The sequence below is a fragment of the Megalops cyprinoides genome, chromosome 20, assembly GCF_013368585.1.
Source record: "Megalops cyprinoides isolate fMegCyp1 chromosome 20, fMegCyp1.pri, whole genome shotgun sequence".
NCBI lineage: Eukaryota > Metazoa > Chordata > Actinopteri > Elopiformes > Megalopidae > Megalops > Megalops cyprinoides.
In genome coordinates this window covers 2,954,312-3,026,400 of record NC_050602.1, presented here as the reverse complement: position 1 = coordinate 3,026,400, position 72,089 = coordinate 2,954,312, and the positions used below count along the sequence as shown (strand labels likewise).

Below are 72,089 nucleotides of genomic sequence, written 5' to 3'. Positions count from 1 at the left end.
TGCAGGCTTTTCCAGTACTATATGCCAATTGGGTGTGTGCTAGCAACAAGGCTACACTCTGTAGCTGTGGCAAAATACGGGTGTCCCACAGGCCCGAACAAAAGCAGTCTTTCACAAGCAGTTTCCTGGAGAGAATGCAGCATGGAAATCTGAAAATGCCAATGCCCCTGTGATTTCACTGCCAAGGCCCACAATTGAATTTGCAGCTATTCACCCGTTCGGCGAAACTTCCCGCAAGCAAAGCTGACAGATTTGTGCTTACAAATCAAACACGTGCTACAACCAGGCAGCGAGGAAAATGCATACAAACCAAAGCAAGCTCACCCCTATCAAAACATTGCAAAGGGGCAGCAGGTGTAGTGATGGCCACTGACCTGTAACGCTTCAGTTTGCAACACTGACTTCTTGATGGGCTGTGAGAAGGGAGAAAAAGAATATTTCAGCTCATTTCATCACACACAGGGACCACACACTGATGGCAAAATATGAGTAAGGCAGCAAGCACCGAGCCATAACCGTAGAAACCAAACTATAATCATAATACAACATGTGGGATTACAATTTAATACTATGTAATTGATTAATGAATGAATAATCAACCAAAGCAGTCGATTTGTGATCCTGTGGTCAAAGCAGGCTAAACAGACTAGACCACATGGCTGGAAGCTAAAATTGTCAGTTGTCAATATTCAATGTCATCCCTGTTGATTAGTAACCCACCTAACGCATTAATGATCACTTCTTAGAATATGCGGTTTCATCCCTACTCAATTTTGACGCAAGGGGAAGTAGTTAGCTACCCCCTCTAAAAAAAGGTTAACATATGGGCATCATACTCTGCAAATGGATCATATAAAGCACTGGAGTGATGCTGATGGAACCGGCTGACTACCGCCTGCAAAAAAGTGCGGTTACGTCTAACCACACTCCATTCACGGTAAAATAACGTCAGCATGTGTCAACTGAACATACATCATCAGTGGTGTTAGCAGTATTTACCGTTTAGCGTTTAAATACACTATTTGCAACGATCGACAACTAGTTACCTCACTAGAGTTAACCACTCCAATTAGTTACACACCTGTCTAGGTAACCTCAGATGAATAAACGCCAAAAAAAACAACTCGTTGATACACTCGTTTTTTTGCATAATTTTACATAGACAGCGATACTGGATTGAACTAAAGATAGCTGGTAAACCTAACCAATATCTGAAGTTCCACAATACTGCGATTCAACTAGATAGTTAGCAGCTAGCAGGATCCCAGGGTTGGAAATCAGATGGTTTACTCAACACACTTGCTTCGGTTAAATTATTATATACACGCTTGGTAGCCAACCTCCAACGAACAAATGGTCAAGAGAACTATGTCACAATTTCTCGAAGTAAAGTCATGTAGTTTCACTGACTCCTGTTCTGGACAAATTGGCTAACGTTAGCTAGCTACAATGTAATAATCTCACAAAGAAAAGTGCCCACCCAGCAATGAAGCTGGTTCGGCAGAAGTAGTGGCGAGTTACTTACTTTGACTCTGCTGTTTCTCGATTTAGACCGTGAATTTATCCCATTTACGTTTACTTTGCCATCTTTATCAGTTTAAACAGCAAAACTAAAAAGTTGGTTATAACGGCTACTCTATTTTCAGTTTAAAAAAAAAAAAAAACTTACACAGGCAAAGGATTACGTTGCTCTTCCAGTAGCCAATCAGATAGAAGAGTTCAAAGGGAACCACACCTCCAAATAACAAGCTTCTGACCAATCAGATTTGAATAATGTTCTGAACTTTTAAATGAGGAAGAACACTTAAGATCTACGAAGTTACCGCTGTAGATTAGGTAGCTAGCTAAACAATTAGACTTCAAAAGACGATTTATTTTGCTAGATGGTAGTACTATCCAGAAAGCGGAGTGCAGAGCTAAACTGAGGAAAAATTCAGATACGCCCAAAAGCTCGTTAGTTTCATGTTTTAAGCACACACTGTAATTAACCCAAAGATGAAAATGATGCTGAAACGGTAAGGAAGTTAGATTAAGCAAATCCAGACTAGCTAGTTGTCTCACTAAATAGCGCAACTAAAACAGATTGCTGACGTTAATGTTACAATATTTTAAGTTAGCTGACTGGATTAGTTCCTTCACCCAGCTCAAGTTCCCTTATTATGTTATATATGTTGATATATTATTAATACATTTTATTTCATCTGATGAATTAAACGTTTAAAGTTATACTTTAAAACACAGCGCTACGGTGATGCCCTTAGAAACACGAAATTGCCGTGTATTCTGTGTGGTTTGCTAGCATTAAGGCAGTTTTAGCTGTATATTGACGTTGGTGCTCTGTTGAAGCGCGTTACCTTAGCAACGAAGCTCCTCCCCAGTTTACCACATTATGTCATTCCAGACGTTCAGCGGGACGATGTGTTTTATTAATGAAGAGACAGGCATCGGCTTTTGGCGTGAAACAACACGTGACAGGGATGAATTGTTACAGAAATTGCCATTTGTCAGCAGTCGAGAAGCGTGTGAGGAAGAGGCTGTTCATTGGATTCTTGCCGGACATCAGCCAACAAGTTACTCAAGTTGGACTGCTACAGGAACAGTTTCATCACAAAGTAGGTCAGCTACACAACTCCACTTTTCACGTTATACAGTTGTGTGACCATCAATGCACAGCAGCTTTATATAGCTACCGGTGAAAGTTGTCAGGGCCAGTGGACCGAGTAAGTCTCCAAGCTTTAATTAAGAAATGGCGAATGGCCTGTTCTCGTCATAATATGTTCTTATGTTCTTATTTCATGATGGAAAACATTTGGCATTTCTGTGGAAATGAATATCCAGATCAGTGTGCTTGACTGTGGCTTTCAGATCTTTTTCAGTAACTGACTCGAGACATTTACACACTAGTTTGCTGTCTGTCACTACACCGCCGCGCAGCTGACATGCTGATGAGCAGTACCCCCCCTTTCCCAAAGAACACGATGGAATGGTGCCTGAATAATTCAGTGCATTTTTTTTTTACCTCTGCATCTACTGTTTTCCTTTCCCTTGTTGCTAAGAAATGTACCGGCCGGGGGCTTCAACTGGCCAGGGCAGTAGCGGCAGGGCTGGGGTATCGGGGGGCACAGGGAGAGGTGCCGGGACGTCGGATGAGGAGGCGGAGGAATGCAAGCCCGCAGGTGGTGACCTGGAACAGCCGTCCTCGGTGCTGTGGGAGAGGGTCATCCAGCAGAGCGTGTTTGTTGACCTCAGCGATGACGAGAGCCTCCATTTCATTGACCTGCAGGGCTCCTTCAGCATACGTCTCTCAGGGGACTCAGCCCAAGAGTCCAGTGTTCATCTGAGCGGTAAGAGTGTCACTGACACAAGGCAAGGACCGGGCACCCTGGATGGCACATATCAAATGGCATCATGGCCTGTTCCATTCTCAAGTTTTGCTCAAATCCGTTTGACTTTCCATACCTTGAAATTCTTAGGATATAGAGAATGTGTATGTATGAGTGTCATAATATGAACTTTAGTGTGACAGTCAGAAATCATGATCAGTGAAATGCAAGGAAACCAGAGAAGTGCAGAGCACTGATCCCAGAGCTGTAGTTCAGGATGGAGTCGATCAGAAATCATTTGGCATGAATTTATGTTGTAAATTTAAATCCTCTATTTTTAATTGTTCAGCAGCTGGCATTTATTGGAGCATTACTTTGCTTTTTTATTTCACTAATTATTTCACCAATTGTGGGCATATCCTCATATCATTTTCCATAAAACATCTGACAATAAGACAAACACAGCCATTGTAAAAGCACATTTTGAGAGGTTTTCTTCTGAAAAGATGTGATCATTAAACTCATCATTCTTTGTCTTATCGTTTTACTGGTGTTTCCTCTCAGTTTGATATGTTTGCATTTGTAGAAAACATAGACCAGTTGGGTTCCTCTGAAGACACCCAAGAAGATGGAACTGCTTCCCAGAGCAGCATCGTCGATGACAGCCACCATAACCGGCGAGGCATTACCAAGAGCAGCAGAACGTGGATGTCTGTGCAGAGACCAGACACGATGGAGGCACACCAGAGGTATGAGGAAGAGGCTGGGGACACCAGTGATGAAGACCAGGAGGACCTCCCATATGACGGTGACCTTGAAAGCCACTCCCTTGACTCTGTCACAGGCCAGCAGAGCTGTGATGTTATTGGACAGGGTGCAAGAGAGGCTGATTCTGAGGAGAAGCTTTTGGAGCGATCTCCAGAAATGAATTCAGGCTCGGTTAACCAGATTGTGACTGACGTGCCCCTTCTGTCAGCGGTGGGTGCTGAGGTCAGTGAAATGCAAGGAAACTCCACCAGAGAAGTCCAGACCACTGATCCCAGTAATGTGTTTCAGGATGGAGTCAAGGGTGGTATGGAGTTTGTGGACCATGGTAGGCCTGGAGAGGCCTGTGTTGGCACAAGCAGAACTAATTGTGAGGCACCTCATTCTAACATCAAAGAGCTGCTGCTTCAGCACTTTTCCCAGGACGAGTTACTCAATGCCAATCTGTACATTGAAGCAGAGACCATGCCTGAGGTCTCCTTCATTGACAGCGCGGAAGAGACGACGCTGAGCCAGGTGCCTCCCTCTCTGAAGTGTAGCAGGGAGGGCAGGGTCAGCAGGGAGAGGAGCCCGGAAGAGAGTGGGCCGAGTCAAGTGAGGAGACTGACAGCCTCTGAGAGTGCGGAAACCCAAGAATACCAGAAAAGGGAGGGTGTCCCTCCCACGGGAAGTGACACCATAGGAAGTCAAGATGAGGAATCTGCAGACTGCAGCGGAACCAGCAGCCCAAAACTGGTTGATGAGGTCGTCCAGTTCCAAAGCCCAGCCTTAGGACGGACCAGGTCATGTAATGAGCTCAAATACGGTCAGGGCCAAGTCCACTATCCCCTTCCAGACTTTTCCAAGGTAGCACCCAAAGTTCGAATCCCCAAAGGCAATGCTGTGAAACCTGTCAGTCATCCACCTAGCATCCTGAGGGTCCAGTCTTCCCCAGGCATGCTGGGTAAAACTCCAGGATCTTTTGCGGCCACTGTGGACATCATCAGCAAAGTCCTTGAGGACTCCATTCAACCAACTGAAATGCCGTATGTGTTCAGTGACCAACCGAAACAGCAAGTAAATCTATCAAAGACACCACAGCTTGTGCACCATTTACAGGTGATGATAATACAATAATAAACTTCATTTTAAATAGCTCTGTGCATGTGTAAAGGTACGTTTTAACCGAACGCGAAGCGAAATTTACGAGCATCGCGAATGCATGAAAAGTCAATGGCAGGGGGCGCATGGGCGGACTTAATCGCAGCGAGCAACGCAAAATGGGCGAAATGAGCGTTTGCAACGGTTTGCTTGAGTTAAAAAATGTTCAACTCCAGCGAAAATTTCGCCTGGCGAAAGCCAATCACCTTCCAGTAGGGCTAGAAGCCTAGCCCCCTTTCCAGAAATCTCTTCAGTCGTTTGCTAGCAACGTTGGTGTAATCACATGCGTGCTGTGACATTTTTTAGCTTGTTAATTTTTCAGGGTAAGCGATCAAACCCGTGCGAGGAAAGCTAAGCGAAATTTTGCTTCACCTTCAGTTAAAACGCAGCTTAACAATTTCAAAACCCTTATAGAAAGACAGCAAAAACAGACTACCAGAAAGAGCAGCGTTTATGGGCATGGTGACATGAAGGAGGAGGTGAACTGATATGGAATTAATGTGAATGAATTTCTATACTGCAATTTAACTGAAACATAGAGCACATTTTTGAAGATATATGTTGTTTTGGCTTGAAGATCATGTGCACTAATGTAAAATTTGAGTATGTTCTTGAACATATTGGTGTTTAAATTTTAATTCTCTTTTCTTCTCTTTCGGGCTGAATATAATAAACTATTAACTAAATATGCAGAGGCTGAAAACTTCATCGATCAGATGAGACTGGGTGCTAAAGTTTGTGGATATTTGTTTATGTTCTTTGTGTCTTTGTGCTTTGGAGTGGGAGTGGCTGAATTTTGCCCCAGTCAATGATTCTAGACCAGCATCTGATTTTTACACAATTTTTATTGCCCTTGACTAGGAGTTTCATTACTACTGAGTGACTAGTAAGTGTAAGTGAGCTGATTCGTGATCATTTGTTGAGGGGTAGAAAGTACATAGCTTTAACTTTGACTTTGTGGCAACCCTCAGCCTATGATATATCTTTAGGGGATGTTATGAAGATAAATTTTATTAAATATAAATCTGAATGTCTTCTGTAATACTTTAAAAAGAGAAGCAACTCTTTGAAACTTTTTAATGCTCATTAGTCCATTTTCTGCAGTTGGCATTTGTTCCAGTATTTGTAAGATCAGAGATATGAACAGTCTACTTGAAAAAGAAATGATCTGTTTTTCTCAGTTATTCGGTATTTACTGTATGGTAAAAGCAACTGAATTTTGGTTTGACTATCTGATAGAAATGGTGCGGGCTAATGTGTGATTATAATTTTTCATCTGACCATGCCTTTGTCTCAATGACCAGGTACAGGCGCCAGAAGACTTAGCGGCACTCGAAGGCATGGATTTGCTTGATTTCAGGGGTCCTGGAAACTCCACCGATCCAGTAGATCCATCCCCAAGACACAGTCACCCCTCCCACAGAGGCAAGATCCTGCATCCCATTTCATTTTAAAGTGTGTTTTGAGGCGAAACGTTTGAATCTGCCTCCTACCCTGGCCTGAGCCATAAGAACCGTCCAGTGAGGATGACATAATGTGCTTTGAAATGGTCTCCTAAGAGACAGGAGGGCGTTGGTTGACAAGATGGCTCAGTTACGTGAATATCTAATGCATTTGTGTGAGAAGCTAACAAAAAACAAAGGAGGGTATGGTACAGCTGCCATGCTCCAGTTAGCTGTATCATATTCCATCAAGTTCCATTTATCAATGCAAGAAAATTACAATAAAGGATATTTTTTGCCACTTACATCAGCCAGAGCCATGCACCTGTTATTGTAAGTTCTAAAAAAAGTTATCATTTCTGTCAATGGGAAATACTTGTGGTATCAGCAGAATGATATAATTTCAGTCAATGCTAAATAATGTAAACATTTCCATCTTTCCCAGAGCAGATCTTAATAAGGATATTGTTACGAAGCTCAAGGAATGTGGTAACAGTGCCAACACGCACAATAATGTGATTTGTTTTTGGGGCCATTGTTGACTGTGGGAGCATTGTTACTGTAGGCGTCGTGATTGTCACTTGTCCTGACCGTAGACTTCCCTGAGGACCTGAAAGACTCTCAACAGCCAGACCCCCACCCAGCGCGATCTGATCAGAAACAACCAAGCGAAGGGGAGAAAATGACCGCCGAGCTCATGGAAATTATCAGTCAGTTTTCGCAGAAGGTAATGTGGGTGTATGTTAAACCCCACACAGAAACTCGCTGAGGGGACCTGGGGCTTAATTACTAACTAGTGGTTTTTGTTTCTGCAGGTGGAAGACTTCAAACACTGTGTGAACTCCGTGTCCATTGGAGTTAATGAACAGCAAATGGTAACTCTTATAAATTTAATTTGATTAATCTTATTTAATCTTATAAAATAAATTTAATGTTGAATTAAATTTTGGGTACACAACCTTTTGACACATTAAGTTTTAGCACTACTAGTACTAAATTACTCATGCATTATCTGATCTATTGTATGCTTTTACCATTACCATTACCATCTCCTGTGTTGGGATATATTTCAATAGACTGAACTATGCCTTATGGTCCTCAAAGGTCTTTAAGAATTTGATGGATGCCCAGGATCAGTTAGAGAGGAGTTATATTTCCAGAAAAGAAGAGCACAGAGCTCTGGAAATGCAGAATTACATGGGATTAACGAAGAACACAGGAGAGTTTGATCCTGAGAGGTGAGACTGATCAGATTTTCATCACACTACAATAGCGATCAGAATATAGACTGACTGGGCCGTGCCATGTATTGCAACATAGAATGTTCTCTCACTGGCTTGGAATAAGGAATGAGACAGGTCTCTCCAAAGTCTGTGTGGAGCAGAACAAGACTGAGACCACATTTACAGTACCATGTCCAGTCTTGGCCACCGCATTGTCACAAAGTGTCTAGAAGCTCTTGTTCTGTCAAGGGATAGCAGTGGGTAGCTCTGCCAGCGTTTCCTCATCTGATTGCTCTGGGGCATGCTGTGATTTGAGTGCACCTGCGAGTTGCTTAGATGGTGTCAATGGAGTAGTGTTTATCCTCCAATTTCCCCACACTTCATGGTGGAGCACCGCGTGACTTGTAGTGTAACAAACAGCCGCTTTCTGCATGTGAGTACATTAGGGACATACTCCTGCATGACTACAGAGGTATTTGCAGAAAAAAAGGGTAGGGTGTTGATTTTCAATGAGAAACGGTTTCATGGAAGAGTGAAAGAATAAAAAATGGATTATAGAAGTGGATTGTATTATGGAGGTTATTTCAACCTGAGTGCCTATGGGTTTATTAGTAAAATGAAAATATACACTCCTGGGCAAAAAAATGGGCCAAGCCCAAAATCGCAAAACATTAAGCTTTTGGTCTTAATGGTCTTAATAACAAATTATTGGTCAGGAAATTAGCAAGAATTATACAAATATACTCGTGAGACTTTCTGTGCCACCATTTTCTCGTTAACTTTTGCTGCAGTGAATAGTTTGGGAGAAAGCTGGAAAGAGGGAAATTCACTTATTCTTGTACACAAGGTAAAATAATGATAATGATGAAAATGTTTGATTTAAAATTCAACCTAACACATGTCTGGATGTACAAAATTTTCTAAAAATATCTTCTGGGATGTTTTTATTCTGAAAAGATAAGTCATTATTTGGTGATCTGCTGCACCTAACACAGCCCATCAGAGGCCTGATAATGAGCTCATAAGTGGAGCCAGGAGTGATAGAGAGATCTACAATATGCAGTGTTGTGAGTCTCAAGGAAAGTCTGCTCCAAAAAAAGCAAAATATCATGCAGGGGTTGCTGTCAGAAATTGCATAGCTGGTCTTCATCAGGCCAACTATAGTTATTCTGAAATTTACAAGACCCTAAAGGCCGAGAAAACCCCTATCTCTTCATCAGCTATTAAGAGAATAGGTCAACGCTTTGAAACAACAGGTGATGTTGCCAGAAAGAAAGGATCTTGAAGGCCCAAAGCCACGTCATGCAGGGATGACCACCTGCTGAAATTTACAGTTCTCAAAGACAGGAAAAAAAACTGTCAGAAGAATTCAAGACTTCAGACAACATGAAACTTTCGAGAATAACAGTTACCAGAAGGTTGTCTATTGCAGGTCTTGTGTCTAGAAGAGGTGTTAAAAAGCCATTGCTGTCTGAGGAAAACATCAAAGACAGAATGAAGTTTTTGGCAGACTATGGAAAGTTTGATTCAGAGTGGTTCAGCAGAGTTGTGTGGAGTGATGAATCATGGTTTGAGTTGTATGGTGATGTTCCAGAGAGGTGTCTTTAAAGACCTGGTGAGAAATACAATATATGCATCTCTACCACGGTATAATGGTGTGGGGAACCTTTTCAGCTGCTGGTACTGGTGAGCTGCTTCACTGTGAAAAGTCAATGAATGCTTTGGAGTACAGGAGAAAGACTTGCTTGTTTTCTAAAGAGGAACAATCAGACATTATTTTTCAACAAGGCAATGCTCCTGCCCATACTGCAAAGACCACCAAGAAGTGGCTTGAGAACACGTCCATCAGGCTCATGTTTTGGCCTGGCCATAGTCCAGATTTGAACCCTATAGAGAATATTTGGTCTCACATTAAACACAATCTAGCTGGGAAATGTTTTTCAACTACTCATCAACTGCTTGAAGCCATCAATGCTGAGTGGAACAGTATTGACTCTTCCTTCTGTAAAAAGCTGTCTGCAAGTTTACCCTCAAGGCTTCAACATTTAAAGAAATCACAGGGGAAGGCTATCCCATACTAAGTTACTTTATCTATTTGTTTAATTCTTGCTAATTTCCTGAAAAGTTATTTGTTATTAAGACCATTAAAAGCTTAATGTTTTGCCATTTTGGGCTTGGCCCATTTTTTTTGCCCAGGAGTGTATGTACATTCCACACTTCCAAGAACTTCCAACCATTCCAAGCATTTTTTCTGACAGATTGTTATTAAAGCATAGAATTGTTTAATAGGAAGTATTAGAGGTTTTACATTAGAGTATTTGAGCTGAGACTTGGCAAGATTCAAGATTCAAGAACTTTATTGTCATTGTGCAAGCACAACGAAATTGCAAGTGTGTCAGCCTCCAACGGTGCATTTGTATTCCAGTCGTCACACATATTTACAAAAAAATAAGCAATATAAAATATCGTCAAAAAAAGGAAAAAGTACAGAATCCAAACAAGTACGAGATATAAAATATAAACAGTACAACATATAAAAATACAATTAACGATAAAATGGCACAGTGTCATGTAACTCAGGCAAGAGCAAGAAGCCCAAATGGGCTGTGTGGCTTGTTCTCATCATCTCACTCTCTGATATTCTTATGTAAGAACCAAGCAACGTATCTGAAAGGAGTTACTTTACTGAATTAAGCCCTGGGTGGCAGAGTCCGACTCAAATCAAAAAGAACACAGCTGCTGTTTACTCTAAAAGTTCTGGATGCATTTTACGGTTTGTGAAAACAGGCAAGTGGAGGGAGAGATATTCCGAATAGGGATGCGCCTCGAGGATATAAAAGAACTGATTGACAGAAACGTCTGCAAGCAGCTTTCACCCCCGGCGTCGGCCTCCACCCCAACCCCTGCAGCGCCCGTGGGGGCTGTTGTCCCCGCCTCATTGTCATCGCTGCATGAGGTATGACTCACAATACCCTTCACCTTTTAACACTGAGGTTTCTGCTTCATCCATGCAGCTGTGAGAGACTCCTGTTGCTATGGCAGCTGGCTTCAGTGGCTTTCAAGATTGCCTTAGTTTTAAAAGCAGCTAGTCAAACTTCTGTGTGTTTACCCCACCTGCTATGCTCGCACAGGTTAAATAAGTGTTGCATTTATTAGACTGAAGCTTGAAAGCCGCATGTCATTAATGCAGTGGCTACAACTAAAAGGAAAACAAGTTATCACAGATCCAGCTCTTATGTTCCTTCTGGTTTGGTTGGTAGTAGGAGGCTTGGGTGCTGTTTGCATTGCTATGGTCACTATGGTTGTACTGTTTTCAATCATGGCCTTCAAGAATGCTCATAATAACACAGTGAATCAGAGCACTTTTCACTTCAACAATTGTAGAGGCGTAAAGTTCAGTGTGAAGCACACTGAGTTGACTGGTTAGTGTATCTTTATGTGGTTAGTATATAGAACATATGTGTTAGTAACCATTGGCTGTGATGTGGCCACGGCCCTTATTTCTGAACATGTTTTTCTGAGAGACTGAACTCTAGTCGCTACTCCTGTTGTGCAGGGACACATGAGAGGCCATTATGTCTAACTCTGCGTGCGGTGTCACTTTTCAGGAGCCAGTGCCTTGTTTTTCCACAAGTCACGACAGGATGGAGGAGAGGGTGGCGGCCTCGCCACTCGGAGGCGCCCACGTCACACAGAGCCCTGATTTCACGCCAGCAGAATCTCCCCCACAGTGCACTGGGCAGACCAGTCCCAGCATTCAGTACGTCTAGTCATCTGTATTCCAATAGATCAGGGGTGTCAAACTCAGTTCCCTGGAGTCTATGTTACGATTTACTCCAACTTCTGCTGCTGATTACTCAATTAAACCCAGTTATTTGTTCAGTTTGACATTATTTGTTAAAGCAATACATTAAAATTATTCTTGCATCCTATGTGCTGATAGCTCACTGTGGTCTGTTTGGGAAGTAAATTGTACACAGCTAATTAATTAAGTGGGACCCGAATTAAGGGGATTGATTAGAGATAAAGCCAGTGTACAAATAGTACAAACTGAGTCTGACACTGCTGCAGTAGATCATCTCTCCCTCTGGCCTTTACTGTGGACCATATCACCTCACTCTTTACTCTGTCCAACCTTAATGAGAGAAAGGTAAAGCACTATTGTATTTGTTACACATGATGGAACAAAAAAGGGTCAATAGACAAACAACTGAATGGAACAATTCTTGTCAGAGCTTAAAAAAAGAAACTTTGCATGAGTTGAATGTCTTTAATAAAGGCATCATTATTGCATCATGCGGACCTGAATGGAAGGACAGGTGAAATGGAGTCAGCTTTGCTTGTAGTAGCTGCTGCCCATCATGGAGTCAGGGCTCTGGCAGGTGCTGTAAGCAGAGAGCGTGTATCCTGATGCACCCCCAGCCTCTCTGGAGGGGGTCAGATTACAGGAGATGGGGGGTGTCGGCTCGAGGCTGCAGGGGACGTCTCAGTAGCCTGTCAGGTGCTGCCTGCATTTCCAAAGGTACTCGGACGCGTGTCTGGAGGGGTTCGAGTTTACTGGCAACGAAGAGGAGGAAGAGGAAGAGGAAGGGTGCCCAAGTGTGCCCGATGGAGTACTGCCAACTTCGCCAGCTGTGATATCACCAAACTCACAAAGGAAAACAAAAAGGTCAGCATTTTACCATCAACACCAGAATTGTTATCCATTTACACTTATCATAACACAAATTGCAAATGGATTGGAAAAATGCCATCTTTTCTTTAATTTCAAAGATACATCCTACTGATGGGTTCATGCTTGCTGTTAAATATCATGTCTTAACTGTAATACTAGTTGCATGCTGACTAAGATCCCTTTCTTTCATCTCTTTGGAATGAGAGTAGGTGTAGGACAGGGTTTAGGCTGCAATCTGTAATAACTTATCAATTCAACATTATGTTTGTCCTCATCGTTCCCAGTGTGCAGATTCATCAGCTGTCAGGCGCCGCGTTTTATCAGGATTGCAGAGGTGATGTCTCCTGCCCCCCTGTCACAAAGACACAAGGCTCCTCAGCTGAAGCGCCTAGCACTTCACAAGTATGTGGGAAGAAGTTTGATGACAAGAACAGGCCATTCTGCCCAGCTAAGCTGGTCATTTTGTTAATAGTCTAGAATGTGTCTAGCAGTGTGTGAAGCATGGTACCATGATAAATCCTGATAAGCTATCCCATGCATGTATCACTCTCTGATGGAGTTCCTAATATCCACATGAAATTTACCTTTGACGAATTCTTGTCTTCTGGGGTGCAGAGAATAGTGACCCCAGAGACGGACAGCGGGTTTGTGAGCTCCAACCTGAGTCTTCCAGCCAGGGGACAGTCCTGGTCCCACCCCCAGGAAGTGAGGTATGTGAGACCGTCTCATTGGAGGCAGGGGGTCGAGCCTACTAAGAGCACAGCATTTTACATGGATTCGTACACCACAGATGTTCTATACCACAGCCAGATATTCATCTCACACATTCCTTTACCCCGACGCTCATTGCGCTGTTTGAAGTTGTTGAAGTTTGCCGTTTGAAACTGTATCGTATTAGTTGCCCTATAGGCTGTAATTGTACAAATCTAATAGTACTGTGTCCTCAAACAGACCTTGCTCTCAGCTGAGAACTGTCTCATTGTGGAACTGTCACTATACTTGCTGTATGCACTTTTGTAAGTTGCTTTGGATAAAAGCGTCTGCTAAATAAATAAATGTAAATGTAAATGTTCCTTCTGACCAGAGTGCTTCCTTGCCTCTGAGATTCTGTCACACTCCGCGTTGCTGTGCTAGTTATGGATGTTCTGTTTTAGACCACCTTTCTTCAAGACTGTTCGAAATGAGCAGGGCATTCATAGATCAATGATGGCAAACTGCTTGACCTTCTTTTCTGGAATTTCTTGTTTAAACAGCCATCAGTTTCCATTCACACATATCAGTGCCAATCTGGCTAGTGGATACTTGGATATTGCTTTTTAAGTATGCTTCCAAAGGTATATGTCATTTGCTGTTATTATTCTTGTAAAATGGCAAGCAAAGAGCAAATTTGGTCAGGTGCTGAATTTAAATTAACTTTTATTTCATTCCCATATCTGTTTTTATTTCCAAACTGAGTCAGGTATTTCACAGAATTAGCCAGACACAGGGACTTTCATGCTTCTGTTAAATGGACTAGACAGCTGCGCACAAGTAAGTGCATCATGTCTAAGAAGGTTTGTGACTGGTTCACTCAAGTGAGCATATGTCAGTATGCATACAGTATGTAATTGCTTCATGCCCACAGACATGGACCCAGTAATGTTATTAGGTCTTGAGCAGGAAGATTGCAGGAGGCAACTTCTTTCACACAGAACCGAATACTGGAAAAATACCAGAAAAAGCAGGAAGGAGTAGGTGTGGGACAGGGGACAAGGTGAAAAACTCTAAGTATCTGGGCAATATATCAAATATCTGTGCGCTTAGCATGTCATTCAGTGTGGTGTTAACACAGGCAGGTACTTAAGCTGCATTATTAATTAAGAGAACACAGGAAGCAGGAACAGGACAGACATTTGATCGTGTGGCCTGCTGCCCACTGCCTACTGTTATTCAGACATGTCTGTGTGTGTAAAATGAGTCAGGTGAGTGCAGGCATTTCTTTCTCATGTCCTCTGTGGGAAACATGTAGATTTCAGATGCAGATATGATTGCCTGTATACTGTAAATCCTACAATTGGTGTATATCCTATGGTGTGTATATTAATGCCACTGGATATTTATGTGTGAGAGTGTGTGTGTACCTACTGTCCATACATTCATGTATAACTACAAAGGAAATTAGGAAATAGTTTACTCTTAAATGCATTGCACAGAACAAAACCATTCATTAGAAGTATATGCTATATAAGTAGTGGCTGAAATAAATATCAAGGGCACTGTATGTATGTATATATACATATGCGTTTGTGTCTGTGTTCAGTATACAGACACACACATTTATTTTAGTTTATGTAAGTAGTTATATATATTTCTTTAAGCATTTAAAAGTCAGTCACATTTCCATCAGTGTGCTTTTGCTGCATGCAGGTCACAGTTACACTTGGAGCAGTACTTGTCTCCCACTAACATGAGTGGTTCAGACAGCGAGGCATCATGGTCCAACGTGCAGACTGCCACGGTCCGGTTGCCGTGGTCACAAAAACAGAGTGAAGCCCCACAGCAGGCGCACAGTGTGGAAGGGGTTAACTCCGGCCTGCCTGGTGAGCGAGCCCCTGGGGTAGGATGGTTATTGCAGAGAAAACACTGGATTAATTAATCATAGGATTATTAAATTTAAGGAATTTAGTCATTAAAGGGCCCTTGGTGCTGTTCTGTGGAAAAGTAATAGTGTCTTTCCATACATTTATCATTTGATAAGTAATGTATATGTACGATTTAAATTCATATGATCATATGAAAGTATAATTATTATATATGTATTAAATGAAAGTATTAAATAGTATGAGAGTATAGGGAAGTGAACTCCAGGGGAAGTTGTATAAGTTCCAGCAATCACCAAGTCAGTGACCTTTCCAGCTCTGATTTATACATTCTAGCTATGGCCAAGCACTTTCCCTGTGGTTTATTTTCTCACAGAACAACCCTAGGTACCTTTAAAAAACATAATCATGCTAATGTCCCTCTGTAGTGAGGTCAAAAAGCCAATTAGAGTGTGACAAGTCATCAAGTAACTTATGTGATTCTCTTAAAGTAGTGACTAGTGTTGTCTTCCAGGCCGTGACTGCCACAGTCCCAGTCAGGCCGGTCAGACAGCCAGCCTACCCCCACACTGGGTACACAGGGAAACGCCAACACCCGAAACTCATTCCCATGTCTGCTTCTGTCACAAGTGAGTCCCTGGGACCCTGAGCCTCTCTGAACACCCTCAAAGAAAATTGCATATTAAGGACTGCCAACTCTTCAGAACAGAGAATCCTTGTACAGTCCTCCAAAAAGTAGCTTTTTTACATACTCAATTACATACTCCATACTCTTCTCCCTTCAATTCAAACCCAATTTAACTCACTCCCCATGCTTTTATCTTGTAAATATTATTAATTGATTTGTTTTAAAAGTAAAGTATATTTAGTTCTTTGTGCATCTTTTAATATTTGCAATATGTACTGTGTTTTCTGAGGCAGATTTTTCGTGATATTGTATTTTAATCCTCTTTCTTTATGAGATGACTGGCATAATGGCATGTGGAAAATGACAATCATATAATGACAGATTATAAATTATATATTATTATTAATATTATTATTATGTTGTTGTTGATTTTATATCAATAACAAAATTATCACATCAACAGCAGCACTAATAGCAGCACTACTAGGACCAATACTAGTAATACTGAAATGCTAGTAGTACTATTATCGTGATACTAGTAATACTAATTGTGGCCTTGGGTCTGTGCTCCTCAGTGAGGCCATTTCTGCCCTGCAGTCTGAGGTGTCCAGGCTAAAGAAAGAACTAGAGGAGAGCTTGTTCCATCTGCCTCACCTCACCAAGAAGATTGAATACCTGGCCTCCAGGAGCAAGCAGGAGAGGAGGCAAAGATCACGGCCGAGGGCTCACACCAAACCCACCCCCACCAGGTGCCCAAAACCATACCATACCTTGGCATGGTGGCTCGCTGCTAGTTTTCCGTAACACCATTATCACCGCCATCTAGGGGTGGACGGTATAAACAGTAAAGAAAGTACACCGGTATGAATTTGCCATACAGTATGGATTTTGACTCTACTGTGCTGACCCAGTAGAGCCCTCACAGATCTAGGTGTAACTTCATCGAAAAGACACGATACTAAGCTTTATCTACATACACAAATCTTTGCTGACCTGACAGTGATTAATCTTTTCTGAAGCATTAAAATATTGTTGTCCGGGACACCGTGAGCCCGGCGGCTGTATAGCCTATGGGACACCGTGAGTTTGCGCTACTGTCAGACGCGCACCCATTCTCTCGCTCACACACACACAAAGCAGTAGCCTAACCTCACAAAATGTAGCCTACATACAACAACGTGACAGAACCCTTCAATACCCCTATATCCCACTATAATGGCCACCTGAGTCTATCTGCATGTTATTTTCTTTTAATAATAACGTGTTATTCTCTTTCCATTACTCTTGAATTATGGTATGCATTGTGTGTGCTATGAGTTGATTATATTGTATAATTAAGACGGATAGGACGTCCTCACATGCCAAGTGCTATAGGGATGAGGGGAAATTAGTGTGCGCATGCAGGTGAACACGGCGTTCGGGCTCATCTAATTGCAAACTGTCATGATTCTTAGCTGCTGGAATAAACTTTACTTGTGGATTATTCTTGGTTGGAAGATGTCGGTGGTTGCAAAAGTATTGCTTTCTTCTCGTTCGTCGGAGTGGTGAGATTGCAGCTTGCTCCTTTTTGAACCGCGACTTCTTGCTCCTTCTTCGTCACAAACTTTGACTTTGATTACAATCCTGATTAACTTTACTTGTATTTGAACTATTTCTATTGCTTGCTGGACATTAAGACTCTTGTAATTTGGGGGTTTTGGGGTATTTTGTCATGTTGATAAATGTATATTTTAGTGTTAATCTAACGTCGGTTTGTGTAGACTGAAGTTGAATGTGCGTGCGTCCGCCGAGACGATTAGCCTCCAGGATTGATTATATATACAGTACTGTGCAAAAGTTTTAGGCACTTGTGAAAAAGTGGTGTAAATTCAGAATGCTTTCAAAATAATGAAATGAATAGTTTTAATGTATGTATTAACAACATACAAAATGCATGAAACAGAAAAATCATGGCCTCTCTGGAATCCAGTTGACGAGAACTTTAATTCCTGAGTCAGTTTTTTTATTTTCACTTTGTGCAGCTTGATTTTATTATATTTCATGAAAAAGTGTTTTTCAGAGAAAAGGTTTTGTATTTTTTTTTCTGTTTATTATTGCAGTTTTTCACAGTAAATGTTCTTAAAGTACCTTTGTACTATGTGAAATATGTCCTAGTAATACAGTTAAGAGTACAGTAATAGCTGCCATGCAGTTGCCATACCGGTGCTTTATCGCTTCAGAAGCATTTATATTGAAATTTTAAGAAAAGCGAATATACCGTTACCGTCTGTGCTTCAAATTTTAGGCCATACTGCCCAGCACTACTGCCATCACAGTTTCACCACACCAACAGACTTGCTATCACTAGTCTTGAATGATCACTGACGTTCATCCATTCACTGACAGTCACAAGTGTTCTTTGCTGTATGTTTGTGAGGTGATGCATGTACTTCATGTGTTAAGTACCTTGCCCTGGGGTACAACAGCAGGGCCCCAGCAAGGAATCAACCCTGTAACCTTTGAGTTAAGTCTTGCTCCTTACCACTACATCACACTGCTGTCCATCTATGTAAACATAATATGTTTCAACTGTGCATTTTGTTTATTGCCTGTTTATTTTGATTTCATGACAGCGGCTTGAGACGTTTGGGGAGTCGGCAATGCAAACTGGCTTTGATGAATGAAGAGTCAAACATCTTCAAGGTGGAAGACTGGATTTCCTCAGATATGGAGCCAAGTAAGAGTCAAGGTGGCTGACTTTCAGAATACGAGAAAACAATCAATCCTAATCCCATGAAGCACTGCTTTTTCCATCATTGATAGTGCAAGGCTTGAGCCATTCCCTGAGACCAAGCTGGTAACTTACTGTATATGGAGAAGGAGCAAAAGGAAGTACATTGAGGTGTGCCCTCAAATACACAACAGCATGATCTTAAGGCATAAATATGTATCAGGGTTGAGAAAAGGGGAATATGTATTCTGAAATTACACCCTGGAGTCTGGATCTGGTACAGGCTCAGTATCTAACCAAAGGCTAGTTTTGGTGTGGATTTTCTCTCCCAATACAAGAAATATTCCCTGGAAGGCTTTCTGGCCCACATGACATGATGTTTTCATTTTAATTGGATAGCATAAAGAAATGACCTAGTTTTAATATATTTTAACCCCTCGCTGTCATGCTCTTTCACAGCGACAGACAGCGCTGACTCACGCCAGTCTGTGAGGTTGCAATGGTCCAATGCCCCGTCTGGCCTTGGTGACAGAGAAAACGGCGGGCCCAGCTTCAAAGGACAAGGGGAGCTGCACGTTACAAGGCGCTCATGCACAGGTTGGGTCTCACTCTGTAGCATCACAGGAAGGACAACAGGAAAAGTTGTTTCAGGGTGGCAGCGTCGGCCTCCAGACATGCCTCTGAAGATGATTGGCATCTGGAGCAGCAGGTGGCACAAGTTCCCATCCAATCAGCATCTCCTATTAAGAAATTAAAACCTGTTAATGAAGTTAAGAAACCTGATCATTTCCAGAGGTCACCACTGTTCTACAGTCTGGGGCCCATCATTGGTTCAGGAGGGCCATAAAGCCTCTGGAATTCCAGCTTGTTACCCTGGCAATGGGAACATAGTTGTTTTAGTAGAATTAAGGCACTAATTGATTTGGTTAATCACTGACTGCTTGTTCAAGCAATGTTAGTAAATTAACCTAGACCTTGGCACCCCAGAAAACTACTCCAGGTAACCCTCTTTGAGGTTTATGTTGCTGACCCTTCTAACATACATCTGACCGCATTCATTAAGTTTGTGCCTGACCCTTGACTGTCCCCTCATTTCTAACATCCCAGTCCTCTCATTCCCAGTGTCAGATGAGGACTACTTGGCCCAGCATCTCCATCGCCCCCCTTCTGGAGTGCAGAGAAGTAATGTTCCAGAATTGACCTACAATGGCATGGGCTACCCGCTACCTGGTAAGCACAGAGAGGTGACCCTCATGTCCTTCTACAGCACAGTCATAGCATGTCTAAATGACTGATTACCTGAACATAATTATGTTACATTGCCATCATTTAGCAGACACTCTTATCCAGAGCGACCTACAAGGTGCTAGTACAAAGTGCATCTTATAAAGTGATATGACGAAGTTGTACAATTGGGACACTAGTGACTATATTTGAAGATGCAAATACCTTAGCACACAAAGCTTACCCTGTAGTAAAACCACCATGTATAAAATTACACATAGGGGAACATGACAACAGTAACCTTTAACTTTATGCCTACAGCATCATGAAGGCAAGGACATGACATGTTTCCTAACCTGGGTGTGTAAACTGTTGGTCTAATTACATGCACGTTAGTTAAATTTGGGGAACAGTAATGGCTGCACTGGGAAACAGATTAGCTTGAATCTGATCAGCATCAAATGAAGATGAAGGATATGGAATGAATTTGTCTGGCATATATATTCACTGACTTAATATCCCTCCCGCCATAGCAACTGAAGATATCGAAACAACCCACCTGAAGGGGAGGCAGTTCATACATTTGATGAAACCACTGCAAAAGCCGCTGCTACAAGTCAACTTTGGCTCTTCCTATAGTTTACCTGCAGGGTCAGTACTTGTTTTATTAGTGCTGATGCACTCCAAATGCATTGGAATCTATGGGACTAAAAGGCTTGCATGTTGTTAACACCTAGCTTTAAGGCTATGGAGCAGCAGTCTACAAGCCACCACAGAGGGCGCTCTACACAGTCTGACTCTGCCCTGCTGCCTTGCAATGTCTACTTCCAGAGGTCACAGCCCCCACCCTGCACACCCTCAAGAAATGGGAGTGGCAGCAAGTACAGGGGGGAGGAGGTGAGAGTGAGGCATGCTGGAATAGTCCTCTCATGATAGTCAAAATTCAGTCACAGAGAAAGTTGTGCATGCTGTTATGGTGTGTCATGGTTCATGGTCCTCAGAACATTATTTTACCAAACATGGTAAAATTATGTATATATATATTGCAAATACACACGCATTAGGTACAGATATACACGTATTAGCTACAGTCCTATGCACACGTGTATTAGCTACAAGTACACACAAATTAGCTGCAGTCCTGTACACATATTGGTTACAGATAAATAAGCATTAGCTAGTCCTATACACATATGTATTAGCTACAGATGCACACATATTTGCTATACTTCTAGGTAAACACATATTAGCTACAGATACACATGCATGCAGTCATATACACACACATATTAGATACATATACATATGCATTAGTTACAGTCCTACACACAAATACGTACTAGCTATACAGATACACAGATATTAGCTGCATTCCCGGAAAACAAAATGATAAGTTATTAAACTTATTATTTACATAGGTAAAAGGTTATATATAGGTAGCTTATAGGTTATAGGTATAGGTTAGTCATGTTTCTCAGAAGAGCTTCTCTTGTTTTTGGTGCAGGAGGAGGACATCTGCTGGACGCTGGACAGAGCCATCGAGGTGGCGCGGAACATGAAGAGGACCACAGACCGTATGGCCCGTAGCCTGTCATCTGACTTGGCCAAAGCAGAGCTACGCAGGAAACTGCATGGACTCTACCCACGCCATCAGTGGGAAAACGCAGATTCCTAACCCAGGCTCCTAATGCCAGTTTCTAATGCCAGCTTCTAACACAGTCTCCTAACACTGGCCTCTAGCGCAGACTCCTACCACAGACTTCTAAGGCTGGCTTCTAACACAGACTACTTACACAGACTCCTAACGCCAGCCTCTAACACAGACTCCTAACGCTGGCCTCTAATGCCTCCTGAGTGCTTTACGCTTGGGGTTTACATCTTCAACAAAGAAAACATCTCATACCCAAACTGAAGGCACTTCATATGGGAAAATATCTTAAGGATAAAACAGAATTTTCCTGTTTGAGGTATGTTTCTGTTTATTTATATTTCTATCTGTCACTATTTAAATATCTGTATTTGTATTTAAGGATTTAAACCTTGTTTGATGCTAATATATTTTGAATAAATATATCTGCATAAATACATTCTTGCCTTTTTATTTCAGTGCATGTGAGTTGAGTATGTGACAGCATTGACTCAGAAGTAAGCTAATGGGAAGGCAGTGGGTGAGAGAGCTGGTGGTATGGGTAGATCTGAACTATTGCTACCCATAGCCTGCTGTAATGCACAATGAACACGGGGGGGTGAACCAGCACTATGTACTTTGCCATCAAGGTAAGTGTCAACTGTAATACAGTTAATGTAGTCAAGAAACAAGATCCTATTAACACTACTACTGTTGCTACTGCTACTTCTACTATTACAATATTTACTACTTGATACAAGCGTCTATTACCTGTATTCGCCTTCAACCTTACACAACACGCCTCAAGGATTTCATATCACATTATCCTTCAGCTGCCTAGTGTATACATTTATATACATCACAGAATGACCATGATCAAATATAAATTTATAGTAAGTAGGTCATATTTCATGTATCGTGTTGCAAAGTGTCTTATCATTTCCTCTGAGAATGGGAAGCACCCATTGTCCTTAGGAAAATCTGTTCACCCAACACCCAAGCCCCACAGTTCCGGGACACAGCTCACAAAAACCCCCCACGTTATTGAGTTTCTATTGAGGCATTTGTGTTTGGTTCCAGCACCGCCCAAGCCCCCATGGTACCCCCCCACAGAACATGTTTTGTTGTGGAATATTATGTTCCTTTGTTATCCCGCGGCCTTTGACCGGGTGCTTTCCAACAGCATTCCAAAAACTGTTTTTGATAGTCTCCCCTTCTTTCAGACATGTTATCTGCGAAAGAGACAAATCGATCCCCCATCCTCAAGGCTCAGGGGTTTTTATGCTCTTGGATTCCTGTAAAAGACTGAAAATGTGACTTTCTCAAGGTACCTGAGTTCTAAAATCATTCCAGGCAGTTGTAAAGGCTCATTGTGTCATCCTGTACCAGGAACAGATTTGTAGGATGAAGACTTTGGTTTCTTATCCAGATGCATTTTCAAAGCAACCAAGTGCTGTCAAGATACCAGTTTTATTTGATCATTTCCAGAGTCACATCAGCAAATCAGACATAATTACAAAATCACCAACATGGGAATGGTAGACTTGGAAAGTGTCACAAAAGACAATTTGAATGTCAAGCATTTTTTAATAAAACAAAACTAAATGTATGAAAACATACATGCAGGTGACATATGCATTTGTGTTTGGTCAAAAAACAGTGAATGATCATTCACAATTAGTTATTATTGGACTTTGACAAAAAAGAAAGAGTTTGGGGGAGATATATCAACCATTTACTGTAAAACTTCTAATAAATACCAAAGCATTTATTTGCTTTAATTACTTAACTTTACCAGCGTTTATTGGAGACTCAGCGATAATAGGGGACCTGCGTTTATTTCACCTAAAACCCTCAGGTTCCTGCAAGTTATTAATAGCTGAACTGACCAGGAAAATTCACCATGTTTTTTTTCCCCATTAGCCTACTTAACAAACATTATACAGAGCTCTTTGGTAGCAACTCAAACAGGAATCACTAATAAAGTACGTTAAACATTGTCATTGCATGATGATGGGAGAGCACAGTCTGTAAGAGTAGCAGTATCACTGTGAATTTAGACTACCATGATCCGAAAGACAGCTTGTTTTGTTTGTTTATGTTCATCTAATTCGTGAACAGATGAACACGCATAAGGCAAATTGAATTCACTAAAACAACCTCATTTAGCCTAATGCAAAAAATTATTTGTTTGTGTTATTTTGTTTTTTAGCTATAAAATAAATAGGACTATTGTAAGCATTTTAACCCACTGCTCTTTCATTTTATAGTCACAAAAAATAAATATAATTTTCTACGGCATTTATTTGAGGCAGGTGTTTATTTCACTGAAAGGGTCGCACATACCAGCAATTATAAGAGACCTGCGTGTATTGGAAACTCGGCTATTATTGGAAGTTTTATGGTATATATCTCGAAATCGCTTCTGGTGTTGGGGCCAATCAGGTCCTTTCCCTAGGATACACCTTCAAACACATTTTCTCCACTGAAAACAAAATTAGTTTCAAGCTCCAGTTAAATATGAGTTTTTATTTTCACAGAACAGGCCCAGCCAGAAGATGCCCCTTAAAGGCATGTTAACGGTATCGAGCCCTCCAGACCTGAGGAAAAATCTGCTAGTCTTTCAGCACCTGTTTGCCATCCTCAGCTTTTCACAGCAGAGACCAGTTTTGCTTCAAGATCGTGTGACCTGATGTAACACGCTCAGGGCCATCTGCGGGCAGTTCTCACCTGTTAACGGAACACTTCAGGAAGGAGAGCATGCCAGCCTGTCGGCATCAACACCAAGCCACGTGACTCCAGGCAAGGCAGACTGTGAGAAGTGCAGCCGTTACTCTGTCCAGCCTGTTATCTGCAGCTCCTCAAGAAACACTTGTCAATCAAAGGGAGAGGAAGCTAGCATTACAGCTGGCATTTAAGTCCCAGTTTAAGGAAGGATTGCTTGAAGAAAGACAGAAGTGGAGACTTTGCTAGAATTATTAACATGTACTGTGGCAAGCCAGGGCTTAAGCATTCTTAAACAGTGTGCAGACATCAACACTTATTTAAAAAGTGTCTTGGAGTGGCTCCACACAGCTGTGGTAAACTACAAGCCTACTTAAAGGCTTGAAACAGCAATTTACCACCTTTCCTCAACATGCACATAAGACAGGCATTACAGATGGCCAACAGCCTTGTCACTAATCATTCTTCACTATCTTATTCAGCAATATTTCTTCAAGAATCTGCTATTCAGAGAACAGAGATAACTAATACCAAAAGATAATTTGCTTCATTACTGAAGATGAAATGTCGTTGAAAGACAACTACAAATGAGAGCAGAGTAGAAATCATTTTGTGTCACTGTCGGAAATGGGCATATTCTGACAGAAGCTGTCATGTGCTGTTCCACTCACATGTAAAGATGTATCCATCTTTAGGTCAGGTGATTTTGTGCTTTGTGTCTTCGACCCCAAGTTTTTTTTTAAGAAGCTGCCCTTTGTGACTGGTCTTTTTCTAAGGTTTACACATACTTATTCCTTTGTCCTTCTTTCTTTGTGCTCAAACCAACGTGACACTTGAACCAGTTTGAAAGTGACCAGAGAACACTACAGGAGTGACCTCATCTTATACAAGGTCTGAAAAGGGGCGTCTCAGCTGAAAAGAGCTCCACAACTTTCATTGAACAGCTCAGCTAAAGTGTTAGTGTTGCTCTCACCCTACAATGGCTTATTGCCCTGCTAAGAGCTGGTGGTCCAAGAAACTGTGACAAGTTTAAATGGGTTTTCTAAAATCCGTGTTGGGTTTCCTAACCTGATAAAGGCCTATTGTGGCTGGAGCGATGTCCCTTATTTTACCAGGGAGACAGGCGAACCTCAAAACAAGCAGGACAGTGACCTAGATACTGCCCACCTTCAGAGGACATAATGGCCAAATCTGTCTCGCATGCCAGCGCACATAATGGGAGTGTGCCTGGCATTGTTCAGCTGGCACAATTCTACCACATGCTTAACGACAGGTGCTCATCCTGCGAAAAGCAGGGGATCTCGAGGATGAGGCCCATCTTGTGAAACAGGAAACAAAGCTTGGCTTGAGAAAGAGGAAAGAAATCAAATATTAGCCCCAGATAGGAGTCAAAAGGAAAGCAATATGGCCGACACTGACGATCTTAACATGTTAAACAAGGTCATTTGGGCTCCCCTCAGCTATCCCTATCGCTACAAATTCAGCAGCAGTTTAAATCCAAACATTCACTAAAACATCAGTCACATGCATTTGCACAGTATTTAGTTCATTACCAATAGCCAATTGCCAATAACTCCAAAGGTCATTCTTAAGTATCTGTCACTCTTAAGATGCATGTGTAGTTTATGAATGGCAAAGAATTAGACACCATAAGACAGTAATCTGAAGATTGTTTTACTTTTACATCTTCTTTTCTTAGGAGACTGTAAAATTAACTTCCATGATCCATGATGGAATTTTGAGTAGTGTGTTCATTTGATGCAACAACAATATGGGACATGCATTAAGGCTTGTGAAATTAACACTGTCAACTTCATTTATAGGAAATACCCACAGTAAAAATGCCATAAAGTGGTCAATGTAGAGGGACACTGGAAGGAACCTGTCATTGGTCATATGAGGCACAGGAAGAAGCAGTCTCATTGGTTCCATTACTTTCAGGCCTTCTGTATCATTCCAGGTCCTATTGAGCACAAAATATACAATTCCCAAAGCTTAATATTGTTAGTGTCCAATTACAGGTAGGTATACCAGTTACATGGTAATTGTGAGGTACTCATCATTTTTCACCAACACTTGAGGCATCTTCTTATAATATTATCATCTTTTCACTGACTCATAGTTGTGGCATCTACAAGGCCAAGGAACTCTTTGTTAACATTCCCCTAAAAATCAAACACTCCCTTTTTAAAATATATTTTTCAAACAGAGGCTATGCTGAAAATGTTGTACAATTAAATATATTTCTACTTTTACCATGATTTAACACGTGCTTTGTTTCCAATTTGGTTGATGATTATATCACATAGAAGTCAAAGATTACTGACACTGTCATTGTGTTATGTAGGAAATCAACAACCAACATTCACAAATATGATTTCACTGTTATGCACGTGTCATCCCTTTTGACAAGCAACGGAACATGTTGGACAACCTCCAACATGAGGACAGGAGCTTGGCAGAAATGTGGTTGAATATCAGCACCTGAAAAGGAAGAGTTCTTAAAAGAGCACATGAATAATGTATGAAATCAGGCGGTCCACCAACACTAACTTTCAGTAAGAATGTTCAAAAATCAAACTGAAATAGGTCAGAACAATCCTGAGGTTTTTTACAAACAACCATGAAAGCTAGACAAACCATTTGTGACTTTCACCAGTCCATGGAGATGTTGTCTTTGACTGCCTACACTTTCATACACAATGAAACAAATGTTGAATCTATTAGTTGAAATATGGGTTAGCATTCAAGCTCATGACACATAACTCTTTGGTTTATGGGTGGAGAAAGTTCAACTACTGATCTGTGGTCACACTATTGATGCTTGAATCTGAGTAATGACTGTCCCAAATTAAACCTCCCACTGTGCCCCCTCCACTACTACTCGCCAACTCACTGGCCCGTTTGATGATGTCAGAAAATGTTCATGTTGAGGGGGCCTCTGGTGAAGGGGAGAAGAGACGGTTTTGGATGTGCGCATCCGCCTCGTTATGAGGAAGCGGGGGAGTGCGGCAATGGATGTATTTGCGTAGTGTTAAAATAATGCACGGGCTGTTTTAAATTGTATCTGTTTATTTCTTGGCTAGCGGTGTTATGTGCAGTCCTGTAAAAGGAAAGAAGATTATTACAACAATTTATAGGATTGCTACAACAATGTATAGCATTGTTTGGATTGTTTGTTGTTGCGTGGGGTTCCTGAAAACTATAATGCAGCGAACACGAACGTTTTGTTTCGGGTGCACACGAAAACAAGCAATCGCGTTTGCTAATATAACAGCCAAGCAATTACAATTTTTACTTTAAGACGAAGTGTGATAATTGCAATTAAGAGTTTAAATAACTCCCCTGTGGGTTAGAGCTGCTGCCGGGAACAGGCAAAAGGAGTGCGTACCCTAGTCATTGGAATTATATAGCATTATGGGTAGCGTAGTTTACATCTGCTGAAACGCTGAATGTAAATTTTGTCCCGCAATATGTTTATTTGGAAAAAAGCATGTGGGATTAACAATGTAATGTGTATATATCATAATAGGATGGAATACTGTCATAATTCTGTGCTCTATTCTTGTAGTTGACTTTAATATTTTGACCTAGGTAATGGGTTAGTCCAGGACGGGGCATACACTATATAAGCACCCGAGTTCTGTCATTTTGAGAAGGCTGTAGGAGAGCATAGACTCCGTAAACCAATGAGAGAAGGGACACTTGGGGAACAATTGCCCAGTGTTTTTTATTCATTTTTGTAAATAGTTATTTCTTTGTTGTACAGCACTATTAAATGTCTTGTCTTCATTCACCCCAATCTCTGTTGTCACCTGTTTGCCACTCGCTATCCCGTCACACTGGGGATAACACAATAACAAACAAAATGATATCTGGAAAATGGTTTTGCATGCAGGAGACTAATGGATACCTGTAAGATGTGGTTATTGCATTTCCAGCTCTGACTTCAGGCCAGTATTGGAAGGAAAATGTTTTTTGTGTATTACAATGTCAAACTAGAGTTAGCAAAAAAGAAAAAAATGTGGGCCATAACATCCCCCAGTTACATTTACCTCCCAGCAAGTAAAAAAACAACTAAACATCTGTAAATTCTAGAATGATAGTCAGCAATGGCTTGATGATAGATTACTTTTTCAATGCTGCAAATTTAATGTTTAGGAATTATATGGAAATTGACTAATGTCCAGGTCATAGTTCTGATATTATATTAACTAAAATTCTTTCTACAGCGAATTACTATTGTATATATTTACTTGATTTAAATAAGGATCTAATGGTCATGTCTGTCAATCTAAACTGAACAATTCATACTGGTGCCTTGATGTAGAGTTTGGCTCATATTTACACATGATATTCCACAACCCCTCAGCTACTGTTGTAACAAACAGACATGCTAAATTTGGGGTTTAGATGAACTTGATACTTACCACGACTTGACTTCCAAATTTACTGCCAAAATCCATAGACCACTCAATTTTTATTAGGCATAAATAGGGGAAAACATGCATCCACTGAAGTGCATTCAGAGGCTGAAAAAAACATCACAAGCAACTGAGACCTATCATATCTCATCAGTATTTGTGTACTGAAACACGTTTCACCCTTTCTGCACACATACTTTGAGGGTCATAGAAGAGTAATGCATAACATTTCACACATAAAATCTGCAAGACATTTTATATTTCACATTTCCAATGCATTACATGAGACATTTTTAAAACATCAAGCCTCAAGCTTTTACTAAAACCTTTTACTTTTATATATGAATTTTCAGTTCAAAGTTCTGTGCACACTTGCTGAAATTATTGGCGAAGTCAATTTATATTGTATGGCACATATGACCTTCTGAACTAGTTAGCAATCAGAAGCCATGCTTTTTCTTGTGTTTACTTTTGTTGGTTTCCCTGATCTTGAACAAAACTAAAGTACCCTGTCAGATTTGTGGAGGGGTCCACATTTTGTGAACTGGCTAGATGCAACATGTCTTTCTTGGGTGGAAGTCAGTGATTTCAGTGGTGTATCAGTGAGAGGAACAGTAATGTTTTTATTATTATTCTCCCCCCCGCTTTGGAATTGCCAACTGCATATTAGGCTCACCTCACTGTGTCCTCTGTCGTCCTGCAGTGCCATGAGTTTCAACACAGCCTCAAAGGCATAGCAGATAGATTGCATTGTGTTACACAAGATAATCCAGGGTCGATTTGGCTACAGGAGTATGTTGCATATATACTGCCTCATAGTATAAGGTGGGATTTAAGATGGTACATGACAACTTTGCAATGTCTCTTCTAAAACGTATGCAAAGACAAATAGCTGTGTCCAGCCATACAGCTGTTGCTGCCTCACAAAAGTAGTAAAAAACAAGAAAAAGTATACTTTCCTGCCAGATCAACCATTGCTAAATCATGCCTGGGCCTCTGCCCTCAAGAAAGTCTCTCCATTGTCCTGCAACAGATCCAAGATCAGTTTGTCCACCACCAATGCTATCCAACCATTTAATGTAATATTTTGATTTTGATCCAGAAACAGCTGGCAAGGGCAGAAATTGCCTACACTTGAAAACAAATTCAAGGGTGGGTGAGTAGCTGGCTGCTCAGTACCATTTACAGGGATCACATCTGCTCTGTGCCAGGGGCTGCAATGGATACACAAGCCCGCTGCAGATAGATGGCACCGCCTTTTACGTGAATGAGGAGAAGATTAGATCATTACACAGTATTACTTTAGCTCCCATAATGGTTTCAGTGGCAAAGCTTACACACTAGCAAGGAAATTCTAACAAAAACATTGCATTTGTATTATTATTACTGTTAATAACATTAATTATAATTACATTATAAATTTAATAAACTCATTGTTACTGGAGTATTGTAAACGCATTGACTATTATCACTCAGTTGAAATAATTTGGCAAGCCAAGCAATGGTCTAGCAGTGGTAGCTTACCTCCTTTGGTTTAGCCCCATTAATGTTATACCGTGTGTGCAAAAAACTAACCTGTAAATGCTTATAAATAATAAATATTTTAAAACTTAGATATAGTGTGATATGTAGAACTGTAACTTTATTAAGTTTACTGTATGTAGCTTAAAAGCTGTGTTAGTGTTTAATTTATGTGTGGCAATCCAATAAAAGGTGTACATTTCAAATATCAGATTTCCAACAGTCTGTGCCTGTTTCACAGGCAGATTAACAATGGAAGCCCAGAAGACTGCTAAATGTCGTTTTAAATGCTGGGCGCCTAATTGCGATGGAGTGTCTCGTTTGAGTTATATGAGCAACCAAACCAGCTACTTCTCAAATTTATCAGACAATAAAAGACCCGCTCTGGAGGTAGGCATCTCCCCTCTCCAACAGCTGATAGGTTCATTGGTTTTCAGTCAAAGGGAGGGGTCAGGAGTAGGCATCTCAGTATCCGCCGAACATTAAAAGACCTGTAGCGTAATAATAAAAAAAGTAAAAGTGAAGCCCCAGTCATTCCCAGAACAGAGAACGGAGAACGTGCGAAACCAGACAGTGCGAAGGCAGGTGGTCGAGCGGAAAACCAAATTTGACAGGATGGGGCCGCGGGATTTTAAATCGTTAATACTTCACGTTTTATTAGGCATGACCTTCTTCGAGGTAAGAATAACTTTAAACAGAACCTTATTTCACGCGTTGAACGACTTCCAAATTTAGCCGCCAGGACGTAATTGTGTGAAAACATTTTCTACTCGTGTATGTTTATTATTATTTTCTAATAGAACACAGACTCTTTGAGGATCCCAGCTTTCATGAACTACATGCTTAGAATTGCCTCCGCAGACAACTTCATTGTAGTTTAAAAATCTACTCGGACTACTCAGAAATATCAAAATTTCTGCTCTGTGTGAAGAACATTTAATACGTTTGTGTAATATCGTGAACCGAGATGCAAGAATGCAACAATTAAGTATTTCCCTCAATTAATGTAAAGCTCTGTTAGGCACGCTGTAATGCGTTTGCGTTTTATCTTGCCATCAATATCAATTGTATTTAAGGTCGTAATACATGCATTTTTGTTTCGTTTGCAGATCTGTGCAGCCCAGAACGGTAATTACTAAGCACATCAAGTTTGTACAACAGTTTTAGAATGTTTTAGGCTATTCTTAATGTATTTGTATTTATTGTATGGATTTGTGCCATTTGCACTGTCTCCTGACATTAATGTTGAATCAGTAATCGTAACAAACTCCATCGACAAATCATCATAATATGAAATACGTACTCAACATCTCTAATAACATGTAAAATGTTTTCTTGTCTAGATATCACTTTATCCATATACTCTGCAACATCAAAAAGTATAACGGCCCGGTGGACTAGGTATCCTGGGGCCAGCTCATACAGACTCACCGCAACGCCTAAAAATTCGCCCGGATCCGTGTTTGCCCAGTTCAGTGGAAGTACAGTGATGGGATCCCTCATCTCCCTTACCCAGAATACGGTGTACACCATTAGGGTAGAAGCTATGAACAACTCTTTTACAGTCCTCAGTACCGCTGCAGTTGAAGAAACCACAGGTAAGCCGCCGCGTGCTTGAAATTAAACTGCAAGTTAAGATCTTCAAATCTGCACAACAGATGTAACAATGTATTGTATTATTTTGGCTGTTTTGCTTGTATGCAGCTCCTGAAGTGCCTACGATTACCCGTGCCTTCTCAAAGATGAGCGACCGTATCACGGTGGAGTTTCCAAGTGTGACTGGGGCCTCCGCGTACATTGTGCGGGCCGAGTCTGTGGCGGATGGATTCTTCTCTGAGACCGAAGTGCCCGCTAACTCAGCGTTCTACCAGGCTACCGTCCTCGGCCTCAGCCCTTACACCTTGTACACCCTCAGCGTCATGTCTGTCAACGGCATATCGATAAGCCAGCCATCCCTGCCCGTGGAAGCAAGGACAGGTATAATTGATTATGATGTTGCTATGATTATCATGATCACTATTAATGTGGTTATTGTTGTTATTGTAAAATTAGTTGTGAATTATGAATACATTTTCATCACACATACAGATTCATTTGTTTACTTAAGTAGAATCAAATGTATTTTGTTTATTGAAGATGGATATGAATCCACAGTGATAAAATGGCCAGACGGACTTCTTTCTCAGACAATGGGCTGCAATATAATACCCAATACCACTGTAGAGTCTTGTTTCACATGGCCAATGTGATGAGGATGCCCTGGGCACTATTTTGTATCAGAAGTAACTGTATCCACCCCTGCACCTTCAATAGCATATGATGTGCAAAGGTAAACCCTGAGAACTAGGCTGTGTCTCTCCCTGAGGATAACAGTAAGTAACCCAAGCAGGAGTACTGATTCCCTTGCACAGTAAAAAAAAAAAAAAGTCAATTTCCCCTGTTTACCGCCTGATAAGTGACGCGTTACAGTTCCTGTTTTCCTGTTGTGAAAGTGTGATTGGCATTTTTGAAATAACATTTCCAGCAATTTGCATTGTTAGGTCAGATCATAAGACCTGAAACGACAGAAGGCAAAAAGAGAGAGTCTTTATTTCTCCCACAGTCCCATTCTCTGCTTAATGGAGAGACAGTTTACCCTAAGATGACAGAGTGCAACAGTCCAGTGGAAGTTGGGGGGTGTCATGGGTGAGCTGTCGCCCATGACCAAGACAGGAAGTAAATTCTGTGATCTCCTCTGTATCTGACTTGGATTAGATCCTACTCTGCATTTGCACCCACACCAACAGTGCTTAAGTTGCCGTGCCCCCTTTGTGTCCTCAGTGGTTGCAGCGCCACAGCTCAGCTCCATGTCTCCCAGCAACGACACCATCATGGTCACCTGGCCGCCAGTGGACCACGCTGTGCTCTACTCTCTCACCATCATCATGGAGGGCTCGAGCACCCGGTTTGACATCAACACCACCAGTACCGTTGAGGAGTTCAACAACCTAGAGGCTGGAACCAACTACTTCATCAAGGCCAATGCTTGGGACCCTGAGGGCATCCCTGGTGATGTCATCACCATCTCTCAGATCACACGTAAGGGCTGTAGAGGGGAAGTTGCCCCTGGACACCTGACCATAAAACATCGAGCATAAAAACAAAATATTGATCTCCCTGTACATTCTTGTTAAGTGATTTTACTGCTCATTGATTGTCTTTGAGGCATTGAAGGCTATGTAGGTCATTCTCTAAAAAGATGACTAATCATTATACTACATTTAGCTTTTGGTAACTTTATTTTCTGTGGAAAAAGTCAGCAAGTATGTGAATATGAACCCCAGGCGACATGTTCAGTTGGACGCCCTGAGCACGGTTGGGCACAGTTGTCATGGAGGCTCATTTGTGGTGGCCAGGTCCTCCGAGCCCGGACACCGTCCAGGTGATGCTGGCCACTGGCCGGTCGATGGGGATGGCCATACACTGGGGCAATGTACGAGGAGCCGATGACTATCTTGCCCTCAGCTCCACCGGGCAGAACTGCACCTCCACGGACACTTACTGCATCATCTCCCCACTCACCTGCGGCCAGAACCACACCGTCACTGTCACTGCTGAGAACCAGGCCGGGCCCAGTGACCCCTCCCAGCCCGAAGACTTCCTGACCTGTAAGTACCGACGACTCCCCCCCCAAACGATGCAGGCATCCACACAAAAAAATTACAAAACAAAGCTCAGCAGAAGGCAGGTGTGGGTCATTAGCCAAATACTTTGCGTACCCTAATCAAAATTACACAGACAAAAGCAACCAGTCAGAAACTAAGTTTGATAGAATGAGTTTGGTTATTGAGAAAGTTGCACATGGAAACCATATTAACACAAACATAGCCTCATACATACACATGATAAAATAAACATTTTTCAACAGAGTAGTGTTTTAGGGGTAGAATATAGTGTAGCATATAGTGATATAAATATAGGCTATTCCTTCACACTGGCTACTGGCACTTTCCACGTGCCATTCCAAGACAGCACTGTTTCACACTTATCAGAACACATTTATATCAGGTCCATTGACAAGGGTATTCATTACTCCTGTCTTTGACTCTGACTATACAATATACATTTTTATATACAAATTTCTTCCTTACAAGTTACTGTAAACTCATCTTTTCAAGCTGTATCTCTAGTCTACCACCCTCTCTATCTATATCTATCTATCCTATCTATTCCTATTTTCTATTTAAAAAAGCACTCTGCACTAGTTTAGCACCTAACTCAACTGACCTCTTGTAAGACTTCTCAATAACTACTCTTAGCATACTGATGCACTTATTTGGAAGTTGCTCTGGGTGAGAGCATCTGCTATATGATGAAATGTAGTGTAATGTAAATGTAATGTAAACCAAATTGATTACATAGCTTACAGTTTTTACATGTTATCTATTTATATAGTTGGATATTTAATGAGGAGATTCAGGTTAAAAGCCTTACCCAACAGTGAAGCTTAAACTCTTAAACAGACAGAGAAAGACAACTTTTCAGAAGAGTCGAAGACAAATTTCAAAATGGGAGGGCTGTCAAAGATCCCCCAATATCACACACAGGCATATCACCCTAAGACTGTTTGTCATGTTAATGGCACTAAACCACTGTAGTGTCAGCAGAGAGTGACTGACAGAGGGCATTGATCACCCCCCCCCCCCCCCCTTTTGTCTAGTCCCCTGTCCCCCTGAGTGGCTGTCACTGGAGGAGACGGTGCCGGGCAACTGCACGCTGCACTGGGATGAGGTGGAGTGGGTGGACTACTACATCGGCTTTATGAAGAGGGATGATGGCTCTGAGCTGTACTGCAATACCACAGGTGCTAGCTGCAGCTACCACTGTGACTGTGGCTACACCTACTTCATGACCGTCTTCGCCTATAACTTCGCCGGCTCCAGCCCCCCTGGGCCCGTCATCAACTACACCACTGGTGAGAGACGCTCAGCCGGTGAACGCCACGGATGCAGTCATGGGAAACCATCCCCTGATTTTTTAAATTATCAATGTGAATTAAAATCAGGCACCATTTGCGTCAGATATGCTAGCTTTAATCATCCATACTCATTCCATTACATTACCTTTGCTTAATAGATGATCCTACTCTGTGTGGTGAACATAGTTTTATCATTTTTCCATGTTATCCCTTGATACATCTGGATATTTACCCAAGCAATAATACTTTGTCCAAGGGAACAAAAGCAGCAGCACACTGGAGAATTGAACTGGCAACCTTTTGTGCTGTTCCTTATTACTACACCACACTGCTAACTAGCATGATTACTCTCTAACTTATTATTTTAAAGGATGAAGCCTGAGCTGACCACTACTTTTGTTAATGGTCAGGAAACTGGTTTTGTGAAGATCTGACCACTTCTGCCTTCTGCGCATTCACAGTCCCCTGCTGCCCGGAGGAGGTGTCTATATCGCTGGTGTCCACAGAGACGCTGGAGATCATGTGGGCGCCTGTGCGCGGGGCGGACTTGTATGAGACCAAGGCAGCGGGTTCATCCGACCTCATCCTCTGCAATGACACAGCTCCCGTGTGCGCCCTCTCCGACCTCAGCTGTGACACGGCGTACAGCGTGGTGGTGACACCCTGCAGTGAGGCCCGTGGCTGCAACCTCACCTGCATGCCGCACACCCGGGAGACAGGTATGGGAGGCGCTTTTGGATGGGTACAGTGGCATGACGGATGACCCAGAGGTACCTCAGCTGGTCTTTTCTCTGTCTCCCGCTTCAAGCTCCCTGCTCCCCGGAGATCCTGAGCATCACCCAGAGCAATGGGACCAGTGTGCTAGTCACTTGGAGTGCCAGCAATCGTGAGGCTAACTACACTGTCAATGTGGTGGGAAAGACGGGCTCCCACTCCTGCCAGTCGACCGGGATGTCCTGCGAGGTCCCTGGTCTGCCCTGTGGATCAACATATGAGGTCACCGCCTTCGCCAGGGCCTCTGTGGGGCTCAGTTTGCCCAGCTACACCGTTCCCTTGGAGACAGGTAGCCCCAACAACCAGAGAGGGGTGTGGCTGAATCCATGCCGCTCTCTGTTGCAGTCGAATTTGATTCAGCGTGTAGGGAGTTAACATTGTCCTGCCAAGTTCTGTTCTGTGTTCTGTTAACTTTTCTCACAGTCACGTTATGTTTTGTTAACTTTTTATCCGGTCGCGTTGCATTTGGTTAAAAACGAATGCCCACATCCACAGGACCCTGCTGTCCCCAGAGCCTGTCCGTGATGCAGGTGACCCAGGCCATGTCCAATGTGACCTGGTCGGCGGCCACTGGAGCCCAGTCCTATGTCACCTCTCTGACGTCACCACGGGGCGATGCTAAATGCCACACCTTGGATACACACTGCCTGATGGGATGCATCACCTGTGGCACCAGCTACACTGTGTCCCTGGAGGCCATCAGCAGGACAGGGCACAAGTCTGAGTGCACCTACCACGGCTTCTCCTCCAGTGAGCTTAGACCCCTGGAGTGTGACAGACACTCATTTCTAAAAAACACTACCGTGTATGTTAATGTGCATATACTGTATGCGATATGTTACAGTGTAGAAAGGAACACTGTGTGAAAATGAGGAAACTCACATTGTCCCATATGCCAGAATTAGGAGAATGCACCTTACTGAAGAGGCTTTTCCCTGAAAGAACATCTGTATTTCTGAATAGAGATATATTGGAGCACAAGAGGTTATATTCTAACAATGGCAGTATGCTACACATTATTATGGACACTTATACATATATCACATATACATACTTTTCAAAGGAGATGAAAATGTGTGTGTTCTGGAATATATCTTATACTGGTATGTTATCCTATAATTCCAACATATCCTATAATCTTACAGTATTGTATGTGGACATTTGCATAAATTAAAATGACAACAGTACATTTGCTAGTTTATGGCATGTATTTTGATAATTTAATAGTGAGCTCCTTTAGAGCCAACACTACACACTTTACTCATTGACAATGCTTTGTAGGAGAGGATCAGAGCTCCCCTCTTTGTGCCTGTGCCAGGTGCTTGCTGTCCCACTAGCGTCAAGTTGTACAGACTGAGCAACAACACCATACGGGTGTACTGGCGCTCCTCCGGCAACCTCAGCAACTACACGGTCGACCTCCAGGGCGCCATCGCCAACTACACATGCGCCCCGCTCCTGGGGAGCAGCTCCTGTGACGTGTCGGAGGTCGTGTGCGGTGATGTCTATACCGTGGTGGTGGCTCCGTTGACACGTGAAGGCACCAGGATCGAATTCTGTCCCAGAAGGATATATTCTGGTAAAAAAAAAATAATAATTGAGTTAACCATGGAGTTTATCGCGCTTATGATTGCCACACTGCCAAAACCACTGGCATCATGTGCTTGCATAAGTGACGATCATTCTTCGCCAATCACGTTAGTTTGAAATTTCACGTGCAAATGTCTGCTTCGCTCCTTTCTGATGACATTCCTTGTCTTGTTTCAGTTTCCTGCGCAGGGAGCAGTGTTGGAATGGGTGAGTCTTCAGATCTGAAACAGTATAACGAAAAGCAATGCCAGTGGCTACTTCATAGTGAAACAGTAATCTGGAGCCAGATGCAAGTTCTGCTGTTTAATGTTGAAAGTGTTGTATATTTGTACAGCACGTATACGTGCATACAATTTACAATTGAGAGTTTGATCCTATTCTTCTTTTTCCAGTTATCTATCGAGGGAAAAGAAGTGTGGCCTAACAGATGGAACGTAAGTTGTTTTTTTTTGTAAAACATAAACGAAATTTGAGGTGACGTAACAATGATAACTGAAAATATACACACTTCTTCATCCAAAAAGAACACAAAACGTGCCTAGTCAATGTCACGCACCCCAATGAAATGTGTATACGATACTGTCCAACGTACAAATAAACACAGGCATCTTAATCAAAATGCCGCCCTTTGTGTCACTGAACGAATCATTTCGTATCATATCACGGTGTATCTCCTTCATCTATTGTGCACTGACTGCAATAAAAAAACAAGCTTTTTACAAAGGCACGATGAACACAGAGCCCAAACAAGTCATGGTTATATATTACAAAATCACACAGAGACAGGGATCTCCTCGAAATGTTATACCCAGAACATATAACAACATAAAAACGTGTACCTGTTATATAACATAAAACACGTGCTGTGACAAAGTTGCCATGTTCAAAGTAATTTTTTTTAGAAGCAACCACAAAGCCTGAAAAGATTTCTGGAGAGGGAAGCATCTCAGTGGTAATAATATGGCATGGTAATGATATTTAGAGAAAGGGACAGGTTACAGCGATACCTGCTTATCACACCTTTGGGCTTTTTGATGAGTCATGTGATTGTAGGACAGCCTCCATCACTAACACACAATGTGCTCAAACTATAAGACTGATACAGCGTCGGTTGGGGAGTTAAAGTTGTGTGAGAGATAGTTTGCCTCCCTTGTCTGTGGACTCATGTTGCTCATGGTCATCGTCTTTCTCTTACAGGGCATGGCACACCAGGACTAGCAGAAACAAGTGTTTCTTCCTGATTTTCAATGATCTGTGTTCAGAAGAACTTATCATGTGACAATCATCTCTTTTTTACATAACAGGAAAACATTTTGGAGCCTATAGCAGCGTTGTTTTCCTAATATATAAAAAAGAAATGATAATCATGTAATTACCTTTTCTTTTTTCACATAATAGGAAAAATGATAATAGTTTGGCAACAATGTTCCAATATTATTGCCTTTTAGTGCAACTGGCCATCTGCAGACCGAATTGGGTAACAATGCATTATTTATAAGTGAGATTAATATGACAGGTATACATCTTATATACAATATATCATTCAATCAGGGTAATGTAAAGAAATTTGATTGAAAATCATTGATGTATCAGATGAATACTTGAAGAAAATGTATGATTGATAAAAAATGTTTTGCATTAATGAATTGGAAAAGTGAAAATGTATTCATTGAATGTTTCTAAATGGCAAATTTGTACAAAGATTGTAACAAATTTATACCAAAACAGTGATGGATTGTACTGAAATATTCTCCTCCTCTGAACATTGTATTAAATAACAATTTGTTCTAAAAAATTGACAAAGTTAGAGTGTTCCCAAGTAGGAGGCCTCCAATGGATAATTGTGAGATATCTAGGTCACACCAAACACATGCTTTACACTAAAAGATGAGTAATTCAACCATTTTGTACCACTGTCCGCCTCAAGACATACGAGTGATCTCACATTTCCTTTGGGTGACACTGAAGAAGGATTGAGTATGCCTGGTACTGTGACACTGTGTTCCAACATACTCCTTGAAATAAAAGTCATTCTTTGCATCATAATATTGTATGGAGTTTATTGTTACACAAATACACGCCAAGACACTGGACCCTGTCCGACCTCATCTCCTTACTAATGGTGACAGGCAGACTGAGATTTTGTAAATATTAGAATTACAGTCATACTGTAAAAATAAAGGAACACACACACACCCAGCAATATGAAACCACCAACTATCTCTTTCCATATTTAAATATATATGCAGTGCCTTGCAAATCATTTATACCCCTGCCCAAATCTCATATTTTACTGAATTACAAATGATACATTGAATTCATTCTGTGTGATTCCAGACACAGAAACTCAGAATGAATTTAAAGTAACATTGATTTTATGTTAGAAAAATTACATACTGAAATATGCTATTTGCATATTCGCATATGTATTCAATCTCTGTGCTCTGGATGCCCCAGATTTACACAGATGAAAAAAATTGCCCTAACACAGTTGTCTCATTAGTGGCCTGTGAACCATTAAAGTAACTCACATTTTCTAGATACTTATTTAGATTCTAGATCTAAAAAACACACACTGTTTAAGGATCACTGGCCAGGGTGTGAATCTGAAAGAAAGGTGTGAATTTAAGACTGTAGAGTATTCTATGGAAGTTAGAGATAAAGTTAAAGGGTACAAAATAATAATCAAGTGCTCTGACAAAGTGTCAACAAAGAAGCCATTATGAAAAAAGAACCATCTCAAAGCACATCTGGAGTCAAAAAGCATGAGTGAACCCACTGAGATGTGAGAAAGTGTTTTATGATTGCAAGAGACACTGCTTCTGTCTGCTAAAAAACTGAAGCTTGGGGGAAAGTTCACCTTTCAGGAGGACAATGATCCCAAGAACAAGGCCAAAGCAACAATAGAGTAGCTCAAGAACAAAAAGGTGAATGTCCTACAATGGCCCAATCAAATTCCCGTCCTCACTCCCACTGAGAATCTATGAATTTGAAAATTGCAGTCCAACCAAACTGAACAACCTGGAGCAATTCTGGCAAGAAAAATGGGCAGAACATCACTCTCAAACACTCTCCAAAGCTGGTACATACCCCAAAAGACTTATAGCTGTTATTGTAGCAAAAGGGGACTCTACCAAATATTAATATGTGGGGGATATATTTATGGAAACAGCATATTTCAATTTTTAATCAGAAATTGAAAGTCCATATTTTGAAACACTATCATTACCTACAGTAAATGCACCCGACATAATTTAGTAATGACTTCCAGTAAGAATAATGACATTTGATGTTAGTTGAAATCCAAGTCAAATAAAGTGTAAGCAATTTTAGACCTTGCCTCAATTTTCCCATCAAATTTAAGGGCACAACCCATCTTGCATTTTGGGATAGAATCAGCCTCTCAACGGCTGTTGCATTATCATGAATAGTCAATATCAGCTTTGACACCCTCTGGCCATTGGGAATGATCCTCTGCAGTGGCCTGAGGCCGTTTGAAGGCAACTGCACTGAAAACAAAAAGGAGGAAGTGGTATCTGATGTGCCACAGCCCTGCTCCTACAGTGCTGGAACGTTCCGCGTAGCGTTATCCGAAACTTCCAGTCAGACAGTCACATACACATCACGAGTGTAACACAATGCAAGGGGCTCCGATGCCTCATACAGCTCTGAGACAAATACAAACAGAGCAAGGTGTGGTTTTGAAGGAGGAATTCCTTGCCATGTTGCATTGTGACAGGCTTTTCAAACTAAGCCACTTAAGACCGGGTATCAATTTTAACTTGCATAATATCAATCCTGCAATAACGTAACTGTAATATTGAAGTTCTTATATAATGAAGTTCTTGAGGCTAAATTACAAAATCATTAGGCAAAGCCATTTCCACCTGCTGAGAAAATAATACACCTGATACATAAAATAATATGATCATCTGAGAACCTGTGAGTATTTGGTGAAGACAGCACCCTGATACATCTGGGTTTCACATACGGGCTGTGTGTTTTCATGATGTCCAATACTCAGCTCATAACTTAGTCAGGCTGTCCAACTTCTGTAGAGATGCTCCTAAACACTCAGGGTGTGAATAAAGGGAAAGGGACAAAACTAGTAAGGAAAGTTTAAGGGAAAACCTTTAGGGGGCTTGGAAAAGTTTAGCATGGTAGTAGGTAGTAGTAACAAGCTGTATCAGTGGTTGCTGTAGCAGGCCCATTGTGACATCATCTGTTAAAATGTTCAGATCCTAAATGTTCTGTCCATGTTAGTAAATGCGAAAATGTTCAATGTAAAATCATGAATCTCAAAATCTGTTTAGGTATTGACACAAAACGCACAGGCAATGTAATCCCATACTAGCTGAAGATATTTTATAGGTATAGCTAAAAGCTATTGGTGGAGTTATGTACAGATAATAATAATAAGATAAAATAGGAAGAACAGTAAGTTGGCTTCTTCAAGCCAACTCAATTAGTATAACAAGAACCAATCCGGACACAGGATTTCACTCGGTCAAGCCCCAATCAAGCAATCATGATGCAAGCAAAATGCACAAACACTAAGCCAAACTCACAATGCCTTTCAAATTTTTGCCCTTTGTTTAAATGGGGCTTAGATTTCTCTGATTCCTGAGGCCGCTTTATATTCATCTTCACCTATCTCATTGTTAGACGAAAGCTGGGAACAAAGAGAGGATATTCCTCTATTGTCATTGAATAAACAACGGACACAAAGCTCAAGGACTTCTTTATGTGCTCCATTCAACAGCAAAATCAGCATCACACTATTAATTTTTCCCATGATAATTCACATGGCAAAGTGTTATTCCTCAGTTATGGAGGATAAGACATCAATCAAGAAACACACCACTGGTGATCACTTCTAGTCCTGTTTCCTCCATCCCCAGATTCGTCCTGTGTTTTGAGGAGAGGCTTGTTAACAGCTTGAGTTCACAGCATGTTTAGACTTCTTTAAGCAAGTAATTCAGACTTGTTGGGAGACTCCAGATGTCTAATCTAAATGAAGAGGTCAACAGCACATGGGTTCCTCTGGACAGAAAGGGAACTAGGACAAATGTACCAAGGCACTGAAATCCCCATTGTGTGTTGGAATGTCTGACATGTTGCTTGGCACTATGACCCCAAAACCTATATATGTCAGAATTTGGGGACTTGTATCATTTTCATTTTGTAGTAGATTGAAATCAAAACAGGCTTTTGGAGAAATGCCTCTTAATTTTAATTTTAAAAAATGCAAAGACAATTTTTTGAAAAGGAAAATTGCAGAAGAGCCCCAGTTGTGACTTTTTTCCCAAAGTCACTGATAACCTCACATTTTCTATGGTCTTTATTTCCTTTTTGCTCCTGCCTCTGTAATCTGACCCCATATAATGTGAGATGCTTACACTATGCTGGTGTGGACAGTTTTAGGTGAGAATTCTTGGCCACATTTTCACCTGACGGTACATTCAATCACACCAACACCTTTCCACGGTCCAAAGAATCCAATTACACCTGTATCTATTGACAAGTAAAGGGAAGTGGACGGACTGGGTCATCGATGCAGAGTCCATATTTCTGGAGAGGATGAGTGAATCGGATTTCACAGGCTGAGTTGCTGGGAGGTCTTGTTGTGTGGGAGACAGAGAGGTACTTTTTGCCCCCCCACCCCATAATACTTTTTGAGCCTAAAGGCATGGGGAGGTTACCTGTCCCCATTTCGACTCTGGTGATTGGTTCCCACGGGAGAACACTACCTGTGCCGTCGCTCAAAAGAATCCAGAACCTTTTTGCACCTGGTGCCCTTGAATCCAGCAAAACCTGCGCTCATTGTCAAAGATGGAATTGTTGGGTGCATTTAGTTTTTCCTTATTGTTAGCATCTCTGGCTCAGGTAAATACATTTTTCCAATATCATCATTGCATATGTAAAATGTTTTTACATGTTTTTGCTCTTCTCATATACAACTTCAATTTTGATACATATAATAAATTTTTAACACTTTTATGTTTGCTCTTTTTCAGATTCAGTTTATTCAGGCACAAGGTATGTTTCCTGCACTTTGTATTTAAATGTTCATTAGTAATAATTCGTCATTCATGTGGACATCTTATTTAAGGGGAAAGTGCATATTTTATTGTATTTCCAGTTTACTTCAAAAACACAAGCAGTATAACATAGTAATAAGCTCCTTTGCACAAAGATAAATACCTGGATGATCAGACTTAACATTTGAACAGCACATTGTATTGAGGTATATTTTCCTTGTATTTTAGTAGGCTGTACTATTTAGAGTATAATTCTAGCGATAAAGATGTGATCAGATTTTATATTGATACTGAGTATCAAGGAAGGACTCAGGAAGCTGACAGCAAACAGATTACTCACTTAAATTACTGACGGATTTCAAAGCATTTTGTTCACAGGTTGTTGTTTTTCTGGAAAACGCGCGATTTTATTGAGAAAAATACTAATCCATGACTACTTCAATAAATTATACGACTGTGATATTATTACTTGATACGAGAATTTATATGAAAAAATAATACATGTAATTGTATGTAATGTAATTCAATTTATCTTTAAATTATTATTAAATTACGATTATTTTCATGCTTACATAAAATGGAATCTCTGTCTCTCTCTTGTCGCTTTATACTTCAGATTGCAGCATCACATCGATAACCTCTCCTTCAGCATCGAGCCTTAAAGTAAAATGGAACACATTTGCTGGCGCGACAAATTATTTTCTGGATTTACGGGTTGTAAATGCAACGAATATTGCACCAGTGGTGGTTACGCTACCGGCCTCCAGCACGGAGAAGCTGGTGCAAGGCCTGAGACCGGGAACTGTGTACAGCGTCACAATAAAAGTGTTTCAGTTCTATTATGTGATGTGCCTGTACACAGATATATCGACCACAGGTAATCGCTTTCGCCATACGTAAACCTTCTTGGACCCAAGAGGTTATGTAGCTGAACAATCCAACTCCATAACTTTTTATGTCGTTGGCTATTTATCTTATTATTATTTTATTTTTTAAATTCCTGATAAGTCAATGTTTTTTTAATCAATGTTTCGTTTTGTGGTATGTTTCTAATCTGGTGTCTTTCTCCTGTTGTTGATGCTTTTTGGCGTGAAACGGAAGAAAGATTTCCACGTGAGTGGACAATAAAATCAAGTCTTAGTTTACTTGTGGTAACAGAGTGTTGTTTGCTTTGCGCTCTTTCCAGTCCCCGCTACATCACAGATAACCTTCTCTCGGGCGATATCGAGCACCGCAATCCGCTTTGAGTGGTCAAGCGTGAGCGGAGCAGACAGGTACTTCCTAATAGTTGAACCCATAGCGGGTGGAGAAACGTTCAACCACACCTTCACCAATCTGAGCGGCGAGGTGAGCAACCTGCAGCCATCCACGTCTTACAACTGCTACGTATACTCTTCCAACGTCGCTGGCTTAGGTTCAGCTAGCCGTGTAAGGACCGTCACGACGTGTGAGTAGAGTGTTTTTTAATACATTCAAAGATAATGAAATAGTGTAAACAGAATCTATGCCTCAGAAAAACACTTATCATATTCTTTAATGATAATGATTAGTGTACAACCTGACAAACTGTACTGACGTCTTGTCAGAGGTGTCTTGTCTTTTCAGAGGTCTGAGGCGCATGAGGAAATCACCGTCACCCATATAACCGCTGTCTGTATTTCTTTACACTCCAATTTCAGTGGTAAAGCCACCAGTAGGGGTCAGTGTGGTGTCTACTGGAAGAAGCACGGCCCGCGTCAGCTGGCAACCAGTGGATAAAGTGCTTCTATATGAGGTGACAGTCGTGGACATGGATAATCCCAGCGCTACACCGTTTGTAACCAACACCTCCAACACTCAGATGGACATCAGCAATCTGCAGCCATGCTCCAATTATCAAATAGGGGTGGCATCTGTCAATGCATTTTTGGTTCCTGGGGAGTCTACGTATGTCCAGTACACCACAAGCAGTAAGAACCGTCAAATAAACACAGACTCTTATGTAAAGAAATAATGTGACAAAATGCATGTGTAACTGCTCAGATCGACTTCTTAAATATAGTGTGTAAAAGGATGTGTACCTTTGTGCTCATGCTCAACTGAAACATACAAATACATTCAGAAAACTGCCAACTGAGATTCTGGGAAGAGTAAGACAGTGTGTTACAACAGTTGAATGTTAAGATAAAGTGGGTTATATTGTTCTGTATGTATTAATGAAATATTAATTAATGTTAATAAAATGTATTAAATTGAAAAAATATGAGAGCAGTAGAAAAGTAGCGCCCTCCCATCCTCTGCCTCAGCCATCAACGCGGTGACGGCCATCTCAGTGGACTACAGCTGCTCTAGCGGCATGGCCACGGTGACGTGGGGCACGGTCTTCGGGGCCACCTCCTACCGTGCCACAGCCACTGCCGGTGACGGCACGACACTGAGCTGCACCTCTGTGGCGTCTAGCTGCCAGATCACCAGGGTGGCATGTGGGGAGCGGTACCTGGTGCAGGTGACGGCCATCTCTGACGACTGCGAGAGCACCTCTAACATCACCGCCTTCTTTGAGACGGGTAAGGGTCTGCACGCCAGGGTCAGGGGGTGCTCCAAAAGACACACCTGTCTTACGAGGGGACATCCAATCCTCACAACACGCCCACGGGACCCTGATTATGATCGCCCATCCCAAACTGCAGCAATTATCACAATGACAGCACAAACATGAACTCGTCTATAGGACAAGAGTTTCTATAGAATGCTCTGTTCTCTTTTGTCTATAGAGCAGGGTCTTTTTGCAACTCTACACTGAATGATTTGAAAAGTCACCTGTGTTGAAAGGATTTCAATGGGTCCTCACATGCATGTGTTTACCTGTTCCTTGACCCCCTTTCTGACAGTGCCCTGCCCCCCCACTGACCTGAACACCTTCCGAGAGTGCTCCAGTAATGTGATTATCTTCTCCTGGGCTCCCACCAACAACACGGCCTACTATGTGGCCACGGCGCTGGGCTCGGATGGGGAGGTGACGGAGTGCCGCACCACCGAAACTGCTTGCTTCTTCACCAGCACGGACTGTGGCCAAGGCTACCAGTACACTGTCTACTCCGTCAGCGGCGAGTGCAACAGCGGGCTCAGCCCAGCTGCCCACGTGCGCACGGGTACGCCCTGCCAGCAAGCGCTAATGTTGACCCTGCTGTTGCCATTTCCCTGGCACCTAAGCCAGCTCCCCACCCTCAAAACTTCAGCTCCAGTGACCTTCAGCCTGACTCCAGGAGCATGGCAACTTACAGCAAACACCTTTTCAGCAGAAATATTTTCTTCCAGTACTTATGTATCTGTATTTCAGTAGTTATTTCCAGTTGTGTTTTTTCGTTCGGCTTTCTTTAGATTAATTCAAATCTACTTAAACAAGATACACAAAAATTGTGCCATTTCCACAAGACAAAAAAAGTAAAGCTTCTCCTCAGCACAGTGAGACCCAGGGTGGAAGCTGAGCTTAAAGCTCCCAGGTGCTGGTCATGATTGACAGAGTGGCTCAGAGAGAACTTAACTGGCTACAGACAGAGACAGCTCACAGTAACACAGAAACACTGATATGGAAAAGAGGTCCAAAAATCATCATCTGACACAAAAAAAAATGAAAATATTACTTTAATAACCATCCTTAATATTACTACAGTAAACCAAACTTTATAGGGAGCTGTAATAATAATAAAACGTCCAGGAGAGTTTCATTAGACTTACATCTAGTGGCTGCAAGTGGTAACACACCATGCTAAAAGCATTACAAGGTCTCTGGCTGTGTCCTTCTGTTCATACGCTTCTCTGTCCCGTCAGCACCCTGCGAGCCCCAGAACGTGAAGACTACTGCCGAGTGCCAGTCAGACGTGCTCATCACCACTTGGGACACAGCAGCCGGGGCTCTGTCCTACACCGTGGAGGCACGGGGCAACAACGGCGACTACTACAACTGCAGCTCCTTCACCAACAGTTGCGCTATGCCTGGTGTCAGCTGTGGGGAGAGCCTGAGTGTGTGGATCACTGCCTCTGATGATGACTGCACCAGTGACCGCACCCTTGGGGAGGTGGCAGAGACAGGTGGGCTGCAGTTCCAGGGCCGAACTGCCTGCATGGCATCAGAGAGTGGGGTATGAATATTGGGAGTGGTTAGGGGGTTAAGGAGTCGTTAAAGATTCTACCTGTTAAGCAACTAAATAGTGTAATCTCCATCACTGCACGCTGAGTTGGTAAGCATTGGAGCCAGGGTTTTTTATTTTGTAAATCTAATGCCAGAGTTATTAGCTAAATTATTAGTTGAAAATAGCAAAGTGATTTGAAATGAGCTTAACTGGTCTGATCTGGTTTTGACTGCTCTGGACTGGTTGGACCAATCTGGACTGGTGTGAATGCCTGTCTCCCCAGTGCCGTGCACCCCGCAGAACGTGACGTCGGTCAGGGACTGCGGCTCAGACTACATCACCCTGGACTGGGAGATGAGCGCCGGCGCCGTGTTCTACATTGCCTCAGCCGTGCATGCCGACGGCACAATGCGCACCTGCAATGCCATGGCAACCGAGTGCCGCATTGAAGGCCTGCGCTGTGGGCAGACCTACACTGCCTTCGTCATTGCCACCAACTTCAAGTGCAACAGCTCGGAGAGTGTGCGTGTCACCGCGGAGACAGGTATGTCCCTAGGACACCTCTCCTGGGAAAGTTGGAGAGGGGAGGGATTCCCCAGCATCCCCAAGGTGATGGTAACCCTGTTTTGCATTTCTGATGCAAGCACAAAGAAGGCAGAACTATTGGTTCTCTTTGTTAATTTTTACTTTTTACTATTGATAAATGGTTACCATTACCATATCATGGCTCTATGTAGTCAGTGTCAAGAGCAGTCGTCTAAAAAGGCATCTATTGTAGTTAGTGTGCCTGTACTCACGAAGTTTAAATAAACAGTACAGTACCACAGAATAAGAATGCAATGGGGAAAATAGTAATGGAAACGACTATATCCTCAAAAAAGTATTTATTCAAGGCTTGTTTGGACAGTGCAATCAGGGCTGGACCCTTACTGTACTTGATAACAGCAAACTCTGTGACATTACTGAGCAGCAGGTTAGCAGAACACACACACATGCACACGGTGCCTAGGGTAGACAGTTATGAATACAGTTACGCATGATAGCTCCACCCACACTGGGGTTCATGAAGTCTCACTGTCTCAGTAAATGAAGCAAGAGGTATGCTAAGAAAAAGTCTGTGAGCCTCTGTGCTCACTTTTCAGAACAGTTATAGAAGGTTACCCCTGTAGCCAGAAGGTCTCAGCAAGAACGCTTTCTTAATCTGAATCATGGCCCTGCTGAGCAAATGCAAACTGAGGCGAATCTAACCCCCCCACAGCCCCGTGCCCGCCTGACCACATCGAGGCCTTCCTAGACTGTGAGGCCAACCATGCGCTGATCGTGTGGCAGAACCACCAGAGCATGGGCTCATACACAGCCATCGCCGAGGACGCCCACGGTGGCCTGCTTAGCTGCTCCACCACCAGCAACAACTGCATCATCCCCGAGCTCAAATGTGGCCAGCAGTACGCAGTCAGCGTCACACACCACGATGGCACGTGCTCCAGCCTGCCCTCAACCGCCATCCAGATGGACTCCGGTAAACCCCCCCACTGTGCTCCTCTGCTGGGATCTGTAAATTTTACATGATGTAAAGTTTACACTCTGTAAAGTTTACATGATGTAATGTTCACATAAGTTTACAACACATTACAACACATTTTAATTTTTTTTTGATGCAATCAATGTAATCCAATGTGTTCCTTGTCACTAGTTTTTTGTTACTTTCACAACAGTCCAACGATTCTAGCGATTCATATAAAAATATATACAACCCCACTCAAATAATACAACTTCATTAGTTAGTCTAAGGACAAAATGCAAAGAAGGAGAACAGATTTTTCCTCCCTTATTTCACATGCTAAATTTTAAACTAAACTAACAGTTCTTAGACATTCACAACACTCATCATGTTAGCAGTCAAACCGCGGTCGATTCAAACCTCTCCCCATCCATTTTCAGTTCCATGCGGGCCTGAAAATGTTCGCACCAATGTGAACTGCGCAACAGGGGAGTTGATGGTGGGCTGGGATGTGTCCATCCCGGGACAGAACTACACCACCATCGTGTCAGATGGGAACGGAGAGAGGATATCCTGCAACTCCTCAGAGACACACTGCAGGCTCAGTGGCCTGGAGTGTGGCACGTCCTACATGGTCGTGGTTTTCTCTGTCAACGGGACTTGTAAAAGCATGCCTAGCAGCGACGTGGTCTTCCAGGAAGGTATTGCATTTTTTTGACACCATCTTTAAAAATTCATAAAGAAAAACGTTTCTGACATTTCTTACGTTCAGAATTGAAGTTTTCTCACTTCTGTACTTTGTACTGATGTAAGTGTCAGTCATACGAGCCCTCGCATCTGTGTGTCTGTGTGTTCGTGCACCCACAGCACCGTGTGTGCCCACCAATGTGACTGCTGAGCGCACCTGCGGCGAGAGCATGGTCACTGTGCACTGGGAGGCCAGCCGTGGAGCCCTGCGCTACACCGCTGTTGCTGTAGGCAGCGGCGGACACCGGTCCGAGTGCTCGTCCAACAGCACAGCCTGCAACATGGCTGACCTGCTGTGCGGGCAGGTGTACACCATAGGGGTGGTGGCGGTGGACGACAACTGCACCAGCCCGCAGAGCCAGCTGATGACACTGCGCACAGGTAGAGAGGGGGCAGGGACAAGGTGAAGGCAGGGCCTAACCAGGTTGGCTGAGCTGGATGGGGTTTATCAGAGCATAGGGCTACTGCTTATGTTTTTTTGGGGGCAAGTAACTTAACCTGAAATGCTTCAATAAATATCCAGCTCTGTTAATTGGACAGCATGTAAATGTGTAAGCTATGTAAGTCACTCAGGATAGGAGTTAAGCAAAAGTTATTTAAACTAATGGTAAGTGGGCAGTTGCAGGGAAAGGCCAGGCACATGGGGACTGTGGTAGCCTGGGCAGACAGATTTGGTTTATTATCGGTGGGCAGGTGGGGAAGGGTGGACTGAGGTAGGTGGCATGGCAGGACCTCAACTGTTCTGAATGCTGGGGAGACACAGTAGTGGAAACACCCAACACTGCAGACAGGAAGAAAGGGTAGGGAAAGGGTAGAGTAGGGTGGGGATTAGTAGACTGGGCGGAGGAGAGGAGAGTGGCTGGGAGAAGGGCAGCATAGGTTATAGAAGGGTGGGAAGGACATGGAAGACGGGACCAGGCCTGGCAGCAAATGGACTGGTTTGTAAACTTGGGGGAAACCCTGCTGTTGTACTGTTATGTAGCCCTCTCCGTATTTCCAGCACAATCAGTGATTTTACAAAAGTGGTTTAGCCGTCTGAGGTGCAGTGCAAAATGGACTAAGGAAGCTAAAGCTAACCAGGTAGAATCAGGTCTGCAATGTGAGTTCCCCCAGTGGCCTGAAGGGCAAGCCCTGACTGTCTGCTCCTCTCACATCAGTGCCGTGCCCTCCGCTGAATGTGGGTGGCTGGATAGACTGCGCCAGCAACATGGCCTCTATCTCTTGGGACCCCAGCCCCAACGCTGTGTCCTACTTGGGGAGGGCCATGGGGGCGGACGGGCACGCCCTGTCCTGCAACACCACCTCCACAGGCTGCCTGGTGACTGGACTCCACTGCGGTCAGGAGTACACCTTCACCGTGTCGGCCACCGATGGCAGCTGCGAAAGCCCAGCTAGTGTGCCATTTAGGCATGAAACAGGTAACTGAGGATGTATCCCTCATCATTTACCCCCTGTTAGCCTGCTCTCTGACAAGAAGGAGGGGTCATGCTTTTTACGTTTGGCAGATAGGCTACTTCATACGAGGTATCTGATTGGCTGCCTTGTTAATTACACATACTTCTGCACAGAGAGAAACAGAAAGTTGTGGAATTTAGTCTCTGAGATTGTACTGTGGTTCAGAAGGATCGCCCAACCACAGTTAAGCTTGGGCAGAGGCAGAGTATCTAATTTGTTGAGCTAATCAACCCTCAACAAATAGTGCAGCCTTTTCTGGCCTGAGCAGGAAGTGTCTTATACTTCATATCTGTCTCCTGGGAAGACGTTCAATTCACTTCGATAGGAATTTCTACTGGCTTCTACTAGTTCATTCCATTATAGCCTGAAATCAGGAGTCCAGCTCGCCTCTGTAAATCAAAAGTCTGACTCATCTCTGTAAAACCATCTGACTCGCCTCAGGAGACTGACTCACCTTAGTAATTCAGGAGTCCGTCTCACCTCTGTAAATCAGGAGTCTGAATTGCCTCTGTAAATCAGGAATCTAACTCACCTCGGTAATTCAGGAGTCTGACTCATATCTTCTCTGTAAATGTCCTGTTCCAGCCCCATGTGCTGCAAGCAACATTGAGAACCACCTCGACTGTGCCACCGGCAACCTGATTGTCAGCTGGTACACACCCCCAATGCTGCTGAACTACAGGGCCACTGTGAGCACGGCCGATGGTACCACACACACCTGCCATACCCAGGGCACCAACTGCAGCATCAGCAATCTGGGGTGCGGCCAGCAGTACAGCCTCACCGTGATGGTGTCCAGCGGGAACTGCACCAGTCCGGCAAGTGCCGTGCAGGCAGTGCACACAGGTGGGTGAGACATGGCACAGATGGTGCGCCCAAACACTGTAAGCATAGCGGCTCTTGGGGTATGTAGGCACCCTCTGAAGACAGTAAGCAAAAACAAGTCACTTCCTTAGCTGGGTACCTTAGTCTTTAGCCACGTGAGGCAATCATACGCATTGGCATGCTGTGTGGATGGTGAGGAAAGAGAGATTAAACCCACTGCAGATCTGTGTTATATGAGCTGTGGGAGCCAGTGCTACACTGTTGGAGATTGGCATTGTGGGTCAGGATGAAGCACACAGAAGCTTACGGGTGAACACTCCCTGTTTCCTTCCTAGCGCCATGCATTCCTCTTAACGTCCGTGGGGACCTGGAGTGTGGCACAGACTCCCTGGTGGCCTCCTGGGATGGAGCTGCAGGCGCCGGGGCCTATGTTGCTGTAGTGACTGGCCCGGATGGCTACCTGGAGGCGTGCTCCACTGCCAACCTCTCCTGCGCCTTTGGTGGCCTGGCGTGCGCCCGGCGTTATGACATCAGCGTGGTCGCCAGTGGAGACCGCTGCAACAGCACTGCCAGCCCCTCCGTGTCCTTGGTGACAGGTAGGCCATGCGGCCCACCATTTGACCCTGCCTCCCACCTGCACGCCAATGATGCCCCCGTGGTTGCAGCTCATGGTTCTCTCTCCTCCCCACTCCCCAGTGCCTTGTGACCCAAAGAATGTGGCCACCCTGCTGCACTGTGGCTCTGACACGGTGACCGTGTCCTGGGATGCCAGCGCAGAGGCCAGTGGGTACACGGTGCTGGCACAGGGGCAAGACGAGCATTCAGCCTCCTGCAGCACGACCAGCACCTCCTGCCAGCTCAGCCCACTACGCTGCGGCCAGACCTACAATGTCACTGTGCTAGCAGATGACGGCACCTGCAACAGCACCTGGAGGCCCAGCCAAGTCATACGCACAGGTAGAGACAGAGGGAGAGAACTCACTGACATACAGACAGGTAGAGACAGAGAGAGAGAGAACTTACTACCATAAAACAGGTACAGACAGAGAGAGTGCTCACTGACATACATACAGGTAGGAAAAGAGAGAGAACTCGCTGATATGAGGCTCCTGAGTGGCTCAGTCGGTAAAAGCACTCGTTCTGAGTGTAGACTGTACACTATGGCCTGGATTCGAACCCAACCGTGTCACTAGCCGACAGTGACCAGGAGCTCACAGGCAGAACACATTGGCTTTGTTCCGCCAAGGATAGGGGTGGGTATGTTGGCAGGGGCTTCGGCCCCATTAGCAACAGCGACCCCTGCTGGTTGATTGGTCCACGTGCCAAAGCTGCATTTGAAATGTCTTCCTCCGACTCATCTCTGTGCCAGCTTACCTTGTGGACTGCAGTGTGAAAAGAAGCAGCGGCTGACATCACGTGTCTCGGAGGAGGGCACGTGCTTGTCCATGCTCTCCCGGATTGACAGTGAGGGTTGTGCAATGGGACCGAACATCGATGATGACAAATTGGACATTCCAGAATTTGGGGAATTGGCCATTCCAAATTGGGGAGAAAAATGGAAAAAAAAGAAACACACTGATATGCAGACAGGTAGAGAACACACTGACTCAGAGAAAGGAAGAGAGAAAGAGAACTAACATACAGACAGGTGGAGAGAGAACTCACTGATACGCAGACAAAGCGAGACACTAATATGGAAACAGGTAGGAACAGAGAGGAAGGGACAGAGAGAAAGAGAGAGAGGACTAGAGAGTGGGGGTTAAGAGTATCAGCACAGAAAGTCAGAGGGAGCACAGACAATCAGAGAGTTGGGTAGAACACGCATAGGGACAATGAGCAAAAGTCAACTGCAGCACTTATATAAGTCAACCCAAAAAGCCTGAATACTGTATCAACAGTAACAACAATTACAGCACAAAAATCATGTCTTTTTTTCATTTCAATTGTTCATTTGAACCACACACACAGGATTAACTGACCCAACTGCACATGAACAGCCTGCTTTGCCAGAGCCAATAAGGGAACTGCCACATAAAATCACAGCTCACCTGATACTGACTCTGCCCATCTTCCTCCCCCAGCGCCATGTCCGCCAGTGGCTGTCGATAGCTTGCTGGACTGTGACACCAACACGGCTTCACTGTCCTGGACGGTGGCTGCTGACGCGGTCGATGTCGTTGTCAACGCCACGTCCAATCTTGGCCACAAGGCCTGGTGCAGCTCCACTGATGCCGCATGTGACCTCATGGCTCTGCAGTGTGGGCAGACCTACAGCGTGCTTGCCACGGCGACGGGGGACCTCTGCGACAGCGCCCCAAGCACCTGGAATGATATCATAACTGGTATGGCCACAATGGGGTGCTACTGTGCAGTTCAAGTTTACACACAGGCCAGATCTCATCCCTAAGATGCATTTTTGGTCAAGGTGCATGATGAGATATTCTGATCTAGCTCTTCAGATTATAGCGGGGCAGTTTAGCATAACAATTGTGCATTTTATGATAAAAGCATCAAATTTGGCAGAAAAACTCATAAAGGTGGTCTGATCAGATTTAGAAATGGAGGCGCTTCAAATTTGGCCCCTGGGGGCCATGGCGTGCATGGGTGCAAGTACATATATCATGCAACTGTGTCTTGCAGAGGACATTACTTCCATGAGTGACAGCTTGCAATTTATCTAACAGGTGTGTACACCATCACCAGTCCTCACAATTACCGAATGGGTCACTTGCAGTCAAGATTTAAATACCAGTTTTAGAAGTTAAAAAAATATTTTTCAACCCTGGAATTGTTTGTGTTTGTTGCTATGGCAACAAAGAGTCAAAACCTACAATGGCTCTATCAATCATAGATAAATTACCAATATTATTCATTAGTACACTTGTGTGTACTAAATAACACTCTCCAATTTATTTAACATTTAATTTTTATTTTTTCACCTTTTCAGTGTCTCCACATTCACTCCCATTCATTTCCTTAAAAGACTGCACAAACAAAATTTCATATAACCAAGTGTTATATGAATATATACATAATATACAATTGAATGAATATACAATTTAACATCAATGTAAGCCAAGATAACTTGTTTACTTGTTGACTTAAAAAAATTTAAATGTATACTTGTATACTATGTTATTATGTATACTTATGTAATCATTTTATATGAAATAAAATGATAATTTGGCATTCATTTTAAAAAATAGCCACCATGGCCCCCAGGGGCCAAATTTGATGCGCCTCCATTTCAAAATCTGATCAGACCCCTTTTGTGAGTTTTTCTACCAAATTTGATGCTTTTATCATAAAATGCACAATTGTTATGAAAATTTGAGTTTAACTTCCTCACTATTAAGCATTCATTTTTAAGACAACTACCAAAATCCAGGAAGTCCTCCACCACTGAATTAATTAACAAGGAGGGGTTTCCTCTGTCCCCAGCACCCTGCGCCCCTCCCATGGTCACCTCTCAGTACCACTGTGGCACCAACATCGCCATTGTCAGCTGGGATGAAAGCCTCGGGCGGAACACGTTCATCGCCAGGGTGGAGGGGGGGAGCCACACTGAGTCCTGCAGCACATCTGAGACGACCTGCTCCTTCACCGGCCTGCAGTGCGGGCACACCTACAACGTGAGCGTGCAAGCCCTGGCTGCACACTGCAACAGCAGCCAGACTTTCGGTTACAACATCCAGACAGGTGGAGTACCTCCATGTCTTACACACTCTCATTTTCTCCTCAGAGGGCACCATGGGGCACAGAACATTTTACAGGGCTTCACCTAATGTTTAACATCTATGTCTAACTGAAGCTTGACATGTATTTTCTAGAAAGTACATATACATGTTCTTTAAAAAAGAAATCCAGAGAAAGTGCTTGGCATCTGGCTCATGCTGTCTGGCAATAGGTCTTCGTGTCTATGCGTGGATCAGATATTCAGCTCTGTAATTCGAATTGAGAGTTCTGTGTTCTGATTTTGCTGACTTGTTGAGCATTCTTGAAGGGGTGTGGTCTAAAATGGAATATCCATAGCTGGCAAAGCAATGCTGACAGTATAATATCCACACAGCCAGCTGGAACCTCCTGAATGGAGGATGGCTGGAATGCATTTCCTGTGGAAATGGACAGCAGTATTTTTGTATAAATGCAGGATACGTCCAATAAACACTTTCACTGGTTTTGTGCATTCATCTATCCAACTCACTCCTCTGTGTGGAATCCGCTGATGAGTGACTGTCCTCTCCTCAGTGCCCTGCGCACCACAGAACATCAGCGCCTCTCTGGTGTGTACCAATAACACGGCCCTGGTGACCTGGGATGCCAGTTTTGGCGCAGTGGCATACAATGTCACCGCCCTGGGCAGGGACGGAGATGTTACGTCCTGCCACTCCCCAGACACCAGTTGCAGCCTGCCCGGGATGCACTGCGGACAGACCTACCACATCACCGTCACCCCCTACTCTGATGCCTGCAGTGGGTTTCAAAGCACCGCCTTCACCTTCACGGCAGGTAGGTGGCAGTGTCGGAGCACACTCTCACCACAGGCACTGAAGGTATGCAGCCTCTCAGAGCATCCTTAATAGCAGACACACAGTGTCATATAGAGATGGGCTCAGTTCCATTCAGACCCAGTCAATTCAGGGAATTAACCGCAAATCAATTCATGAGTCAAAAATCGATCATTCAATTTTCTTTTTGGATTTTTCAGTTGATGAATTAAGTTTCAGTTCTTTTCCTGAACTGACTGAATTGACATGGAAATGACCCGACTCTGCTATCTTAGAACACACCTAACAGCAGGTATGTAGTGTCAGAGAGCAGACTTTGCTGCACTTATGCCCTTCCTTAGAAGACATCTCCATGGTAGGTGGCAGGTATACACTCCTTACCACAGGTACGTAAAGACAGAGAGGTGTTAAAGAGAACTGATTCTCATAGACACTGAGTAGCACTGTGGGGACTCACTGAAAGGTTTGGCTGGCACGGGTATTTCAACATGAATGGGTTGTGCCAGACAGCAGATGATAAGGAATATATGTTGTTATGACATTTGATTCATATTCTTAACTCAAATATCAGCAGTTAACACACATGTGTCAGTGGAGATTCATTATGGGTTTTGACTCATTTCTGTGTTGAAACAAAGCCATTTTTCATGAATGCATCATCGTTGTTCTGGGTCTTGCTCTCTCTGCGGCAGGTCCCTGCCCCCCAGAAAATGTGGCGGTGATTCTCGAGTGTGAGGGTAACATCGGTCTGGTGTCCTGGCAGCCAGCACTGGAGGCAGAGATGTACATCGCCACGGCAACGGGTGGAGATGGGCACACGTACACATGCTCCTCCAACTCCACTGGCTGCTCTTTCAGCGATCTCCACTGTGGGCAGACCTATTCGGTCACTGTGGTGACTGTGAAGGGCTGTCACAGTGAACCCAGTGTGGGCGTGGCCCTCAGGACAGGTGATGGCAACCTCCTTCATCTGATCTCAGGCTTTCACTGATAACCGCACCCTGGGTAATAAACTGTCCTGTTGAGAGAAGCTATGAAAATGTCCTCTGACTCCACACCCTCCTCCCTCCCACAGCAATCTGTCCTCCCAGGAACCTGGAAGGAATAACATCATGCGACACAAACATCCTCTCCCTCATGTGGGATCAGAGTCCCGGAATGGGAGTGTCCTACTCTGTGTTGTCCCAGAGGCAGGGCGGAGCCAACACCACCCATGCCGTGGCTGACACCTCCTACTCCACCTCAGGCCTTCAGTGCGGGGAGCACTACACCTTTTGGGTTTCAGCACAGGATGCCACCTGCAGCAGCGGCCCCAGTGAACCCCTGGAGATGGACTCCGGTATGCCTGCGCAACAAAGGGGCAGGACACTGTGAGGGTTGATATGTTTGATTAACATTCCCTTTTCATATACAGCTCCCTGTCCTCCCTCCAATCTGGTGGCCCAGGTGGACTGCGGCACCAACAGAGGCACCATATCTTGGCAACAGAGTGTAGGTGCGGTATCCTACACAGTGGAGGTGGTGGGGGTCCATGGGCACCAGGCTTCCTGTTCCTCCAACGACACATCCTGCTGGGTGACACTGGACTGCGGCCGCCAGTACTCTGCTGTTCTGGTCTCGTCCACAGAGACCTGCAACAGTTCGCTGGAGGCAACCATTCAGTTTAACTCAGGTAGCCAATTGCAGTAAAATCACAACCCCCAAATTAAGTACATTGAGGTTATAGGTATTGTGTGTAACGGAGGTTGCAGAGGTTTAGATGGTCTGACAGAAAACCTCTAAATCAGTGCAACATAAACATGAGATTGTCATGCAAAAAGAGTCCCTTTCCCAAAAACAGCTTGACAGCCATGCCAGCCCAAATCATGCATGGCAAAAATCCTACTGTCTGAATTGTTTTCATTTTTCTTGACTATCACAACCATCATAGTCATTGCACTTCAGGCTCCATGTGGGGCAACAGTACATGAAGAGAAAGCTAACATTCACATTTTTTATGGTGTGAGAATGCCTTTGCTCAGTGTAATATGTATAGTTGTGCATGTACCTGTAGTGTTCAGTCTAGATGGATTAGCATTGTCCAGGCTACACTGTCATACTCAGAGTAGGTGTTGTGTAGTTATTGCCTCACAAATTGTGAATTCCCTCAAAGTACAGAATTTTTTTGTGAACATTGCATCATAAAAAGTGAATTCACTCACAGTACGGAAGCTTTGTGTGATTATTTTATCATAAAACATGAATTCACTCACAGTAAAAAAGCTTTGTTATTAACTGTGTTGTCACTTCCTGTCTCTCCCAGCACCCTGCCTTCCTGAGGATGTGGTGGCAGACCTGGACTGCAACACCAACATACTGGCAGTGCAGTGGCGGGAGAGCTCAAGCTCTGAGTACTACACGGCGCTGGCCATCGGCAGTGACGGCTACCGCGCCTCCTGCAACACCACCAGCACGGCCTGCACTATCCATGACCTGCGCTGTGGTCAGACCTACAGCATTGCCGTCACCACCTCCTCTGTCAACTGTAGCATCATACGTGGCTCCGACTACCAGATCCAGTCAGGTGTGACCCGACCCCTCCCATGAATACCCCTTGCTGATGTTTCGGGTAGCCCCTGCTCTCAAATTCACACAACCAGCCAACCCACCCTGCCCACTACATTGCCATTTCATTTCAGCTACCCCTCCTTCATGGCCTTTCCCCCACCTGCCACCATTTTCCACTTTCCCACCCCTTGGCATTTTGGCAACTTGCCCACCTGCAGCTCTTAATGGCATTTCAGTTTAACAGCGTTCCCACCTTGGCTCCTCATCCCCAGTATTCCCATTGACTCCTTTTCTGGTCTGGCAAGACGTTTTGGTTAATCCCTGTTCTTGCCCATGTGCCCCCCTCTCACCCCACCCCATAGTATTTCAGTTAACTCCTGTTCTTGCCTTAGAATAACCCCCCTCCCCACTACCTGTTCCCCGCACCATAGCATTTTGATTGGCCTTCATTTCACCCTCACCAGCCATTTTGGTTAATTCCTGTTCTTACCATCATTTACGAATCTGCCTTGCCCTCACCAGCTCCCTGCCGACCTGAGAGCCCTGCAGTAGAGTTCAACTGCAGCAGTAATGTTGCCACAGTGAGCTGGGGCGGAAACGGCACGGCGCAGATGCACAGTGTAACGGCGGTGGACCGGCAGGGGATCACCTCCACCTGCAACTCCACAGACACCAACTGCACCTTCTCCCAGCTCAGCTGTGGGGAGACCTACACCTTCAACGTGCAGGGCATGACCAACCAGTGCAGGAGCGATGTCAGCCCATCCATGGAGCTTCTCACAGGTAAGTTAACCCATCTCCCTGGAAATCTCAACCTCACTGATCTCTCAGATACCCCTCCCTCTCTCTGGAGATCTCTACTTCACTCATCTCAGAGATACCTCCTTCTCTCTGGAGATTTCCACTTTACTCATCTCAGAGATACCTCCCTTTCTCTGGAGATTTCTACCTCACTCATCTCAGAGATACCTCCCTTTCTCTAGATATTTCCACTGCACTAATCTCAGATATCCATCCTTCTCTCTGGAGATCTCCACCTCACTCATCTCAGAGGTACCTCCCTAATCTCTGGAGACTTCCACAGAGATCCCGGTATCAACAGATCCAGCCCGTGTCATTTTCATTCTCTTCATAGCTCCCTGTATCCCGACGCATGTGACGGCCAGTTTCGACTGCAGCACAGGCATCGCCATGATTGTGTGGGACGCAGCACGTGGTGCCACCTCGTACATGGTGTGGGCAGAGGGCGGCCACGGGCACAACACCTCCTGCACCAGCGCTGACACGCAGTGCTCCATCAACGACATGGTATGCGGCCGGAACTACACCGTTGTTGTCCATGCCGTGCATAACAGCTGCACCAGCTTCACCAGCGAGCCCGTCACCGTGACGACAGGTGAGGTGCCTCTGCACCACTGTGCATTAACTGTCCCCAGTGTCCATAACATGTATCAGGGATGGAAGTTACCATGCTAACTGCACCCAGTGCACATAACAGGGACGGCAGTTAGCATGCTAACTGCACCCAGTGCAGGGAGACAGATTAGCACTTCCTAATACGTAGCATTCCAGATTTTACTAGAGGCAAGTCAGTGTACTGAGCAGAAGACAAAAATGGGCAGCTTCCACTCAGTGAGCCAACCTGCTTTGGGTAGGACCTGGAATGGCTCAAAGTGATATGCACTGATTGCATCATTTCCATCCTGACATCTGACCTGTGTTGATGGGTTAGTCTCCTCATGCTGGTTTGAACGAGTTTTACTGCAGTGATTAGTGGTGTGAATGACTGATAGTCTTGTTTTTATCAGCCTTACTTTTTCCTAATTTAAACATTTGCTAATACCTTAACCTTATAGTGTTAGTTTAAATGCATGTTAGTGCATTAATCTCATCTTGCTGGTTCAAAGAGTTTTTAATTCAATGGGTCTATCATGCTGTTTTAAGTGATTATTACTTGCTTTATCCTTGTTTTTTAAATGATAGTTGATGCATTGATCTCATTTTGCTGCTGTAAATAATAGTTGAAAATGTAAAAGTGGTACCTTGCTGTGCTGTTGTCCACAGGTCCGTGCCCACACACCCAACTGCAGGCTTCCGTAGACTGCAAGTCCAACTCAGCGCTGATCTCCTGGACCCCTGCAAACGGCACGCTGTCTCATAATGCCTCTGTGGAGTCCTTCAGCATTGGCCACTACGCGTTCTGCGTCACCAGCGACTTGTCCTGTAACGTCACCTCCCTACAGTGTGGCCAGCAGTACACAGTCAGCGTGGTGGGAACAGGTCTTACCTGCTCCAGCCTCCCCGGATCCTGGATCGCAATCAACACAGGTAACCTCCAGGGGGCGCCATACCACCTACTGTGCCTCCAACCCTCTCAATCTTGGTTGGTGGAGGTCGGGTGACTGACAGTTGTGTCATGTGACCCCCCCGCAGCTCCCTGCGCTCCCACCCAGCTGAGCGTGCAGTCCTCGTGTGGCTCCGACACTGTGTCTGTCTCCTGGGCCATGGCAGAGGGTGCTGTGACGTATGTGGTGGTCGCTGAGGGCAGCGACGGCCACCAGAGGTCGTGTGACAGCAACGGCACAGCCTGCAATGTCAGCGGGCTTCTGTGTGGGGAGGAGTACCAGGTGTCAGTCACGGCCATGGACGGAGACTGCGTTGGGGGCAGGAGTGAAATCCACACCCACAGAACCGGTAATTGACTATTAACGGCGGCCACAGTCGTGGGAGATGTGAGGGAAGACCCACTGTACCTCAGGATGGATGCTGACTGTAGTGGACTAACAGCCCTACAGTGAACTGCCAGATCCAGGGGCTGTCCCTTCATATCAGAGTCCCTGGAGGTCCATAGATGCCTTGAGTGCCAGTCCTTGTAGGACACTAAGCTTCCAGTCCAACCCCCACAGTAAAGAACTCATAATTTCCCCTAAATGAAGTAACTGTGCACTCTCCACATATGTGAGGCCTGGGACCTGTCATTTGATCTTTGACCCCATTTGTGTCTTCTCCAGCACCCTGCGTGCCCCAAGCCGTGGAGACCAGTATGGACTGCCAGTCGGCTGCTTTGAGTGTTGCCTGGCAACTGAGCAGGGGAGCAAATAGCTACCATGTGGCAGTGGAGAGCAGCTCCGGAGAGGTCATGACATGCGACACCACCAACACCTCCTGCGCCTTCCCCAACCTGCCCTGTGGCCACATCTACAGTGTTACCGTGGTAGCCCATGGTGACGTGTGCAACAGCTCTAGTAGCCCAGCTATAAACATTGCCACAGGTATGCCCTGAAGAAGGGAATCGATCGCCTCCCTTTCCACATGCCTAACACTCCAGCCCCTCATCCCACCCCCACCCTGCCTCACCCTCACTGTCTACCTCTCAGCTCCCTGCCAGCCGACCTCTGTTGAGGTGGCGGTAGACTGCGCCACGGACATCGCCGTGGTCTCCTGGGACTCGGGGCCCCAGGGGGTGGAGTACACGGCCAGTGCGGCAGACACCGGTGGCCACGCCTCCATCTGCAGCACAACAGGTTCCAGCTGTGCCCTCACCAGCCTGCGGTGCGGGATAGAGTACAATGTGACTGTCATCGCAGCTGTGGGCAGCTGCATTGGTACTCCCAGTTCCTGGTACACCATCAAGACAGGTCAGAAAACCATCCCAGCAGCCCTGAGAGGCAGGGGTCGGGGTAGCTGGGTGTTTGCCATGTGTTGTAGAGATGGATGAAGTAATACAGGAGTTTCTGAGAGTAGTCATCAGGACAGGTGGATGAACCAGGGACAAAAACAAACTGAAATATGTATATTAGCACTGTATTACAGAGTTACAAACATGCCGGTTTTACATTTAAGAGAAATAGCTGTGAGGGATTGCAGTGACTTGTGTAAGACTTCACCTGGGCCAATGGGCGTAACGCTGGGTCCCTCCCCCACCTGCATACAGCCCCCTGTGTCCCACGACTCACCGAGGTGGAGATGGACTGCCAGTTGGACTCCACCACCGTGATGTGGGTGGAGTCGGAGGGGGCGGAGCTGTACACGGTCACTGCAGAGGACGGACTGGGCGTGGCCCGCGAGTGCAACTCGAGTGGGGGTAGCTGCGAGGTGGTGGGTCTGCGGTGCGGCCGGCTCTACACCTTTACCGTCACCGCCTCTGACACCCAGTGCACCAGTACGCCCAGCGAAGGCCTCCGCTCAGAGACAGGTGAGGCGTGCACCGGGCTCTCCATGGCATCCTGCGCCACCCTTGGGCGGGGGAACTTGTGAGGTTAACGCTCTTTCTCCCTGCTGCAGCCCCCTGCCCACCACAGAACATCCATGCCAATGTGAGCTGTGAAAACAGGACAGTCGGTATTACCTGGGATCACAGCCAGGGGGCACTGGCCTATGCCGTCACACTTCGGGGGGTGGATGGAGAGACCTCCAGCTGCACAAGTGATGGCACTGGCTGTGATGTGGCTGATCTGCCCTGTGGAGAGGCGTACATGGTGACCGTGACAGCAGAGGGACGCACCTGTAACAGCTCTAGCAGCCTGAGTTCGGCCATCAGGACAGGTAAGAAATTCAGGGACAAAGGCCACACTGAGATATGCGCTATTAGCACTCTAATATGGATGCTTGAGGAGGACAAAATTCCTGCTTTGCATTTAAGATACATGGCTGCCCTTCTGAGAATTGCACTTACAGTTATAATAATAATACAGCCACTTATTACAAAAAGTAATGAATTTCAATAGTGCGCAAACTGCATTGTGTCACGATGAATGGCATAAGTGGTACACTGGTCTGTCTGAAAGTTTGTGGTAGTTGTTTCAGCTTTTAGCATGCCACTTTTCAGAAGCTGCTTACACAAAAGAAGACAAAATAACTGTGATTGAAATCTATTTCAATGTTTCCTGTGGGTGCTTGAGAATTCTTAGACAGATCAACACCAAGCTACCTGTTGGGAAGCAATGAATTCCAAAATATAATGTTTTAATGCAAGACAAAATATTGGGCATTTTACAGAATATGTACATTTGTGCTGCTGTCAATATTGGTATTGAGAAATATGTATATATGATGTATATATTTATTCTGAAATGCTGTTTACTTTAATATGTCTGTAGTGCCATGTATGCCACAAAACCTCACCAGTAGCACAAGCTGCATCAATGGTGTAGCGGTGATGACGTGGACCCAGAGCAGGGGGGCGCAGTTCTACTCAGTGGAGGCCAGTGGCCAGGACGGCCACTCTGCAGCATGCAGGGGGGTCGGGCGCACCTGCGACCTCACAGGCCTACACTGTGGACAGAGCTATGATGTCACTGTGTCAGCCGAGGACACCACATGTGCCAGTGCCAGGAGCCCGTCTGTCACAATCACCACAGGTGAGGCATTGCACCTCGGGTCGCCCCTGTGAACCCAAAAGACAGCACCCATTCTCCTCCTGAACTTCAGTCCAAGATCAGTTTCCAAAACCTTGGTCCCCCCCTTCTGTGGTGTTTCAATCACCCCTGTTCTTTTGCCCTACCAAGCACACTTCCGTGTCATTTTGATTAACCAATTTTATTTTGATTAACTGATTAAATTCAATTTTATTTGAGAAGCACTTTTTATGGGGGAAGCTCTAAAGCAGCAGCTCTTGGGGGTACAGAAACCTGAACCCCCAAGAGGAAGCCTATGCCGACAGTGGTAAGGAAAACTCTCTAGCTGAAAGGGAGCAGAATGTGGCTCAGATGGGAAACTCTTCTGTCTCTGGCCACCATATTATTCTCACCTTGCAGGAGTTTTCAGGAGTCTCTCAAATGACTTTTCCCAGGCTCAGGGAATAATTATTCAATTCTGTATGACTGGTGTGGGTTTTTTCTGTTTTTGATTCCCTCTGGAAAGTCCACTATGCAACTTGCTTTGTGACAGTCTGAATTGTAAAAATGTGCTTGAACAAACAAACTTGACTTGACTTGACTTGACCTTCACACAACCACAGTGCACTGTTTAGGTTGACCCCTGTTCTCACCCCGTACAAGCTTTTGAAATCTGTTTTTTTATCTTATTCTTGCAGTGCCATGCACTCCAGAGAATGTCATGACCCAAGTAGACTGTGCCTCCAACACCATGAGTGTGTCCTGGGCACAGAGTGCCGGGTCAGACCTCTACACTGCGACCATACAGGACGCCAACGGTCACACCACCAGCTGCCAGTCTACTGGCAATGGCTGTAATGTGACCGCGCTCAGGTGTGGCGAGGTGTACCATGTGACCGTTGCGGCATCTGATGCCCTGTGCTCCAGCCCCCCAAGCCCCATCTCTGACACCTCCACAGGTGAGAAAGCACAAAAATGAACTGGATCATCAAGATGTACAAAGTAAAGTCACTTTAAGCCTCTGATTGGTTAAATAAATAAATAGATGGCTTACAAGATTCAAAAAAACTTTTGAATACTATATTTACATTTATTCATTTGGAAGATGCTTTTATCCAAAGCAACTTACATAGGTTACAGTTCTTTACAATGTTATCTATTTATACAGCTGGATATTTACTGAGGCAACTGTGGGTTAAGTACCTTGCCCAAGGGTACAACAGCAGTGTCCCAGCGGGAATTGAACCGGCAACCTTTCAGTTACGAGTCCTGCTCCGTAACCACTATGCTACATTGATATACATAGAGTACATCATATAGTATATCATTATGTATGCTGTGTCTTAGTGTTGACTTGTAGTCCTTGGAGGTGGTGCAGAAGTATGTTTGTGTTTACTGTATTAAAAGCAGATGAAAAGATGCTGGGTGCTGTGAATCACAGCATCAGACAGCTACATGAAAGCTGTTATGATACTTCTCTAGCATGAGGAGGGGGTGGAATCCTAGCACACTGTCTCAGGCCTCCAGCAGTGTCCTTTTATTCAGGGTGGCACAAGCAACTCTTCAAAAATGTACGGCCCTCTTCTAGTCAAACCACAGTTTCTGTTGGGCCTGTTGAAGCCCACAATGGAAATGTTACCAGCTTTACCACCCAAATAAATCATCACAGCTAGGACTGTCAACAATGTGAGGAGTGTATGAACGATAGTGTGGGAGTTGATAAAATGGGAGTTGATAGAGTGAGAGTTGATAGTGTGGGAGTATCCATAGTGTGGGGAAGTTAATAGTTTGTAATAATAGGGGGTTCTGTAGTGGATGTTGTTTCCCTGTTGCTACTGGCATGAATGTGCGTGACCTTGGTGTGTTCTTTGCCTGCCTCTCAGCACCATGTCCACCCAGTGCCATCGAGGCCATCCTGGACTGCGAGGACTGGACCACTACTGTGTCCTGGTACTATAGCACTGGCGCCCTGTCATACACCGTCACGGCTGAGACCGCGTCCGGGCACAGCGTCACCTGCAACACCAACAACACCAACTGTGTCATGAGTGCGCTGACGTGCGGGGAGCAGTACTCTGTGTCCATTCTTGCCCTGGGGGACACCTGTGACACCTCTGCAGAGATGGCTGGTCAGCTATTGACAGGTGAGCAGGCTAAGAGCTTAGCATGTGACAACAGACCAATCCTTCAGAACCAGGTGTATTAAGATCGCCGACAGAACAACAGCATTTCAATGATAAATGCACTCTGCTGAAGTGTTTTCACCACACCCTTCAACTGAAAATATTGAGAACCAGTACCAAATAATTCTCAATTATTATTATGATCATTTACACACCATCAGTTAGGGCTTTGGAATCTCCAGGGTGAGTGATTATTTGTTGCTTGCATCCGTTCATATCATACAATGACATACTGGCTCAGTATCAAGGCTTCTTGAGATAATCCCTGTATTCAAAGAAAATAGCTAGATTGTCTTGAGGGAAAGTCCAGTACTCAATCAAATTCTACTCTCAAAAAGAAAAGTAAACCTTCATTTAATCTGGCAATGTGTTTTCCCAGATTATGGGTTGGCAGTTTTAACTGAATGCAGAGGTCATTTTATTGTAACATGATGCTGAATTAATGTGGGAGTGCTTTTTTGATCAAAGTGCACTATTCCTTAAGATGGCTTAGTGGGTTTGGTTGAATCCATGGGAGTTGGTTGTTGGACTAAGAGGAATGCTAATGTGTTAATGATCTTTTCGTGCAGAGCCCTGTATGCCCCTGCATTTAAATGTTGAGTACAGCCTGTCCATCGCCCAGCTCTTCTGGGACCAGAGCAAGGGTGCCACTTCCTACACGGCAGAGGCCATCACTGAGCAGGGCCTAGGTGTAACCTGCAACACCACTGACACCAACTGTGCCCTGAGCAGCATCGCATGCGGCCAGGTGTACAATGTCACCGTCACTGCGCACAACCAGGCCTGCAACCACACTGTCACCTCTGACACATTCCGCCTGACCACGGGTGAGTCATGCAACCTGGCAGATCGGGGGGGCTGATCCCAAGCGAAGGGAGTGGGAGATGGTCTGACCCGTTTGCCTTTTTTTTCAGAGCCGTGTCCCCCGGAGAACGTCCAGGCCAGTGTGGACTGTGAGAGTGGGGTGGCCTCGGTGTCCTGGGAGCGGAGTGAGGTGGCCGTGGGGTACGTGGCCTTCCTGGATGGCCGCAGCGGTGACTTCGCCTCCTGCAGCACAGCGGGCGCTACCTCCTGCAGCGTGGACAGCCTGCACTGTGGGACCGTCTACTACGTCCGGGTGCAGGCCCTCGGGGAGGTGTTCAACAGCTCAGATAGCGTCAGCATCAGCCTGGCCACAGGTCAGCCACATCTCCTAGTGACAGGAGAGACAGGCTTCAGAAAACCCTCAAAATGGATGGAGCTGTCTAGGTTCATCAATGACTTGATTTAAACCAATCATAGCATTTTGCCATGGAGGGCAATGTGTTAATTAGCTCTACAGCAATACATGACAGCTTTACTCTGGGGTTTATCACGCTCATGCTTCACTACTGATATTATGTGTGATGCTGAGCCCCAACCATTGGTCAGTGGTACCCAACGTCTATCTAGATATACATTTTTCAAAGATTAAGGCAATTGCACAATTACTGTGAATATTTGGAGTCACAATGTATGGTTATACCATGTTAAAGTTTTTGTTAAGTGGTGAATACTGATAGGAGTACAGGTAGTTCTTAAATACACTTATATGGATACACCCTACATTACTTTATATTTTTGAGTACAGTAAGTAGATATGTAACCCTTGAGAAAGAAGAAATAAAGAAATGATTCTTAAGTTTCAGAAGCATGCTTATGTATACGTATATATGAAAATTGTTTTACCACAAAAATAGAAGAATACATGAATGAATGCCATGACATTATTGACCCCATGTCACATGTGAATTGTTGTGGGGTTGTCCCAATAATGCATTTTACTCCCTCCCTCCAGCCCCCTGTGTGCCGGACAGCTTTGAGGCCCAGGTGGACTGCGAGACGGATACAGCACTGCTGTCCTGGAACTTCAGCGCCGGCGCCGAGTCCTACACTGCAACGGCCATGGCTATGGAGGGGCAGCAGGCCTCCTGCAGCACCCTGGGGAACAGCTGCAACATCACTGCCATCAGCTGCGGCAAGGCCTACAACCTCACTCTGACCTCCACCAATCAGCACTGCCAGGTTTCCACCCCTACTGGAGTCACCCTCAGGACCAGTGAGTGGAGTGTCTCACCCCAGACCGCTTGCTTTAGCTTTACTGCAGATTGACTGGTGACAGAAGCCTGTTAATCTGTGAATAAAATCTCCTTAATGATAAACTTCTTGTGAGTTTACCAGTATGTGGGTTGTGCATGGTGTCAATTTCATTATCAATTTCACTGGTTACATTGTTTAGATTAGTTCATTTGTTATACTTTATGTAACACTAACAAAACAAGACACTTCAGTAATTAAACAAGCCTTTCAGTAATTAAAATACTCAATAAAATATATAAAAAATATCAGTTTTATTACTAAAGGTTATGGAGTGGAACTCTCTGAGGGTGTTAAAGAGAGCATCTGTACACCTCATACAGCATATGAGGCAAGGCAGTTACCAAAAAATGCAACTGACAGCAGCGGAGGCTCCGTCCCAGTCAGTCAGGGTGCCCTCTGATCCCCCTGTGCCCCCTCCCCCACAGAACCGTGCGCCCCCCAGCGTGTGATGGTGGACCTGCAGTGCGGGACCCGCACTGCTGCCCTCTCCTGGGAGCACTGGGAGGGGGTGGAGCTCTACACAGCCAGCGCCATGTCAAGCTCTGGCACACCCGCTGTGGGCTGCAACTCCACAGGATTCACCTGCCTCTTCCCCAACCTGGGGTGTGGGCAGAACTACACCTTCACCGTCACTGCCCACAGTGGCCAGTGTCAGAGTGACCCCAGTGACACTGTGGAGATAATGACAGGTATGGCCCTGACATCTCTCCAGGTATCTTACACATCCTGCTATTAAGTATGAGCTTCACCTCCCAGCTCAGGGCAAAGGCGTTGTGGTATTGTAACTTGCTCTAGATAAGAGTGTCTGTTAAATGACAATAATGCAATGTAATGTAACACTGAAACAAATATTAAAGTAAGAGTTGCACTGAGATGAAGTGGTCAGAGAGGTATGTGTGTTGACGTGAATTTCTGTTACAACAAAAAAATTTAGGTGCCGTTAGTATGCCCCATTTTAGCATTCTCATGGGTTCCGAACTGTGGTGCAGTGAGATCAACCCGGTGCCCTGACCGAATGCCATTTTCACCCTTTCTACACCCATAGAGCCCTGCCAGCCGGAGGGCCTGACTGCTCAGGGGGTGTGCGACCACAACACTGTAACCCTGGACTGGGAGGGCGCTGGGGGGGCGTGGGTCTACATTGTGACCGCCATGGGGAACCTGGGCTATGAGGTGGCCTTCAACACCACGGAGACGACGCTGGATGCCCAGCTGCCCTGCGGCCAAACCTACAGCTTCAGTGTGGTTGCCCAGGACGACCGCTGCGATAGCTTGCCGAGTGCCCTGGCGGAATTCAGAGCTGGTATGACCCGATCCCCTCCAAACACTACACAGCCAATCCAGCCACATCAGATTGCGTTCAAGTTACAATCAAATGTGTGCCTTTAATGTACAATTGCCAGGCCAGGAGTAAACTACTGACCTTACCTAACCTCCAGGCTCAGATCAAGGATCCACATTTTTTTTCCATGGTTGTAATAGAAGTAGCTTAAGTGAAACTGCCAATGCATAGCAGGGTATTTTGGAAAGTTCTGGGAATTACTCAAGAAAATTACAGCTCTCACAAAGAAATTTTGTTTGTCCAAAAGACAGAGTCCAAAATTAGGTCCTAGGGAAGGATTAAAGGTTCAATCACATCACACAATGAAATATTCTCAGGCTAGTATATTTGCACGTTTATCCCCACTTTCAGCACTTGGACCCAGAGGACGGAAAGTGGCCATTTGGGAAGTGAAAGACCTAAATGTCTGTAAAATATGAATGCTGTGGAGTAGTAGCCTTAGCTGCACATGCAACCATTAATGCACTCTGAAGAATGTTACCTCGGTGACAGCTAAAATCTGAGTGGCCACTGCCCTATGCTCCCTGTGTTTAATTTATGAATGAAGTAGAGTGATAGCTCTGTTGTGAAGCCCCTTTGTTCTTTTGCCCTTAGCTCCCTGCTCATTGGCTGCTCAGTGTCAGTGATGTACGAATGTAGAGCTGCAGCTTCTCCTCTGTTCTCTCCTCAGCTCCATGTGTGCCACAGCATGTAGAGAGCTACACCAGCTGCGAGGCCAGCCTGGGGTCTGTCACCTGGGCAGAGAGTGATGGGGCCGAGTCCTATATGGCCGTGGCAGTGGGCCGGGACGGCCACACGCACATGTGCACAACCAATGGCACCGGCTGCACATGGACTGACCTGCACTGTGGCGACGTCTACACCGTCCGCATCACCGCGCAAGCCTACGCGTGCAGCAGCTCTCCCAGCAGCAGCACCATCATTCACACAGGTGAACTTTCACCTGGACCAGCATGCTTTGCACTGCAGCCATGCTGCCGTGCAGGCCAGATTGATGTTTCTAGTTTCTTTAGGTTAGCGTTAGGGTTATGTGTAGCAGCTCAGAAAAGCTTTAGGTCGCTGTACCAGCAAACAAGGTTGCTCTCATCACAAGTATTACTCTTCTGACCCAATTCAACAATACAAACAGCCATTCAGCTCAAGTTAAATAGTCTATTAAATGGTAAATGGATGTAAATGAATGGTGAATGGTAAATGGATGAATGCATGCCGATTGGCTGCAGGTACAGAAGCACTGTGCTAGAGCATTCACCACGTTTGCCTGAGACCACATGAGTAGAATCAGCTTCTGGGAATTTTGTATATTGTACACAGTAACACAAAAAAGTCTGAAGTAGCTATTCCAGGCAAGGTTGTCCCTCTGCTCGCAAAATAAAGTATTATTTTCTCCTCTAACAAATTTAACTATATACAGAGCCATTTATTCATGTTGAAGTATTAAAAAAACCAGCTATAGCCCCACAATGATAGCCTGTAAAAAGGGAACCAATGTGCTAAAGCAAGCATTCAGAACATTAAATTGAGGATGCGTGATTTGAGCCAGCTTTGCAAAGCCTTCTGGGAATTGTACTCTGTAAAAGGCTGACCGTGTCCCTCACAGCCCCCTGCGTGCCTGGGAACCTGGCGCCCACCCTCGACTGCAGCCTGAAGGTGGCAACTCTCACCTGGGGTGCCAGCGAGGGGGCGGAGCTCTACGTTGTGTCTGCAGAGGGTAGTGACGGGCACTCAGTGGAGCTGAGCACCAATGAAACTGCTGCCCATATCTCCGAGTTTACTTGCGGCCAGGTGTACAGCCTTGCCGTCACAGCGGTCAGCCAGAACTGCAGGAGTGCACAGAGCGCACCTGCCCTCATTGAGACAGGTAGGTTGACAAGCAGCTAATCACCACACAGTCCCTGTGCCTCAAGCTCAGGCAAAGGTCTGTGGTGGAACTCCCAGTTTGTATTTCATTTTGTTCCTCTGAATAAGCTGAAAATGTGTTACTCAGGCATGTGAGGCATCAGTGTAACATAGTGGTAAGAAGCAGTGCTTCTGCGTACCCTTGGGCA

General features: G+C 44.3%; 1 protein-coding gene and 1 long non-coding RNA gene across 2 annotated transcripts in view; one reads left to right on the top strand and one right to left on the bottom strand.

The window, feature by feature from the left end:
- LOC118795722 overlaps nucleotides 1-1,626 on the bottom strand; it is a 4,871-nt gene extending 3,245 nt beyond the window's left edge. The window contains exons 1-2 of the long non-coding RNA XR_005005824.1: nucleotides 1,526-1,626; nucleotides 375-413 (exon numbers count right to left, since the gene is read on the bottom strand). This is a non-coding gene — a long non-coding RNA (uncharacterized LOC118795722). The remainder of the gene's footprint in view (nucleotides 1-374; nucleotides 414-1,525) is intronic.
- A 28,920-nt stretch (nucleotides 1,627-30,546) lies between these two features.
- LOC118796034 (fibronectin-like) lies at nucleotides 30,547-50,134 on the top strand. Its single transcript, XM_036554866.1, has 21 exons — nucleotides 30,547-30,683; nucleotides 31,115-31,133; nucleotides 31,349-31,603; nucleotides 31,710-31,982; nucleotides 32,826-33,083; nucleotides 33,401-33,652; nucleotides 34,705-34,959; nucleotides 35,424-35,681; nucleotides 35,771-36,025; nucleotides 36,232-36,486; nucleotides 37,055-37,315; nucleotides 37,504-37,533; nucleotides 37,719-37,739; nucleotides 44,554-44,814; nucleotides 45,653-45,913; nucleotides 46,238-46,498; nucleotides 47,178-47,438; nucleotides 47,763-48,023; nucleotides 48,738-48,998; nucleotides 49,469-49,681; nucleotides 49,848-50,134. The coding sequence occupies exons 1-21, from the start codon at nucleotides 30,621-30,623 to the stop codon at nucleotides 50,132-50,134; spliced, it is 4,521 nt and encodes a 1,506-aa protein (XP_036410759.1). The 5' UTR covers nucleotides 30,547-30,620.
- Nucleotides 50,135-72,089: the final 21,955 nt, after the last annotated feature.

Excerpts from the sequence above, each read along its gene's own strand:
- LOC118796034 (XM_036554866.1), top strand. The coding sequence starts at position 30,621 with ATGGGGCCGCGGGATTTTAAATCGTTAATACTTCACGTTTTATTAGGC. Across the intron at positions 31,604-31,709 it reads TGCAGTTGAAGAAACCACAG|CTCCTGAAGTGCCTACGATT; the intron begins GTAAGCCGCCGC and ends GCTTGTATGCAG. Across the intron at positions 35,682-35,770 it reads GCCGCACACCCGGGAGACAG|CTCCCTGCTCCCCGGAGATC; the intron begins GTATGGGAGGCG and ends TCCCGCTTCAAG.